The following is a 70,575-nucleotide window of genomic DNA, read 5'->3' on the forward strand; positions in this document are numbered from 1 at the left end:
CTTAGACGATGCAAGCAGTCTATAGCATCCGGGTTCCTCTTCCGACCTACCTCGGGGAACTCCACATCGGGGCAGGAGAAAACACACCTAACACCGCCCACATCTCGTCTCATCCTCACCACTCATCCAACCAACATCATAAATCCAATATTATTATCATCGTGATAATAATTAAAGTCTATGCTCGCGAATGATGAATTCATTTCACCACTCGGCTTTTACCGAAGAACCTAAGCATGGCTAAGCAATTTGATTAACCTTTGAATTAGACAACATCAAGTTAAACCCCGGTTACAAGGATATGAATCATCAATACCTCAAGACAGGGGATGTAATGCATCAATATAGATTCTACCCATACCAAAACCTAACGCCGACTCGATAACATGCAAACATACATAAAGCATATGTTATCATATTAGACATATATGATCTAAATTAATGGAAGAAATATGCTTAAATGCTTTTCTCGCTGCTTAGCTTCAAATCAAGATCAACCACAAAACATTTCTGTGGAAACCTGTTACTCTCCAAAACGCCATTCACTAAAAGAATAGAAAAGCATCACAATAAGTATATAATGAAATACCATAAAATATGCTTTATAATGCATGAAAATATTTTTTCTAATTAGAACAAGTCATAAGAAGACTAGTACAATTGGTTTCACCAATTTTGGACTTGTAAAGAATTAACGGTGAATTAATAAAGCCTTAATCTAATTAATTTATCTCAAAAGTTTAATTAATTATTTAATGGATGGGGATATTTTTAATAGGTAGAGGATGCTATTATGAAACTAACAAAATTATTTCATAATTTTTGGAGTTACAGAGGATTTATTATGAATTTTACAAATTTAAGCAAAGAAAAAAAAGAAAAATATCTAATGAACAATACAATCCAGAGGTTCCGGGTGAACTCGGAACTTTCGGGTTCCAGAACTTTTGGGTAAATCTCCGAGTGGGGGTCCTCAGGTATTTTTGGCTAAGATCACCCGGAACCTTCGGTTTGTGACCCGGAACCTCCGGGTGGGGTCAGAAATGCTGATTTTCGCTAGGGATCTTTCTGTTAATGATTCCGGTGGCTTTTGGGGTGGGGATTTTGAACATTGAGTATCATCTTGACCTCCTCTACCTCATAGGATAACACGCATGTCAGGACCCGACCTCGGGTTCCCGTATACCTCCTGTATCAGCCCTTGGATCAGGTAGCTGATACACATATAATTCTCCAGAATAATATCAAATATATAATTTGAATAAAATAAAGTAAAACAATTACCTGAGCGGCTGGCTCTCTCTAAAAAGGGATATTGGGCTTGCCTCGCGTCAAAGCCACCACCCTCACTGCCACATCTGTCACGCCTCCGACAGCCCTTCCTCAGCATTGAACGCCACCTCAAGACTAGTGTGGTTGGGCTAGATGAAGCATGACCTTGTCAAACCCTTCCTCACCATCACCCATACCTAGGCCTGGCAATAGGTCCAGTCTGGGCCAAGTGCAGCAAGAACGTACCTGACCTGAAACCCAAATCAAAAAACCTGACCCAAACCCGATTCGGCTAATGGGTGGAAATATGCCCCCCAGCCCTGAGCCTAGTGGGGACCCACGGGTGTGGGCGGGTGATAGCAACCGGGAGGTGGGGTGGCTGGCACGGGACGACCGACGGTGGGTGTTGGTAAGCAGGGGTGGGCGGTGGTTGGCGATCAACAATAGCCGGGAGTTAGGCGCCTGTCGGGGGCCTGTAGGAGAAAATCGGTCTCCACCTCTGACCTGACCCGCAATCAGGGCTCCGACCCCAACCCGTGACCCCTGTGAGCAAAAACCCATCCTTGCCCCCGCCCCTGCCGGGTGTAATACCTGTGGGGACCTAGCTTGTCACACCCCATTGTTGGCCCTACCCACGCCCTCCCTTTTGAGCAGCTTCTTGACCGAGACCCCATCGTTACCGCCCAAATCCCGACCACCAAAGCTGGGTCTGGTGGAGTTTGTGCATGCTATGCTAAGGGTAAGAGCATTTTCCATCCTCTCCCTAGGTCCCTAGCTCCTTTCACCTAATCCCAATCCTCTGACTTCACTCTGATGAAGTCGGAGGTAAACAGTAAATCGTGAGAAGGTGAATAGTATCCTAACACCAAGCATTGCAACAGAGTTACTATAGCGCCAGATAATGTAGCGATATTAATGTTTACATACTACTGTAGCAGCATTGTTGCATTAAATCCTAACCGTTCACCTGTGATCCAATGCCTCACGGTAGAGCGAAATCACCTGACTTCATTCCACCATGAACTCAAGTGATCCCGTTCCCTTGCACCTAGGCCATGGCGGGCCATCCACTTGCATAGACTGTGATGTGCCAAAAGCCTTCCTGTGACGAATCCAAGAACAATTTTGAGCTAAGACAGAGACACGGAGTCTAAGTAAAGAAAAATACCTCAATAATGAAGAGAATATAATAATTCTCCAATAAAATATAACAGAAAAAAATATGAACCTATAAAATAAGAAAGGTAAATATAGATGGATTGGTGGTGGTAACAATAAATTTGTTGACTAAGGTAAAAAAAATATTGTTGCTAATGGTCATACCATATTACAAATTAGAATATAAATGAAACTTAAAACAATTTAGATATATTACCAACAATGTACAATATGGTATAGTGTGCGTTTTTTGAGTTAAATGTATAAGTATGGTTCCACATATAGATTGAATATTTAATAGCATAATCAGGAATATAATATTTCAATGACAACACACAATGGGCCACAACTTGATCTTTCATTAAGAACTATTGAAAAATTTAGGGGTTTTCATAAATTTTGAATTTGAGTTTGTAGTCAAATTTGAAATGTGGAATTGTCATGGAAAATGAAAGAGAAAAAAGTGAGGAAATGGGGGCAGTCGTTGGCTTAATGGGCTACTCCATGCAATGTTGAACATCCCATTTAGCCCACTCGGCTACCGTTAGGGTTTTTCGAGAAGGGACAACAGTCATACGGTGGCGCTCGAGCATGCTTGCTTCTTGCGCCACGTTCGCCTACCTAGGAACGGCAACTTAATCTAATTACCTATTTACTTATGAATAAATATTCTAATATGGTCAGACATGATCCAAATTTGATAACAGCAGGTATGTTTATAGGCAAAAATCACTACCGATGGATATACGGCACAGATACTAAGTAAAACATGCGCGTACCTATGGCACCGTTTAGCCATCGATAACTATGACATGTGGGTCCAAATAATGTCTAGCAGAAAGCATACCTCACTCGTCACTCCCCAAGGCCTAGGCCCAGTCCAGCAGTCGAGTAGTCCAAACCCTAATCCTCTTCCAATCTTCAGCCACCCCCACCCGCCGCCGCCCCCACCTGCCGCCGCCCAGCGCCTCGCCTCCTCTTCCTTCCATGCCCACGGCCTCCAGATCTTAGCAGCCAGCGCTGGAGACCGGCGACGCCCCCCCCCCCCCCCCCCGATCTGTCCTCGCGGCCGCCTAGATCTGGAGGAGGAGTGGAGGACTATTCCCCTGAGCTCGCCTCCTGCAGTCCTGCGCTACCCGCCACCTCCGCGCCGCTGCAGGTGAGGCGCTCGCCGCTTCCTTCCCTCTCGCCTGATCTGCGCGCTTTCTTCTAAAGATTTTGAAGCAGAAGAATTTGACACTTGTGTAAATTTTGATATATTTGCTTTGGTTGCTGATTGACTCATAAGGACACCATGATTTAGCAGAGAGAATTTTGAGTTTCTAGAAGTGGAACATCTGCAAGCAAAGAATAAAGATGAAATTTCGATGATGTTCTACACAAGGAAATCACAAGGTTCCCTAAAACAAATGTAACTTCACAGCGGATGTGATTTTTGAACTGGTACATGTGTGGTGGGTAAACGAGTATGCCCATGGGCGACGGGTCTGTTCTCGGTTCTTCGCCTGCGGGTGTTCACGGGAATGCCCGCAGGTGCAATAAAATTGGTGGGTACGAGTATGGGGATGCACTACCCACACCTGCTGCTCTCGATTGCCATCCCTATGTCCGGCGGACTCGGTTGTGGAAGCGTGGAAGCTGGCGGACCTGGCAACTTCTCTCCTTGTTAAAAACAGAACTCTCCTCTTTGTACCCAATCTGCAACCTCACCTTCCCCGTCTCCACTCTTCTCCTTGTCCAGCTCAATTCCGTCGCGGTTCACCGTCTCCAACTTCGACAGGCGCCAGTGCGTTCCTCTGCTCATTCTGCCGCCGGGACACCTCGGGCAGCTGCCCGACCTCACCTCAGTAGTGGATCCGCCCCTGGGTAGGAGTTTAAGATTCACCTTCTTGCCGAGATCCAAGTTGTGACCAAAGATCCGGGTTATGTTTCAGCCAAACTGATATCCTTAAACAGATATGGTGAAGCTGAAGCTAATAAATAGTTTTGGGGGCTGACAACTTGGTAACTTACAAATTTCAGTAGCTTGTACGCCTGGTTCTATTGAAATTATAGAATAGATCATGACTTTGTGATAGTGTAGCTTATTGATGTTTCAACCAATATATGTCCAATGAGACTTTGTATCTTAACTGTATGAGAAAATTAAGCCCCATAAACCTGCAATGATAGCATAATAGCATGAGACGTTCTTAATTTTTCTTTTGATGAAACTCGCAAAATTTTATACATGCTATTCTCATGAGTAAATGATTTGTTGGTCTCCTATATACATGCTATTCTCATGAGCAATATATGTCCAATAAGATTGTAAGCAAACCACTTGAGCGAAATGCTTGTCAGCCTATATCTTTGTTTAATGAATTGATGTTGTTATTGTAGTGTAGACTTTAATTGGTTAACCATTGCTTAGTTTTATTCATTTTCTTACTATTGTACTAATGTTTGGTTCCTCCAGGAGACCAGGAAAGACACTCTAATTGCTTCAATTAGTACATTGTTGATATATTGCTTTTTTGGCTAGTTCCATATCTTCTGTTATCACAGAAAGGCTAATACTTTGTGTTCTTCTATTAGGGTGCTGTGTGAAGTTCGAAGCTTTTCACATGGATTCAACATCGCAAGATTTCCAACCCAGGACATTCTCTATCAAGCTGTGGCCACCAAGTGAAAGCACACGCCTCATGCTTGTAGAGAGGATGACAAAGAACCTGTCTACCGAATCCATCTTTTCTCGCAAGTATGGCCTTTTGGGCAAGGGTGAGGCTCATGAGAATGCTAAAAAGATTGAAGAGATATGCTTTGCCTCTGCAGATGAGCATTTCAGGAAGGAGCCTGATGGTGATGGGAGTTCTGCTGTCCAGCTATATGCAAAAGAAACTAGCAAGATGATGTTGGAAGTTCTGAAAAGAGGCCCAAGGACAACTGCTGAACCAAAAGCACCTGTGGTTGATACACCTCTTGAGCCTGCTGATACTGTATTTGATATATCTGGTGGCAAGCGTGCTTTTATTGAGGCAGACGAAGCGAAGGAGCTGCTGAGTCCACTTACCAAACCAGGAAACTCATACAAAAGGATTTGCTTCAGCAACAGGAGCTTTGGTATTGATGCTGCCAAAGTCGCTGGACCAATTCTTGAGTCAATAAAAAAGCAGCTCACAGAGGTAGATATCTCAGATTTTGTCGCAGGAAGGCCTGAGGATGAAGCCCTTGATGTGATGCGCATATTCTCCAAAGCATTAGAGGGGTCTGTACTGAGATATCTTAACATCTCTGACAATGCTTTAGGTGAGAAGGGTGTCAGGGCATTCAAAGAGCTCCTACATTCTCAGGAAAACCTGGAAGAACTCTATGTGATGAATGATGGTATATCAGAGGAAGCTGCAAAAGCTCTATCTGAGCTTATTCCTTCAACTGAGAAGCTTAAGGTTCTCCACTTCCACAACAATATGACTGGAGATGAAGGTGCTATGTCAATCGCGGAGATGGTTAAACGTTCTCCAAATATAGAGAGTTTCAGGTGCTCGGCAACAAGGATAGGATCTGATGGTGGAGTCCCATTGGCTGAGGCATTAGGGACATGCACTTGTCTTAAGAAACTTGATCTCAGGGACAACTTATTTGGCGTTGATGCAGGTATAGCTCTCAGCAAAACCCTTCCAAAGCTTCCTGATCTTGTTGAGCTTTATCTCAGCGATCTCAATCTTGAGAATAAGGGTACAGTAGCAATTGCTAATGCCCTCAAACAGTCAGCGCCTCAGTTGGAGGTCCTTGAAATGGCTGGAAATGAAATAAATGCCAAAGCAGCCCCAGCTTTAGCAGAATGCCTAACAGCAATGCAGTCACTCAAGAAGCTAACCTTGGCTGAGAATGAACTGAAGGATGATGGCGCAGTGATTATTGCAAAGTCATTGGAAGAGGGCCACACAGATCTGAAGGAGCTTGATGTGAGCACAAACATGTTGATGAGGGTTGGAGCTCGGTGCTTTGCGCAGGCAGTCACAAATAAGCCAGGTTTTGTGCAGCTGAACATCAATGGCAATTTCATCTCAGATGAAGGGATTGATGAGGTGAAGGAAATTCTGAAAGATGGTAAGAACTCGCTGGATGTGCTTGGCCCACTAGATGAGAATGAGCCCGAGGGGGACCCTGAAGATGGTGCTGAGGAAGAGGATGAGGATGCCGAGGACGATGATGGTGGGCTGGATTCGAAGCTGCAGAACCTGAAGGTTGAGCAGGATGATTAACCATGCTTAGTTTAACTAGCTCTAGCTTCAGTAACCTTCTGAATGTCCACCAGCTAGATTAAATTTGCAGTTATAAACAAATGCACTGTGGCTCCATTATTTTGAACTGAATCAAGCAGCCAGGTGATCACCTCGCGTTTTATCAGAACTTATTTGTAGCTTCCTAATGAACTTGTTTCATGTTTTAGAAACATCTGTGTTGCCAAGGTCAGGTGACCCTGGACCCTTGATCCATGGCATGTGTTTGCTGTGATATCTTCGGATGCTTTGTTGTGACACCTTTTGAACCTGTAGTATCTGTTGCATGTGTGGCGTGAGGCGTTGGTGCCTATGACGGCAACGAAACTGGTGAAATTGTGTGGTTTGCTATTATATGCAATGTCCTTTTCTAGTGTATCAAGTGGATTATTAGATTCGGCCTGGAAGCGTTTTGCTGCTAGGAAACTCAGTCAGACAAGCCAACGGTCCACAGCTGCGGGCGACCGCCCATCTGCTTCCGTTATAAAGGATCACAATGATATGTGCTTTTTTAAAAGGAAGATGGTAGGTGTTCTGCCTTCATTATAGGAAGGAAAAGAAAGAGAACAAAGTGCAGTTACAAACAAATTGGCAACTCGAAGATGCCGATCGAAGGAGCTTACATGAAGAAACTAAAAGAGGCAAGATGTAAACATCTAGTTGTCCAGAAAGTCTCTTGAGATAGTGAAGCGTCAAACGTTGATTTCTTCTTTGGCTCTGAGTGCCACCAACCCGCCTGTCGATTTTGTTCTTTCCAAATGTTCCACCAATCATAAAGAATTACTCCAATCTTCACCCTCCGTTCCGGCCTTGTGCCTGTCGTGCCGACCTTATACAACCACCTTATGAGAGTGTCATCTAACTCGAATAATATCTGCAAAACCGCACTAAGACCATACCTTCCACTCCAAGACGTTGGCCGTAAGTAATTTGCCGTACATCGCCGTCCACGTGAAGAAACGGACCTTTGGTTCTGCGTGTGATATGTACTTCCTTCGTGCATAAGAAATGTGTCTACCTGAGATCAAAAAAAAAAAAAAAAACAAGAAGAATTGCTACCTGTCTACCTGATGCTATACTCTCATCTAAATAATAATAATGGTATACTTCGTGTCTATGAAATAGTACTGCTCCGGTTCTTGTATCCAAACGACACATCATCTTTCGTTTCCTTTGAATTATACCGCTGTAAAGAACTTAGAACGGAATAATAACACATCACTTTGACAATTGACATTCTTGTTACCATGAACAAATACAAAAAAAAAAAAAAAAATTGAACTTCTCTCTATTCGAGAATTGTGTGATACCTACGAAACTTCGGATTGTATAGCCGCATTCTCTCTCGAGTTTCCATATATGTAATTTACTTACTCTGGAGTATTAATTTAGCAATTTTTTGCGAGGATATTAATTTAACAAATAGAAACGTAAACTTTGTAATACCAAACTACAGCCTACTGCCATATGTTCAATCCAAATCGAATTCTAGTGAGCTGGACTATGCTCAATTCTGCTGGTTGATGAAATTAGACAGGTTTCGTTTAAATTCCAAACCTTAGTTAAATCCTCCCTAAGTAGAAGGTGAACAGGTTACTGACTATCTGTCATTCTTGCTAGTTGCCTCTACCAGCAAATGCTATCTAGGTTATAATCCATTCCAACTGCCCATGCTAATCCTACAAAAACTTAGAAATGATACTTAAGTGATTTCTACCAACAAAAATAAATTATATCATTATACAAAATTGTGGGTAGAGGAACAAAGATTCTTGCTATTTGCGAGTTCTATTTCTGTACAACTCGTAAAATTGATGCTATCCATAATATGAACAGTGTGCTGAGGCACATAGCAGGTTCTGTTGATTGGATCAACAATTCAGAAAGATGTTACATTTTGAAGCTGTGTCAAAGTATGAAGCCGCCACATCATCTGACTGCCATCATGAATTGCTGTTCACATTTCTCATACACTGAAATGTCAACCATCACATACAGTGATACAGTGTAAGAGAGGCTATACACGTCGAGATTGCCACCACCAAAATGCAACTCTACGCAAGGGCAACATTTCTCACATGAAGATCACGATGCAGCTTGGGCAGCACCAAGTTTGTTAGCACCTTTGTCTACTTTCTTTTTTAACCCCTTATTTTGGGATTTTTCCTCTTCTTGGTTCTTCATCACTGGTTTGAACTGTTGAAAAAGAAAGAATGACATCAATAGAATCACAAGGTATCTGGGCTTGAAGCATATTGAAGAGCCAAAACTGATGACACTAGTGCTAGGTATACCAAAAACAGGCATGCGAAAGCTAAAATGTGTGGATTGCTTGTGCAAAGAAGCATGTGATCAGGCAGGATCACGATGCTTCACATTGCAAGATAGTCCACTCTCCACTAGCTAAAAGCCTAAAACCTCAAATTATTTCTTATTGTGATCTAGTTGATTCAATTCTTTTTCGCACCATGTCATTAATGTATGACACTAACAAAGGGGAAACTGTCTGCTGAACTCAAAACCTATCTTGCAAGGAAGTTGCAGTATCACTAACTAATTGGTTGAAATGTTACTTAAAGGGATCAAAATGTAGCATGCTCAAAGAGAGTATTATTTTGGGAGGGGGTGATGGACAAACCTGATACACAGAATAAATAACATTTCTCCGGATTTGAGCCATCATGTCTAAGAAAAGATTATATCCCTCCAATTTATACTCAATAAGGGGATCTCGTTGGGCATAACCCCTTAAACCAACAGCTTGTTGTACAAACTTTAATGCCTGCAGGTGTTCTTTCCAGAGCCTATCAATATTGCTTAGAATGAGGAACCGTTCAGCTTCTTTCATCAAACCTGGAGCTTGCTTCTCCACAATTTCCTGACACAAAAGTATATTAGTTATGGAACTTGGAATGAAATCTTACTTTTTCCTGTGCTCCTGATATAATTGGTTAATAGTTCATCAAAGCTATTATAGTCTCAAATGCCATTTTGAAGAAAATAGCCTCTGGTATTTGAACTGAACAGTTTTATACAGTTTGAAATGTGGAAATGCATTTGGACATGAGTGGATGAATTTGATAAAGGAAAATGCATGGATCACATAAATTTAGACAACTGCCATGTTCATAAGATGCACTTGTTCTGAACTAGAATAAACATTTCAGGAATGGAAGTTTTTTTTGTTATAGCAATCCACGTGTCAGAACCATAACTTATGCATCAGTCTCCTTGTACCGTTATTACTTTTACTTTGTTACTATTACTAGTAAAAAAATTTATCATCATCTTTTTAGTTGGATCTTGTGGGTTTCATCTCTAGCATACCCCAACTTGCTAGGGACAAAGGCATTGTTGTTGTAGTATAGCAATGCTGTCATGAGATGATCTACTGCTCTAGCTCAAGCTTTTCTGATGAGATTTGGTTTTACTCGTTTTACTAATAAGAACCACTTGCCTAAATTTGATAACAGCAATTCAGAATGTATAAAATGCAATTCATTGCTCAAATTCTCTCTTCATTTGTAAGAAATATTTTGGTGGCATGGGAGTTGTGGAAGCATCGCAATGACTGTGTTTTCAACGGTGCAACTCCGAGTGTGAATCTAGTGGTGCGCACGGTGGCTGATGAAAGTTTGCTTTGGATCGCCGCCGGGGCGCGAGACCTTCGGAACTTGCCTACTGGATAGTTTTAGGAGGTCCTCTCTTCTTATAGTTGGTCGTCTTGTTTTAGTGTTTTTCTTAGTGCAAATGTGTTTTCCTCGTTTGGGGGTTGGTTGAGTGCTGTTCTAGGGTGGCACTCTTTGTACTCTTTCTTCTATAATGAAATGACACGCAGCTCTCCTGCGCGTTCGAGAAAAATTTGTAAGAAATATTTTGCATTAAGCTTCCTATAATCTTTCAATATGTAACATGCAACACAACACTTCTCATGAAAGCACAAAGACAAACAACTAACAGTTTTTTGGAAGTATGCTTCACGCCCTCGTGTATGAAGATACTCCTGCAAATCCTCATAACTTGAGCTTTTACTCTCCAACAATTCTGGTGTCAAATCATCTAATAGACAGCAATACCTAGAAAAGATAGCAGAAACATTCAAATGGATGTGACAGTACATCAGTAAGTATATCCCCATAAATCTTTCTGACCAAATACGTATGCATATGTACTATCTGAAAACTCACTGTTGTAGTTTAGCTATAAGCTTGGTAAGGTCCCAATTTTCCTTTGGAGTATCAGGGCCTATGTTTGCCTGCAAATAGGTATAAGGAATCTTATAGCATTAAGCGTTTAGGGTAATTTAATGTTTGGGTGCTCCCAAAATAAAGGTTAAAGTTCAGCTTTATAAGCAGCTGTCAGATGGTGACTGTTACTAACCTCTAATATGTCGTCCATAGTTAATTCAGCATATTCCACGATAAGTGACTCAAGACTATCAGATGCAAGGGCGCGTCTCCTTTCTGCATATACACGATCTCTTTGGCTATTCAATACCTCATCATACTCAAATAACTGCTTCCTGATATCAAAGAAGTAGTTCTCAACTTTCCGCTGAGCTTCATCTAGGGCCCTTGTTAGCATTTTCGATTCAATAGGAAGATCTTCAACTCTGAATGCTTGCATCAGACCCTAGACACGAAATTTAATATTATTGATTATATTATTTTTCTAATCTCTCAAAAATGTTGAAACAATATGGATAAGCCATGCCAAGAGTACATATTGAAGGATGGAATGATGCAGTAATTTTGGCTGTACCAGACACATTTCACTCCTGAAGGTACATGTTGAAATGGAGTTTAAAAAGCTCACACAAGTGCATTACAATAGCTGGGATGGGTATTTTTGTTCCAAAGCTCGTGCAGTTTATAGTTAGTAGTCAGGGCATGGTGCAAAACGCACTTTGACCCACTATTGCTACTAATATTATGGGATTATCACAATGTATCCTTCGGAAAATTTGGCAGTGAAAGGATTCCAGTACATTCCATTCCACCTTTATGAATGAGGTATCTCAACTATTGAAGAATATAACATGCAACTTAGACAGACATCCTACTGCGTCGGAAGCATTTAGTAAAGAACAACCAGTAAGTCATATCACCACAAAGATGCAAATAGGAGGGGCTTTTGAATGCAATACATTACTTTTGTGCAGTGCAGCCATTGATACTATTTCTCATGTAAACCAGGTATGGAAATAGAGAAAATAACACAAACCTGTATTCTGTCACCTCCAAAGATCCGGAAGATATTGTCCTCAAGACTAAGAAAGAAGCGAGAGCTTCCAGGATCCCCTTGCCTGCCACTTCTACCACGGAGCTACACCAGATAAAGCAAAGCAATTAAATTTTGATCATGCTCGGCTATGATTGCAGGAAACAGACATAACTGCTTCGTTATTTGGCTTTGCCTATGCTCAAAACGTGTACAATGGGCGTGGACTGGTCACATTTTGTTTGGCACAATACACAAACAATCAACCCTAAGCAGAAAGATGGCTTGGGTTGACCCCCCCCCCCCCCGGCATATTAACAGCAATGGCTTCAACAGTATATTACCTGATTGTCAATTCTGCGCGATTCATGTCGCTCTGTTCCTACTACATGAAGACCACCTGCTGTAATGACCTGAATAAAATAACAATGATATCATGAGCACTAAGCTATATTCAATAGCAACAGATAGAGCTTCGAATGTTTCTTCTATATGCAATATAACCTTCTTCTTTTCCTCCTCTGTGTAAACTTTATATTCATCTGCTATCTTCATGAATGCATTTCTCAAATTTGCTATTACTTCATCACGTGTTGGTCCCTGACATATAAAGAACATAATTAAGTCTCCTGCATAAGCATCTTTTTTTTTTTTTTTTGGTACGCTATGGATAGACAGGAAGCAGTTGGTGCAGGATTTTCACACTGCCACATATTAGAGACAGGCATACTTTTAACAGAATATCTAGATCAAAATGTATCTTAATCCAATAGATGAAATCATAACGGGCTCGCTGTATATCCAGACATATTTTTCGAAACACTTCTGCCAGTGGAATACCATTTTAGAGGGTCAAACAGTGAACGTGTGCAAGGCTAACACACTTATATACTGGCTGACACCAATATATCTCTCAGCTTGCAGACTCAAAAGAGAAATAAGTTGGGGGAAATATTGCAATATTCAAAATCAATCCGCACTCCAAACCCAAACATTAAGCATTCATATATGTTTCGTCTAATTTTTTTTAATGAGCCGTTACAAGGATCCTAAAACTATTTTCTGTGTGGGTACCTGCTAAGCTGCCTGTATCAGTATCTGGTTGATTTCCAATGCTAATTGTTAAGCTCTGTGAGTATATGGTAAGGATCCGACTGTTATGGTACGATAGGATTATTTAGGATTGATTGTTGTAATATCTCCGATATGATTACATCTTATCTCTAGGATTGCTTGAGAATCAAGCCACTAAATACTCTATATAAACTGCCCGTGAGGCTTAATACATCACCCAACATCCCATTGTAGTATATTCTTCTTTCTACACTCTGAAACCAAAAGTAAGCTACCTTATGGTTAGTCTCTACTCTTTCGGAAAAAAAAAAAGAAAAAACACTGAGCCACCACCAATCATTCACATTGCTTAATGAATACTACAGATTACCAAAGCATAGTGTAAAATCACCCATGCCCATAACTCAAATAAATTGACAGTTCACTGCCCTAAAATGGTTGATATTCTGAAATCTGAATCCTGCCCGAGCAAGGATTCTAACATCTTGTATAGTAAACAAGTGACTATGGCTTGCTATGGGAATCAAATAGGTCAATGTACTTATGAGTTACAAATTACAACCATAAGACACTCAAGAAAGAACAATAAACAAAATATATCATGTATAATTATAAATATGTTAAAAATTTCCGATATCTGATATTGTTATTTATCACCAATATACTGCCAGATATAAAAAGATCTAATATGCAGAAAACTGAACGGTGTTTCCCTAATATTTTTTTTCAATGATGCCTCAAAAGAATTGTCTGAATCCCCTAAAAAAAGAATCGTCTGGAGTTGATACTGAGGAATGAACTCAAATGTTTCTTAAATATTTGCATTTCCTTGCCAAAATTAAATGCTGCAATAAACACAAACTAAAACTAAGTTCTGACACTTTATGATTGCTTCAAAAGGCCTACCTTTTCACATGAGTAGGAGAGTCGCTCTTCTGCTTCAAGCTCAGTTAATGATTTCTCTCCCCATTCTTTGACAGCCACTTCAACTGTGTCTTTAACAGATGATAATGCTTCTTTTGAAAGTTCACATGGGAACAAGCTTTCGTTTGTCTGAGGGAGAATAAGTGCAGTAAGAGTCATTGGTTCGATTTTTATCACAAGTTAAACCATAACACAACTATCCAATGCAAAAGTTCCGAAGTCTCAAGATCATCATGTGTTGATTCATATTACTACTGAACGTATAGCAGCCAGTTATCTACCTTCCATGTCTTTCTTGGTGGCATCTGCTTTTTGGATACAATGACACCATCTATTGGATTGACGACTCTGCAACTCAGAATCAAAATAGAGTATAAGAACAGGTGAACTCTTGAATAGAACTGTGAGGGCCACATATGCACTGGGAAACAGAGTGGTCTCTCTTTAGGAAGCATAGGACTTCCCAGAGAAGTCTGTTGAAAAATATTGTCCATTGCAGCAACTAATTCATTCAATGTAATGAAGTTTGTCTGGCTGTAGTGCTACACTTGAAACTGGTAAAATAATCAGAAGAGCTGTCAAGACTATAAGGTCCAACATGTAGTACAGGTTAGGGTAAGTCATCACAAGAAAAATGACACGTAAGTACATTGAACAATATAGTTTCCCTGGTGTTCCATACACATTGAAATTTTCTTATACTGTTTCCGTACATTTCAGTACACAGTTATTTTATGTCAATGAACTAAAATTTAACTTCTCCTAATTCATTGCAAGTAACAGGCACATAAAGAACCCAGCTAATGAATTAAATATGCATTGTTTTTTAGCATTGCAGCCACGTAATGGAAATGCTAATATGATTTGCAATTCTGACAAAGAAAATTAATACCTTGGTAATAGGATCTCACGCAACTTCAACCTGGCCATGAATTCCGCATTGCCGCCAAGGATAATATCAGTTCCACGTCCTGCCATATTGGTGGCAATTGTCACAGCACCAAGGCGTCCACTCTGAGCCACAATCTCTGCCTCCCTCTCAACATTCTCTGGCTTAGCATTCAGAACCTTCAATATAAGTTTCACAAACAATAAAATATTAGATGCTTCGGACACCTTAGGAAATGAGAACCTGAGGTTGTAACTTTTCAAGCATGCTAGAACTTGGAAGGTTACAGCTAATTTGCTTTCAAATAGTTTTTTTTTCTTCTGTAATTCTGTTCTTTTCATTGCTTCCCTTCCTGTGAAAGAAGGAAAACTAGTTTATTCAAAAACTTAAGTCAAAGGTTTTAGGGCAAAAAAAAAATGATTTTCTCTCAGCTCCAAACAGAGTATCAACAGGACGTCCCAACTCCTAAATAAGCTGCACATTAGCATGCTAAATGCTAATAAACTATCTGGAGTCAAGGAAGACAGAAATTTTAAATTTTGTTTTGTATTAATTCAGGAAGACAAATTTTGACCTGGGTCAATTTTGTTTTGTTACCATGTAGTACTGTACATACGAATATTTGAACAAAAATGCAGTCATTTCCACCAATCAGACCAGGACCTTGGTCAAGTATCAACAGTTTTCCACCGTAAGCACTGAGCACTAAGCACAGCATTCCTGAATGGGAAAGAAATAATATTGTTAATAAGATTAACAGGAATACCTCATGAGGAATCCCAGCTTCACGCAATTGTTCTGATAAAGATTCACTCTGCTCAACACTAGTGGTACCAACTAGCACAGGACGGCCAACTTTATTCATTCTTGATATCTCCACAAGAACAGCACGCCATTTTCCATTTGTTGCTCTAAAAACAACATCTGACTCATCCTGCAAAAGAAAGAATAAAAAATCAACCTTTCAAAGAAAATGGGGATAAAAACAATTGAATCAAAAGGACAGATCTTTCAGAGTTACCGCGAATTAAACAATTGTAATAGAAAAGTGCAGGTACCTTTCGTATCATTGGCTTGTTTGTTGGGACCACAGTAACTTTTAGTTTATATATACTCTCGAACTCCTGGCTCTCTGTAGCTGCAGTTCCAGTCATACCACAGAGTTTGGGAAACTGACATAAAAGTTATTAGTTTCCTGAGGAAGTAACAGATTAAACATATAGCAAAGAAAAGAAAAGGAGAAGGTTGTACATCCAGCAGACTGAGACATATATTATCGATTACAGTCTTTAGCACTATCAACCTAAATGCTCAACGATGGTTAGTGGCCATTAGAGTTGAAATGGCACTGGAAGGGATTTGGTTGGTGATGAGTCAGTTTTCCAGTAACTTTTAAGCCTTGGAAGTTTCAAAAGGAAGGATTGTCACTTGCCTGAAGAAAGAAGTTTTGGTAACTTATTGATGCAAGAGTTATTGTTTCATTTTGTATAGGTACACCTTCTTTTGCTTCGATTGCTTGATGGAGACCATCACTCCATCGCCTGCCCTGCCAAAAATATCAAAACCTCAAATGTGAAAACTAGACTAATGAAATCAATCTTGAAACATCAATCTTCACACTAGAATGACGTGGACACAAAAGCCCTGCTACCCAGAGCATACAATGAAATGGCATTTATGCAAAATTCATCACTTGCCAATTGCACCTTTTCCCCTTCTGTTTTCCTTCCTTCATAAGTCCATATATATTGTATGTGTGAATGTTAACATCTATAAATTGCAAGCATGTTATTACATTTATGCCTGTGCACAAAGCTTGGTTTGTGTATGCCTCAGTCAGAGTGCACTTGCATGATACAATGCTAGTTCAAAGGAAAGTTTTCATAGGTATCAAAGGAGTTCTTGATATATCACCTGAACATGAATAGACAGTGAAATGTTCAAATTTGTTTAGGTCTTTAGGCCATATGGACAGTGAAATGTCTTGTGATACTGAGAATAATGATAAACGAATTTCCATGATAAAATACTCACCGCCATAACTCTGCCTGTGAACTCATCCACAATAAGCGCTTCCTTGCTACGAACAATGTAATTGACATCTTTAAGGAAGAGTTCCTTAGCTTTGATTGCATTTAGAAGGTATGAAGCCCACTGTTCACGAGGATCATATAGATCATTTATGTCCAGTATTTCTTCAGCATCGGCATAGCCTTGTTCTGTAAGTAAAACATTTCTCTGCTTTTCATCAACCTGAAGAAATAATCATTTGTAAGATGGTGATTTATATTTTGGCTAATTGAAGAAACAAAATTATGAATAAGCACAAATTATAGCTAAATGATAAACATATATAAGAAATATATGGCTTATTTTTTTAGAAAATGGCAATAGAATGTTTGGACATGTACTTTTAGTCTCAGATAGGAAGGGCAAATAAAAGTTTCAGAAATCAGGGGTCTAGCATATATTAGCTAAAAAAAATATCAAGAGCACAAGAGCGTATTATATTACATAACCAATCCATAGCAGATTGAATATCCACTCAGAAGTGTTTCCACAGAGATAAAATTAGTTTATTGCTCACAGTGTAATGAATGTCTCGCTCAAAAGCTTCAGCTATTTTTGCTGCTTTGTAATACCGATCACTTGGCTTCTCAGCTAGGCCTGATATTATAAGAGGTGTTCTTGCTTCATCAATAAGGATTGAATCAACTTCATCTATCACACAGTAATTGAAGTTCCTCAAGACAAGCTCATCTACAGTCTGCAACAATGAAGACTCGGTTAAATGTTGGGAGATGCAGTGGTCCATGTTCCTTCATATATAGTGGAAAATAACACTTCAGCCACTTAAGTTGCAAACATGTACATAGGATATTGAGTAATAACAAACAATTTCCAATAAAGGAAAATGCATACCATCGCAAGGTTATCTCTCAGATAATCAAAGCCAAGCTCACTGTTTGTGACGTAAGTAATATCACATGAGTAATTTTCCCTCCTTTGCTCAGGTGTCATGTTCTCTGTCAAAATAAAGAGGAGTATTTTGTTGAACAAACCATCACAAGCAAACAGAGAAACAGAACCAATAAATGGTGCCTGCAAAAAAAAAATGCCACTTGGGCTAGGACATACGAAGCTGTTACATCGCAGTGCGTGGAGGCATATGCAACAAATCAGAATGGTAATGGCCCAGCTAAACAATCATAGTAGGAGTTGCCAGGCTTTTCATGGTTAAGACAAGCCATCTTCTTAGGCTTATGCAATTCTATTTTCTCAAATACACAACAGTGCTTCCATGAACCTTTACCCACGGTAGCTCACATTGGTAAAGAAGCATCCTTAATTTATGTTGTTGATATTAAGGTGGAAAGTGAATAATATGTGCAATTGGAGATGGCATGAACAACGGGAATGAACAATGTGATGTGATGACATACGTTGAATTAAGCCAACCTGCAGTCCTAGAAATCGGGGAACTTGACCGACCCACTCACAATCACGTCTTGCAAGATAATCGTTTACAGTGACAACATGGACTCCTTTCCCACTCAAAGCATTTAAGTATGCTGGCAAAATGGCCACAAGCGTCTTCCCCTCTCCAGTCTTCATTTCTGCAATCTCTCCCTTGTGCAGAACCATACCACCAATCAACTGCACATCAAAGGGGCGAAGGCCTAGGACTCTCTTGGAAGCCTCCCTCACAACAGCAAATGCTTCCTGTGCAAACCATAAAGAAAAATCCACCTTGAGATATCATTCTATGGGAATTGTCATGCTTAACATATCTTAGATCATCTTATAGTGGCTAATGAAACAGAATAGTGAGCTGGTCTATTTACTTATCTCTTCATTTACTGCAATTTCTTTCATAATCGTAATGAAGAATTTCAGTTCTTGCTTGGTTCATTTTATTGTATGTGTTGTGGTCAGTTAACTGATTTTCTTCTCATATACAATTTCAAATTTATCAAGCTTTTGCATTCTCTATGGTGAATCGTTTCGCATTTCCAGACGTTGTTATGTTTATACGAAATTAGCATGCAATATCTTCTTTACTTTTTTATGGGGTGTTATTACTGTATTCAATAGTTGTGTCTTTGTGTTCAGGTCCATGGTGTTTTTCTGTTCTACTTGTTTGTTTGTATGTACAGCCTTGTTCCTGTTAATCCACAATCTGATCCAAGAGTAATTTGGATGTGAAGTTTTAATACTAATATACTTTATAACTCAGAAAATAAATTAATTTTGTTGCTGTCAGTTAATAGAAAATGTAAGGTTTTTCTAATTCTACATTGAAACATTGTACTCATGATCGCAGGCTGTAATATCGTACTGTAGTCACTAGTCAACCCAATGTTTGTTTTGACATTATACTGAAAGCATACGAGTGTCCGTAATGTTCGAGTACGTACGGGGAGGAGGGAGTCGAGGGACTCCCCGGCGCGCGCCCTGTCCTGGAGCGCGGCCGTGCGCGCGCGCAGGTCAGCGTCGGAGAGCGCGGAGACCTCGGGCTCCATGGAGTTGATGCGCGCCACGGTGTCGGCGTACTTCCTCCGCGTCGCCTCCCCGTCGTCGCGGCCGCCCCCGCCGAAAACGCCGCCCAGAAGGCCTCCCAGCGACGCGCGCGCCACGTGGACACCTCCTCTACGCCCCTGCGTCCCCTGGCCATGCTGGAAGGGGCGGAACCGGAGCCGGCCGCCGCCACAGCTATTGAGAGGAGGCGAGGGGAGGGTGGTGGCAGACGAAGGGTGGGGAAAGCGCAGTGAGGCGGCAGCGGCAGCAGCAGCTGCGGCCGCGGAGGCGGGAGGCGCCATGGCCATCGCGCGCTTGCTAGCCGCTGGGCTTGATGGCTTCTCTCCGGCGCTTCGTGTGGTGGAGGCGCGCACGGCGACAGCCCGCCGCGTGCTCTGGGTGGTGGGCAACGGCTGTGGCGTGGCTGTGGATGGAGGAGATGGATAAGGAGGTGGTGGACCATGGACCGAGCTCATCTCCAGTTCGGCCCAAATGAGTTGGGCTTTGGGTGATGGCAATGGACTGGGCTGGACCAGCTTGGATCTACGATGTCGCTTCGTGCTCCCAGGGCCCAGGGCCCAGGCCCCAGCCCTATCTTTAAGCTTGACAAGCACCCCACAAATCATGTAAATTCTATATAAAAAAAAACGTAAAATTCCAAGCCAAAAGAAGATTTTAAATTCAGATATAGAGTTTCGGATTTAAATAAACGAGCACGAATTCTGGACGGAGCCGAGCTCAGCATTGGCCAAATTCAAATTTACAATTTGGATTCAACAAAACAAACGGGTTGGGAGAAAGCCGGTTCCCGCCAATCACCGACTCGAAACTAGTTCCCACCATGGCTCCGATCAACATTTCACAGTCAGCAGCAGCTAGAAATTTGGTAGCACATCCAATGTTCCTTCTTTTCAAGACATCAGACATCAGACAACAGTCCCTTGTTTCGAGAAAATAAGAACGAAAGTGATCTAACATATATAAAACACTAATGGCACAGTTATACTGTACACTCTTTAATCTTCTCAAAATGACAAGGGCTGCGGCTCCCCCTGACAAATGAATGGATTTCAAAGAATAATGGTCAGATCATCCGTCAAAAAGTTGTGTATGTCATGTAACATCTAATGAACTCTTCAACTGCAGGAGAGCATCTGCGTCGCTCTTATTGTGTAAACTTCTCTCCTGTATGACAAAAGACCGTTTATGCACTTTGTGCTACCACATCCGGGTATAAAAAAAAAAAAAGAATCAGGCAAAATCATACAACTTCCACTGCACCCTAAATGGCGCTTCACCACAATTTGGCCTGTCCTGCAACGCCACAATTTGGCCCACAAAGATCTCAGCTATCGTTTGGCAACTCCATTGCCATCCGCCGTTTCCATGTGCACTGCTCCAATTATTTGTGTTAGCTAGGTTCTGGCGGGACCAATTTGAGGCTGCGCATCCACTCGCAGAAACTATGGTCGTCAAAGTGGATGAAGCTGCTCGTTAGCCTTGCCCTTTGCTCAGGAGTAAGTGTTCGCAACTGCGGAAATCTTGACTCCTGAAACAAGCAAAAGCTCTGTTAACAAACTGAGCTGCAGCAGGACAACTCGCTTGGATTTACTTTCTCAAGTACCACACAGCTAGCCGCAGTTAAAAATATCAGTGAAATAAACCAGTGGGGTAAATTCAGGTAAACCAAAATGTGAATGCCAAGGTTCGCAGAAAGTGTTACCTGCTCATAAGTAGGGTCCTTGTGAGCTGGGATCAGGCGTGAGACAAAATACCTAGCTTGAGAGCTTCCTTGCTGTACCAAGATATCGGAAAGAACAATCAATTATAAAAGTAAAGCATGAAGCAGTTCTGTAAGTGATCATTCATGCTAGTTCCATAGTTAATGAAACAAGTATTGATAGACTGAATGATTCAAAACAACTGTCCACATGGATGCAATGAAAGCTACTATACCGCGATTATCTTAAATCAAGTATCATATTACCTATTAATCACTCGGTCACTCCAAAGCAAAATAAAGATTTACATTGAAGTGAACAAATGTAACGATGTTCTAGCACCAAAAAATTCTAATTAATAAGTTGCAATCCAACACACATGGCCCAGATTAGTTAGACAGTAAAGCCAGGTTCGAAATAGTAGATATTAATAATGAGGAGAAAAGCAGCTGGAAGTAACAGTGAAGGATTAGAACAAGCAAACTGACTTTGAATGAAAGTATCCTTGGTGCTGGAAAACGTTGCTCGCTGAGCTCTTCTGCCAGTGTACGGCATGCTGCTAAAGCTGCTGCACTTTGTCCTTCTTGGGCTGCTAGCTCAGCACCCTGAAAAGATACAGCAATGACAGTTCAATAAAATATTATTATTTGACAAGGAATGAACAAGGTATAAAACAAACGTAAAAAAAAAAATATAATATTCCATAAGTCCTAGTCTCAGGATTTACTATAGACGCTTTCTAGTTTCTAAGCACGAACTAGTTTCCCTTTTTTAGGTAGGTATATCAATGATAATTCAATAATTTCAACACATTCATCATCACATTACATTCTCACTATGTGGCTCAAAGTCTTCACTACTTGTTACATAGACTCAAAACCTTGGATGCAAGTTAATAATCTCGAGCATGGTGCTGCTAAAATCCCCCATTTCGATTTGTTTATCTTTCAGGAGTAAAAGGTGAACAAGCAACAGCCACAATTCCATCTATGAAATTACACTACTATGTGGTACCATGGCCTGTGTCCAGAACATGTAAATGGTTCATATATGACAACCAAGATCAAAGCTTCAAATATGACAGTAAAGAACAAAGCCATGCTAATAGCTACAGTGCATGCTGAGGAAAAAAACGTGTCACTAATTAGTGAACAAAATCCTATCATCAAAAATCAACAATGATGGCCATGTAGAAGTGTTGAAGCTAAAGGTGAAAGGAGTAAGCTAAACATCATGTTACAAAACTCAACTGAGATAACATGTTAAAGGAGATGGATCAAAAAGTAACATACCAACCAAATGAAAATATCGGTTCCATGGTCCAGTACAACTGCAGCATTAGATTGAATGGCAAGATCATATGCTGGCAACTCCTCAAATGTACCACCTTCACGATGCATTATGCAACGAGGTGCCAGCATACGGAGTGAAAGATCAAATGATGCATTCAAGAACAAATTCCGAAGTACAGATTTTTCATCTTCATGTCCGATTATGCTACCTAAAAGTGGTCCCCTTTTTAGATGAAACAAGCACTCAGGAAGTGATGCTAGCTCTTTTGGGAAACGGTAAAGTTTCGATTTTAGGGCCTGAGAACCAAACTTGAGAGCTATGTCCTTTACTCTTTCATCAATTGAGAGCCTCATGTCAATGGCATCAGAGGCAGTTCTGGCATGCAAGATGGTTCTTTTACCAATGATAATTGAAGCAACATCCTCCTGCACACTTGCCAGATACGCAGACAAACCATCAACAGTCTGCAGCCTCATAGTGATCACCCGAGTGATTTCTGCTTGATACATATTGGAATAACGGACTGCAAACTGGAAGTAAACAAAATCATTCTTGATATCACCCTTTGTCTCCATAGACACAGAAAAACTCTGGGTCTCCTCAACACTATGCATCTGGATACAAAATGAAGTATCATGCTTGAATGTTTCATGAGAATCAGGAGATGCCTCTTCACCAGGGCCAATAACTTGAGTGACAAGCATGTTATCTGAACATCTGATCTCAAATAAGCCATGGGAACAGGCTGCTCTAGTCGATGCCCTTTGCAAATTGACCCCAAAGGCCTCTCCAAAGTCATCATGAAGCAAAAGCACACCTCCAGAACACTTTGCCAATGGCTGTAGAACAGGAACCCTCACAGGGCATGTTCCGGCACAAAGAATATCAACGACAGTACTGTGTCTCTGTGCTTCATGACCAAGACTCTCCATCCACTTCATAGCTGTCTTCTCCAGGTAAGCATAGTTCGGGTGTTGAACAGAATAAGGCACTGATCCTGGTCCAAACGTGATAGGGCCACCAGCACACACCAAGATTCTGCAGTTGCCTCCAGATCTCTTGATGATTCCACGAGACAACTCCACCGAGGGCCCTTGAATAATACCAAGGGCAACCTCTACTGCTGCGCCAAGGCACCGATCCCTTGACACTTCTGGCACACTCAGCTGATAGGGTCTCAAAGATGAGAATATTATGTGCGCAACAGGCAGAGAAGCATGTACAGGAGACAGGTAAACACCTGCCCCATAGATTAGCGCCTTCAAAGACTCATGGGTAGGCGACTTATTTCCAGGTAGCACATCCGCTGACACTGCTGCCCCCTCCGAGAAATCATACACCGAGACGGTTCGCCCGTAGGTGATGATTCCTATCTTTGCTGTAGGAGGGAGCGAATCCACAAAAGCATGCAAGGAGCCCTGCAGATGCTGCAGGTGTGCCTCGTCGAGGCACTCATCTATGATGATAAAAATGGGGCCGGACACCCTTGAGTCAGACACGGGGACAAAGCCTGGCCGCCTGTTCCCCACCTGCACATAATCCACAGTCGTGGACGTGAGCTCTGGCCACTGGAGCAGGTCCTGCTTGCTGGACACCAAGAATTCCCCCTCACTGCCGTTGAGCTTCTTGCAGATCACACACTGCCACTGCCCAGAGCCGATCAATATATCACAATACAAGTTCACATAGGCCCCGCAGTTCAGGCAATGTCGTGGATCGCGCTCCACGACGTCCGGCCCAGGCGACACCTCCCTCCCCGGAGAAACCAGAGCTCCGAACCCCAAGCTAAGGGCATTGAGCAGCTTCTTCTGCCTCAGCACCTACAGCAAATCACAAACAGAACAAATGACCAAACCTTGTGGAGGGGGGGGGGGGGGGTGGCGAAAGCACGCTTTGCATCCATGAACAAAGAGAGATCTCAGTTTTAGTTTAGGATCCAAATGGTACTGTGCTTATGTGTACGCACCACAGTTTAACTCTAGGAGAAGGGCATTCAACACTGCGACGGGAGCTGGGAGCGAAGCGTACCTTGTGTGCGGAGAATTGGACGTAGGGGTTGTCGAGGCCGTCGCCCTGGAGTGCTGATGGCGCGGGTGCGAGGTCCCCGTGCGGCATAGCGGCGCCGTTGAGGAAGTGCGGCGTGGAGGAGGTGGGGAGGGAGACGGTGGTGGTGGCGGTGGCGTTGGAGGAGGAGGAGGAGAAGTAGCCCGCGGCGAAGGGCACGGGGTGGGGCGACGCCGGGGTGGCGCGGAAGGGCACTGCCGCGGGGCGCAGCGGCGAGGAGAAGACAGGCGGGCCCGGCGGCGTGCTGAGGTGCGCCGGCGCGTGCCCGGGGCCCGAGCCAGGGCCCGTCGCGCCGGGGCTGGGGGTGCCCCGCGCGGGCATGGGAGAGAAGACGCGCGGCGGCGGGGGGAACGGAGGAGACGCGTGTGCCGGCCGCGGCGGCGTCTCCTCCATGCCGGCCGCGCTCGTGCTGCAGGGGATCGGGGACGGAGGGAGGAGAGATTTGGATCAGTGGGGTTCGAATTGGGGATCGGATGGGTGAAAGAGACGAGGGGAGAGACGAGAGTTGCTATTGATGGAGGGGTGAAATGGGTGTCAATGAGAACTGCTCTGCTCGATACCATCAAACCTCGTGTCCATGTCACAGTGGCTGGTTCGCGGGTTTCCTCCTGGTCTACGAGGGGAGCAGACCACAGCGAGTTTTTGATAGTTGAACTTGAAAGAGTGATTGCAACTATTGAATTTTAGTTATTCAACAAAAAAAAAAACGCTTACAACATCCAATTTATCGGTCATATAAGCAGATGCAACATGAAATCGGTCTGGAAAGCAAGAATAGGACCAAAATGCAAGATCTTCTTATGGGTGCTTTTGCAAAACAAGATCCTAACTGTAAACAACCTAGCTAAAAGAGGTTGATCTTCAAATCAGGTTTGCTGCTTATGTGATTGAGAGGATGAAACTCCCATTCATCTCTGCAAAGATTGCGTTTTCACACGGAAAGTGTGGTCCAAACTGTCTCAGTGGATGAGACTCCCCAACCTGCCATCTCTATCATCCTTCCGAACCACAAAGGCTTGGTGGAACGCTGCGTCTCGTCGTATAAACAAGGAGTACCGAAGATCGTTTGACGACCTTGTGATCGCCTTTTGGTGGGGGATTTGGAAAGAACGGAATAATAGAATCTTCCAAAACTTAGCAATGGATGTGGTACAGGTTGCCGAAAGGATTAAGCAACAATTTGATCAATTCCAAGCCGCGTTGGTTGTTTGATCCTCTAGCTGTTTCTTTCTAATAGCTCGAGGCCTTTGCTCCGTTCTGTTGTTTCTGCTTGGTGCGGTCCCAGTAGTGGACGAGCTGGCTGCCTATTCTACCACTCTTCTCTGCCTTCTAAACCACAAAAGGTTGGTGGAATGCCGCGTCTCAACGAATTGACGCACAGCTCCGAAGATCCTTCGATGGTCTCATTATTGCCTTTTGGTGGAATATCTGGACAGAAAGGAATAACAGAACGTTTCAAAACGTAGATTGCAATGTGGTGCAAGTAGCAGAGAAAGTCAAGTAGCAATTCGAGCTTTTCCATTGCGTGATGCAGGAATGACTGCTGCTGTTGTCTTCTTCGCTTGGTGGAGCATGGGTTGGTCGTTTTAGTGCTTTGTGTGGTGTTTCCTTATGTTGTTTTCTCCTTTTTTTAATGCTATAGGGGACAGTCGATACCTTTTGTTCTAATATTTGTTGCCCCCTGTTCTGTGATCTTGTACTCTTTATTTTTCCCAGACTTTACTCCTACTCTAATAAAATCGGCAAACCTCATGTTGTCTTTTCGAAAAGCAAAAAAGAATTTTAGTTATTGGTATTTTAATAAATTTTTAGTTTTTTATATTGAAAAATGAGAAAAGTCAGTCAGAATCTATTTTTCAGCTTTTAATTTATTTTAGTCACAATTATTTCCTCAACTAACTTAAAAACCACTATAAATCAGAGCTAGAAACCAGTCGTTTGGTTAGGATAGCTTCTGATTTTTTAAGAAAAAAACTAAAAAAACATCTAAACAGGAGTTAGGCTCGTGCCGTTTGCGGTTTGGGAAGATGGGTCAACTTTGGAGTCAACGGTGAACTTTGCTTTTCTGTATGCAAGGGGGCTGCTGTCTAGGGCGCTCATTTGCGCGACAGCTCACATCCCACGACATTCTTTGCCGCCGCCGCCTCCACTTATGTCCTCCTGGTCACTCGGATATAGTACAATTCTCAAACCACTGCAACGGGACATTCACTGTTGTCCTCGTCCGATACCCCAGATTTTAGCTGGACTATTAAGCGATGCACAAGACGTTCATGCGTTGCTGTCAAGTGCTGAACATGCCATGATGCCAGTATTAGGCTAGTTCTAGCCTAGTTTGTTTTCGTAGTATCGGTAGTCACGGCCTCGTTGGAGCTCTTTAGTTTGGAATCCTAGACCATCGGACCCTTAAACTTTGCTCATGACCTCTCATTTCCATTTTATTCATGTCACACATATAGGATTTACATACATACATGTCCTTCGTACATACAATCCTTGATCATTATATGTTCCTTTCATACATACATGCATACATGAATATGGAGGAGTGTGTCAAGGGTTAATTCCTGATAAGGATTTTAGGTGTATCAGTTGAAGGATGCGTGAACAACGCTGAAGGTGTGTATTCATCAGTGTATGTTGAACTCAAGAACACCGGGGTTATCTAGGTTCTAACCTCCCGAAGGATAACAGTCATATGTTATGTGTATTTTGTTATGAGTGCTTGTGAATCGGTTATCTATTAATATGGTCCTCCTCTCTTTATATACTAGAGAGAGGGAGAACTTACAAGTGGGCCCTGATTAGTAGACCCATGCCTAGCTAGATATTCAACTCCTAGATCATATCCTGGAGAACCGAGTGAGCCCAACTTGCCTTAAGAGCTTTGAGTGTATGTTCCAACCGTGGAATGCCTCCACACCTGGCTTCCCTGGACGCCTGACTTGTCCCATCACCGTCCGCCATAAGATCGTCTGCTAAGCCGTTATGTCCCTACGCTCCACGAGTCTACCTGTAAAACCGTCCACTTGCCTGGTCGTTCTGTAGACCCTGTCTCATCAGTCGTGCGGTGCTGCACCGGCCCGTAAGGCCCCATCCATTGCATATAATACTACAGGATGGTGCAGTGCTCAACCGCACCGGCCATGACTTTGTTCACTGGATGGGGTGCCTGGGGAAGGAAAACACTTGAGTAGACAGCAATAAATATGATTAGATGAGTTAGTTAAGGACCGGCCCCACGACTAGCAAGAGCTAATCGCGGGATCTCATAATATCACAAGGAAGCTGGTCGCGTAAGTCTTGTGCTGGTCATGCGAGCTTGGACCTGGTCGCGTGATGGGCCAGAGTTCAGGAAATACCCATCGTATGTCGTCATACCCCTCATTGGGCCCGTTAGTTAGGATGCCCCTTACTCAATACTCCGACAGTAGCACCCAAGCTCCCCCGTGGTCGTGGTCAGGTATGGCCACACCACTCGGACCCCGAGGGAACATAGTCCACTAAGAGAGTGGTCGCTGACATCGTTTAGCTTTTAGAGTTTGACTCTGAACTTCACATCATGTGGGGAGGTTAAGCATCTTGAGAGGAAGAGAGAGACATTGAATGTTGTCGGGTTCGAGGAGCTTTCGATTCCTCATGCATGCGCCTTTGGACTTCGAGCGGTTCAGATGTCGTGCTAGTTGAGATTCCTTAGTACTTCCTGGGGCGAGATGTCTATGATGGAATATGTATAAAAAACTAGGGTGCTGGTGCCCAGGCGTTGCCACATGTGCGCGGGTTTGACCGGGGCATGGCTATGAGTCCTCGGGGTAGTAAATGGTAGGATCGTGGGGATGTTTTCCATGGTGTTTTCGCCGTCCACTCTAGGCGTGAATCAATGGCTAGTTCCAGGGGTCCGACCACCCCTCGGGCCGGTCTAACCGTGAAAACCCAAACCTCTCTATTCATCTGCAGTCTGACCGTGACTCCTGATGGTCTGATCGCCCCTGTTGGCGGTCGGACCGCTGTCACTCAGACAGAACCGTTTTCAGCATAGTTTACTATTGGCTGAAACTTGTAAAATCCATAATAAATTCTCTGTAGCCCCAAAAATTATGAAACCAATTTTTTTGGTTTCATAATAACCTAATCTACCTATTAAAAGTGTTCCCAACCATTAAATAATTAATTAAATTTCTGGGATTTATTAATTAGGTTAAAGTTCATTAATTCACCGTTAATTCATCGCAAGCCCAAAATGGGTGAAACCAATTTTTCTAGTCTTCTTATGACTTGTTATATCTAGTAAAAAAAATCATGCTTTATATGGTATATTTTATGGAAATTCATCATATATATATATTGTAGCATGCATTATTGCATTTCACTCATGCTCATCATTGCATGCGCTTTTCTTTAGTGAACAAGGAATCAGAGCGCGATACAACCGTGGTTGAAGACGACTCTAATCTTTTAGATTTCTGCAAGTGTTGCGTGGGTAATTATAGGCGGTCACCTGAGCAGTAAGACAAGCAACTAAGCATATTGCACATTTGTTCAATTGGATGAAGTCTAAAATTTATGAACTATGTTTGTGTATGTTTGCATGTGTCGAGTCAAGATCGGGTACAAGTGGGTAGATCCTAGTTGAATGCATTACTTCTACCTTGAATTGTTGTTCATCCTTTCCTTGTCGTCTTGAGTATGTTGTTGGTGTCTAGATTACAAGTTAAATCGAAATACTTAGCAATGCATAGGTCATTCGGTAGAAGTCGAGCGGTGAATTGTTTCATCGTTCGCGAGCATATGCGTTATTTACTTTTGTCATGATCACAATGTTGGTTATGGGTTGATGATGGTTGGATGAGTGGTGAGTATGAGACGAGATGTGGGCGGTGCTAGGGATGTTATCTGCTCCGGAGGAAAGTCTTGGGGGCAGGCTGGGAGAGGAACCCGAACACTGTAGACCGCTTGCGTCGTTTAAACACCGATCATCGGTGTAGTCGGCTTTAGCACTTACCTTACTCACCACATGCTGATCTAATGGTAAGACGAGTTGAATACCTCTGGAGCTGTGATATTTGGGTGTGAACATCGACGGTGTGAGCGGGTGGGCTTGTAAGAGGTGCTAGTTTGCTCCGAGAGTAGTTCTAGTACCTCCGCACCAAGCGATGCATGATCCAAATGGTTGGGGTTTATTGGGAAAGGTTGACATGAATACCCCTTGTATGGATCTGTGTGGTCATGCAAGCCATATAGTCCTCAAGTCGTGTGGGTCCAGGAGTATCCCCTTGCAGCGTGTAAAAATATTTCGAAATATCGTGCTCTCGGTCATAGCATGCTCCTGTCCATCTGCATTGGTCGTAGAGTTTTCGCTTATGGTTGATGGTTGGATATGTGGGAGATGATTGAGTTGGTCTTTGTTACATGTATGTTTATAATGGTTCTAGTTATTTATGTTCAGTTGATTATGACAGTGTAGAATTATGTTGTTGTTAGTTAAGTTAATTGCTCACATCTATATGTCTAGATTGATTACCGTTTATGTTTAATTTAACCATGTGATTTTTCCTTGCTAATGGCTCAATGCATAATCCTTGGAGTCGAGCTACATATATGTGCTCTATATGATTTAAGTCTTGCGAGTACCTTCGTACTCATGTCTGCATTTTCAGGTGCTGCTGATGATGAAGAGCCGGTGTTTGGCTACTTCGTGCATGCCGATCAGGGTGATGGGCAAGAGTAGTTCATCCTACTCTCAGAGATCGTGCTTTTGGGGTAGAGCCTAAGGGCATGTGGCTCCACTCTCTTTTGTTGTATATATTTATGTTTCCGCTGCGTAGATGTTATTGCCTTTTGATGTAAAATGTTGAAAATAGTTGCATGTTAAAGACTTGTAATATAAGATTAATTACTCATTCTTTCTTAAGGTTTGTTGTGATGTATATATTGGAAAGACATGTGTTCCGATCTTGGGCACAAAACACGTGCTGGGACTATCGAGATAGTATTCTGGTTAATCGTTAAAGTCATGATTATGGAAATAATCTACTTAATGATGAATTAGAATACTGTTTGGACGGTTCCTCACATCGTGGTATCAGAGCTTGGTTTAATGAAGTAGCCTAAAAATGATTAGAACGTTCTTTAGTAAAGTGTCAAATCCGCTAAGCAACCCACCAAAGTTTCTTTTATGCCTCTCCATAATTAATATGTATGAAACTGCTATATTATGCCCCTAAGTGTAATGTGTTGATGGTTGTTGTACTTATATTGCTTGTTTCTGTATCATGTTGTTTCATAGCATGATGCCTTTGTGACTTATTTTGCATCGACACAATTGATGAAAAAAGTAAGAAGGTAAGGAACACATCTCGATGGCGGTAAATATCGGGGGAAGGGTGATGTATGAGATTGTGATGCTTGTTTGGGGAGAGATGCACCCGAGAAAGAAACATATAGTTAAGGGTCGAGCATACTTCCATATTCTATTGTTCATTTTGCACCATGCCTTTGAACATGCATTTACATCGTTATGTAGTATACGGATCCAAATATGCAAGGTCTGACATAGCAAAGTAGCATTAGTTGGAGTTTGATCTTTCACCTATGTTGGAGTTTAACCTTTCGCCTCTCTTTCTTTTCACCGTCTCTCTTTATGAATTGTCTCATCAAGAATAAAGCTGTCATAGATTGTGCTCAGCGGACCATCACCCTTAATGGTTTGTCCGGCACCCGAATTCATTTGAAGCTCAAGGCCGTTGATACTTGCCTTTACGCTCTGAAGACTGTCCCCACCACGAATCTGTTGAGTATTCCTGTGGTGTGTGAATTCTTGGATGTCTTTCCAGATGAGTTGCCAGGGATGCCACCCGACCGCACCGTGGAATTCTCTATTGACCTTGTGCCCGGAGCGACCCCAGTTTGAGGAAGTCGTATAAGATGTCGTTAGTTGAGCTAGCTGAGTTGAAGAGGCAGATTCAGGAGTTGCTGTCAAAGGGTTTCATACATCTGAGCTCCTCACCTTGGGGATGCTCGACACTCTTTGTGAAGAAGAAGGATGATACTCTGCGGATGTGTGTTGATTACCGTCCGTTGAATGAGATCATGGTAAAGAACAAGTACCCGCTTCCTAGGATTGATATCCTGTTTGACCAACTAACCGGCGCCCGAGTTTTCTCGAAGATTGACTTAAGGTTGGGCTACCATCAAATTAAGGTCCAACCGGAGGATATACCGAAGACGGCTTTCTCAACTCGTTATGGTCTTTATGAGTTCACCGTTCTGTCCTTCGGATTGACGAATGCTCCGGCGTATTTCATGTACTTGATGAACACGGTATTCATGGAGGAACTTGATAAGTTTGTCGTGGTTTTCATCGACGACATTCTAATATACTCCAAGAATGAAGAAGAACATTATGAGCACCTCCATGTTGTTTTTGGCCGACTCCGAGATCACCAACTTTATACCAAGTTCAGCAAATGCGAGTTTTGGCTCAAGGAGGTCGCTTTTCTGGGTCATGTCTTGTCAGAAAACAGTGTTGCAGTTGACCCGAACAAGGTGCAGGATGTGCTCAGTTAGGTTCAGCCCAAGAATGTCACTGACATCCAGAGTTTTCTTGGACTTGCGGGTTACTACCGCCGGTTCATCGAAAATTTCTCTAAAATTGCCAAGCCAATGACTGAGCTATTGAAGCAGGGAAGTGTATTCGAGTGGTCAAGTGAATGTGAGTCAGCTTTCCAGACCTTAAAGAAGCTGCTCACGACTGCTCCCGTTCTTGCTCAGCCTGATGTGGGCAAGAGCTTCAACATCTATTGCGATGCTTCCCGTATGGGCCTCGGATGTGTCCTTATACAAGAGGGCAGAGTTGTCGCTTATGTCTCTCGCCAGTTGAAGCGCCACGAGGAGAACTACCCAACACATGACTTAGAGCTTGCTGCAGTGGTGCACGCTCTAAAGATCTGGCGCCATTACCTAATGGGCAACTTGTGTCGTATCTACACGGATCACAAAAGTCTCAAATATATCTTCACTCGAGCGGATTTGAATATGAGGCAGCGAAGGTGGCTTGAGTTGATCAAAGACTATGAGCTGGACGTTCATTATCACCCCGGTAAGGTGAATGTGGTCGCCGATGCTTTGAGCCGAAGGGCTCATTGTCATTGTCTTAGAGTCGAGCCCGGGAATGCCACACTTTGTGATGATTTCCGCCGGCTTGGACTTGAAATGGTTTTGGATGGTTTTCTCGTCAATCTAGAGATCAGATCCACTCTCTTGGATGATATCAAGGCAGCTCAGAGGGGTGATAAGGGCATGGCTAGAATCCGGGAGAAAAAGAAGATCGGCAAGGCCGTGTGCTTTTCTGAAGATGACCAGGGTATTCTGTGGTTTGGGAACCATTTAGTGGTTCTCAAGGTTGAGGCACTAAGGAAGAAGATACTGGGTGAGGCTCATGACTCGTTGCTATCCATTTATCCAGGGAGCACGAAAATGTATCAAGACCTCAAGCCACGATTTTGGTGGACTCGCACGAAGTGAGAAATCGCTTGATATGTTGTTGAGTGTGATGTCTGCTGAAGGGTGAAGGCCAAGCATTTCAAGCTAGCTGGTACACTTCAACCTTTACCTATTCCCTCCTGGAAGTAGCCGAACTTCGGGAACAAATCCTTGTCTCCTTTACTTTATTGCATATTTATTTGTTCTAGTTGATCTTTGGGGATTTTCCCGATCTATTTGCTTGTGTTCGTGTAACTGCATGTTGGTGGTGATAAGGTATTTAGGCATTTCTTAGAACCTATGGTAACTTATAGACTCATTTAGACTTGCTCAAAAGTTCATAAGTTTCAATTTCCTGTATCATCCAGATTATCTGGATAAGCCCGAAGTATCCAGGTTCTGTATAACCCGGACTCTCCGGATTGACACTAAGTATCCGGATTTAGTAATCCGCTATGAAGTTTTAAATTTCAGAAAATGCCTATTCACCCCCCTCTAGGCGACATCACATACATTTCAAAGAGTCAATCCGACGGGGGTCCGTTGTTGGTTGTGACATCCTGCAAAACAGAGAGTCTAGTCTTTTGAACTTTTAAAAACTTACAAGTTTTATTCCACACTCGCCTGGAAAAGTTCTGCAAAATAGAGAAATAGACTTGTCTTTGAGTAATCCTACATGTAGAACTTGCACTATAGGGCGATGTTCCAGGAGTTGTGTAATTCACAGGCATCCTCCATGGCTAGCTTGACCGCATCAGATTGGGCGATATTGACTACTTTGTAGGGGCCCTCCCACCTCGAGGAGACTTTATTCCGATCGACCTTATTCTGGATTTGCCTAAGGACGAGGTCGTCTACGACCAGTCTCCACTCCCTCATCTCATGATTGTGATAGCGTCTGAGGCTTTGCTAATATCGGGCAACTCGGATTAGAGCATGCTCGTGGAACTCTTCGATCAAATTTATATCATCCTTGCGTCACGCCACCTGGTCGTCGTCCAAGTAGTTGGCCACTCGAGACGACTAAAGGGCCATCTCAGACGGAAGCATTGCCTCTGTGCCAAAAACAAGGAAGAAAGGGGTCTCGACTATAGCCCTGCTAGGAGTTGTTCGCAGCGACCAAAGTATTGTGGGTAGTTCATCCACCTAACGTCTTAAATAGCTGATAAATCGATCAAAGACCCGAGTTTTGATCCCTTGTAGTAACATCCTATTTGCCCTTTCGACCAATTTGTTGCTCTATGGGTGTGCCACCAACGCATAACAAACTTTGGTCTCGATCTATTCGCAGTTTTCCTGGAAAGCACTACTGGCGAACTGAGTCCTGTTGCCTGTAATTATGTGATTTGGACTGCCAAACCGCACTATTACACCCCGTATGAACTTAATCACTAATATGGCGGTGATCTTCCTGACGTGCTCAACCTCCATCCACTTAGTGAATTTGTCGATTGCCACGAACAGGAGTTCAAAATCACCTAGAACTTTAAGGAACGGTCCCATGATATCTAGCCCCTAGACAACGAAAGGCTAAGAGAGTGATATAGTTTGTTGTGCTTAGGCTGGTAGGTTGTTTTGTCAGCCATGGCACTTGTCGGTGGATGAACACCGCAAGCGGGGATCCTGAGAGACCCCCTTTGAGATTCGGCCGGGGGGCTGATTCTGAATCTACCTCGTACGTGGGGTTAATGCGAATGTGTGGGATCTAGACGGGACGGATGATCGTCTGCTAGTAGGAGTAAATGCACAAGGGATTTAGACAGGTTCGGGCCGCACGGAGGCGTATACCCTACTCCTGTGTGTCTGATGTGCTATTAATGCTCTTGGAATACCTTTCTCTGGACCTCTGTGTTACAAGTTTTTTTGGTCTATCTATCAAGTCTTGAGCTTCGGTCTTCAAATGCCGATCTCTTTGAACTTGTTCAAAGTGGCTTCAACCTTGCTTCTTGCTTCTAAACCTTTTGAACCATTTCTTCTATGAAGTGCTCCCCCCCTTTTATCCTATCGGGGGGAGGCTCGGCGTGCCCAGAACAGGGGCACGAGTTCCCGTAAGCCATAAATAGAAAGCAACCATTATGGGTCTACAGTTTGATGTTACAGGGGTTGAAAATGCGTCATTCGGTCGGTCCCATCGGTTATTACGCCCAAACTTTAGCAGGTGCAGGGGGCCTACCGACCAGCCACTGAATATCCCCGCATGCCTGTCCGGTCAAAGTGGGTCTGACACGGCAGGGTGTCAGGCGATACGCCTCGAGCCCATCGACGATATCTTCAAGCCGTCTTCCTTTATGGGCCCTGCAGGGTGACGTGCGATGGGACCTGTCGCATTTAATGTCCCCACGCCTTCCTGCCAGGCGGTGGCAGGGACTGACATACTTAGTACGACAGGTGTAGGGGGGAGTGGTTGGATGTGACCGGCTACGCTCCCCCTTAAATGCAGCATCGGGCTTCCCACCAATTGACACCTCACCGTGGAGCCCTTGCGGGGTCCACCGGCAAGGGGATTCTTAGGTCCTCGGGGAACTCTGGGTACTCGGGGACCAACTGTCCTTGGCTCCGAGCACCTCCTCCCGGATCTGGCTCTTCTAGGGTCCTCGGGGAACTCTGGGTACTCGGAGACCAACTGTTCTTGGCCTCGAGCACCCCCTCCCGGGTCTGGTTTTTCTCGGGCCCTCGGGGAGATGGTCCCCGAGGGATGGCGCCATGTGGCACTGTGCTATCCTGGCCTCGGGACTCAGGAATCCCCGGTTCTCGTATCACCGACAGCAGCCCCTGGGCCCATCGGTAGGCGATGGCCTAGAGATTGCGGATGGGGCCCTATTTCTTCGAGGCCGAACACAGCATTGGTGCTACGTGGCTTTCTGTCACCAGGTGCCAAAATCTTTGCGGGCCTTGCAGTTTTTTGGCCCAGGCTCTTGGTATAGCCCAAGGAGGAAACCGAAAGGGCGCATGCCCTTTCGACTTTCGAGGAAAGTGATGATGAGGCGGGAGGCGCGCCTGGCAACCGCGCGGATTGAGGGAGATGCGCCTAGCATATTGCGCGGAGGAATGAGGCGTTTGAACTCCCTAGTCAATGAAAGGGGCCGGCTGGAGGAGGACCGCAAGTTGCTGGACACCCGCGTGGCCACGGCTCGCTCGGCCTATGAAAGGTCCATGCAGGAGTTGGCCATGGAGCAGGAGGCACTGGAGGAGGCGCGTGATGAGGCCGTCGCCTCACAAGAGAAAGCCGACCGCCTGGGACGGCTCACGACGGAGCGCGACCAAGCGTCGAGGAAGCGTGCCAGCAAGTTGGCCGCTTGCGAGGAGCAACTTGCCCGGTGCGAGCAGCAGGTTGCCACACGGGAGGGGGCAATTGGCAAGCGGGAGGAAACCGTGCAGTCTGCATAGACGGACCTCCGCCGCAAGCTGACGACCTTGAGCGCGGACACCCTTCTCCATCGGGAGGAGTAGGTCGAACTGCGTGAGACGGATGCTGATCTGGCGGTGTTGGCGCTCCCACCTAGGAGGAGCATGTCGCCAACCAGGAGGCCAACCTAACTGCCTGAGAGCAGGCCGTCAAGGCCCAGGCCGAGCGACTGGAGCAGTCCTGGCACGAGGTGGTTGCCCAACTTGAGGAGGTACAGGCCTCGAAGGACGTCCCTGCCATCACCACCGACAGCAGCAGTCTCGAAGCCCAGCTGAAGAAAGCCGAGGAGGAGCTTGATACCGTCCTCGAAGAGCGGACGAATCTGAAGGTGATGATGCAGGATATCCTTCCGCGGGCTTGTCACAGCCCCCGAGCTCGACGCAGTGGTACTCTAGGTACTCGGGGAACTCTGGGTACTCGGGGACCAACTGTTCTTGGCCCCGAGCACCCCCCCTCCTGGACTTGGCTCTTCTCGGGTCCTCGAGGAACTCTGGGTACTCGGGGACCAACTGTTCTTGACCCCGAGCACCCCCTCCCGGACTTGGCTCTTCTCGGGTCCTCAGGGAACTCTAGGTACTCGGGGATCAACTGTTCTTGGCCCCGAGCACCCCCTCCCGGGTCTGGCTTTTCTCGGGCCCTCGGGGAGATGGTCCCCGAGGGATGGCACCATGTGGCACTGTGCTGTCTTGGCCCCGGTTCCCGTATCACCGACAGCACTGACATGACTCGCACTGTTTCACCAGCTCGTAAGCATCCTAAAGGGCAGTGGGCCAATAAAATCCTTGCTGGAACATTTTTCCAACCAGAGTACGGTACGTAGCGTGGCTACCACATATGCCTCCATAGATATCAGAGAGCACTGTGCTCCCCTCTTCTTAAATGATATATTTCAGAAAAAGGCCGTTGCTCCCCCGGTAAAGGCGTCCCTCTACCAGGGTGCATCTACAGGCTTGCCACGAGACCTTTTCTGCTGAAACATCATCGTCAGGGGTTGCTCGTTCTGAAGGTAGTCCGAGACCTGATCCATCTAGGTCATACCCAAATCTAGCAGGACGACCACATAATGGCCACTTGAGGTTGATGGCACCGAAGAAGGCGTTGCTTCCAATGTCGTTGCCTCTGGTGCTCCGTTTCTATGCGGAGCATCCCCTTCACCTTGGCTCGAGACCACGGTGGATGGTCGTGTGAGTCTTTCTTCAAAGACTCAGACCGGGACAGGTTCACAAGAAGAAGCTATACAGTCCAGCTCTTTGACTAGGAAGTTGTCCTTGCGAGGGATGTGTCTAACTTCAAAACTGAAAAAACATCGCTCCAGTCTCCTCACTTCAGCGAGGTATGCCTCCATTGTTGGATCAGAGCACTGAAACTCCTTATGCACTTGGTTAACAACCAATAGCGAGTCATCTATCACTAACAGGCATTTAATCCCAAGTGCGGAGGTTGCCCGCAATCCAGACAAGAGGTCCTCGTATTCAGCGATATTGTTAGTGGCTACAAAATATAATTAGACTACGTATTTGAGGATGTCGCCAGTTGGTGAGGTCAGGAGTACTCCAATCCCTGCTCCCTTCAGCGTGAACGACCCATCGAAGTGCATGGTCTAGTGCTCATCTGCCTATAGTCGTTGTACATGCTCGGGTTCAAAATATGACGACTCAGCCACAAAATTGACTAGCGCCTGGGACTTGATAGCCGTTCGGGGGACGAATCGGAGATCAAACTCCCCGAGCTATACTGTCCACTTTGCCGTTCTTCCTACCGCATCCTTATTGTGGAGAATTTCTCTGATCGGGAGCAAGGAGATTATCTTGATTTTGTAGGCCTGTAAGTAATGTCTAAGCTTGCGAGAAGCCATAAGAATGGCGTATAATAGCTTCTGAGCCTAGGGTACCGAGCTTTCGTGTCGTGTAGGACCTCACTAGTGTAGTACACTGATCATTGAAGACCTTCTCGCTTGACAACCAGTACCACGCTCACGACCTATGAGTTGCTGCAACATAGAGCAAGAGCTCCTCATCTGGTCGAGGTGCGGTCAGTACAAGAGGGGAGGAGAAGTACATTTTTAGATCTTGGAGGGTCGTTTCTACTCCTGGTGTCCATCAAAAGTGGTCAAGCTTGAAGAGCGGCAACCCCCTCTCTCCCAGGCTTGAGATGAACCTGCTCAATGCTGCCACACATCCTGTTAGTTTCTATACTTCTTTTAGCCTGGTCGAGGACTTCATCTGGTCGATGGCTCTGATCTTGTCAGGATTTGCCTCTATTCTTCAACCAGAAATGAGGAATCCGAGCAACTTTCCTAATGGGATTTCAAATGTGCACTTCTCTGGGTTCAGCTTCATGATGTACTTCCAAAGGTTATCAAACATTTCCTGGATGTCCGCGACCAGATCTTCATTGGTTCTACTCTTCACGACCACATCATCCATGTATGCCTTGATGTTTCTACCGAGCTGTGGTCAAAGAATGAGCTGATACAACACTGGTAAGTGGCACATGCGCTTTTTAAACCAAACGGTATTTTTACGTAGCAAAAGACATAGAAGGGTGTTACAAAAGCAGTCTTCTTCTCATCTTCCCTATACATGCTAATCTGGTGGTACCTCGAACACGCATCCAAGAAGCTTAGGAGATCGCTATCGATAGTTGAGTCGACAAGCTGGTCAATCCTGGCAGGAAGAGATCTTTTGAGCATGTCTTGTTGAGGTTGGTGAAATTGATGCACATCCTCCACTTACCATTATATTTTTGGACCATGATTGGGTTAGCTAGCCACTCTGGGTACTGTATTTCTTGGATGAAGCCTACTTCTAGGAGCTTATCGATCTCCTCATGAAGTGCTTTCTTTTGGTCAGCTATGAACCGACACACTTTTTGCTTGACTCATCACGTGTCAGGTCGTATTGACAACTTATGCTCGATCACGTCCTTGGGGACTCTAGGCATATCAGACGGATTCCATGAAAAGACATCCATGTTTTCCCGGAGGAAGGTGATGAGCGCGAGTTCCTATTTGGAGGCCAGGCTGGCCCCTATCTGGATCGTCCTAGTTGGGTCGGAGTCGTCGAGGCGTACTGCCTTGAGCCGCTCATCTTGGCTGGTGGTGACGTGGACCTTCACCAAGCGATCACTAGGCATAGCATTCTTCGGCTCCAACCTGGGAGTCAGCTCGACCATGTCAAGGCTCCTCTTGTTGCAGTGCAAAGCTGTCTTTGTATTGCCAAAGATGGTGATGGCCCCAGTCGGACTAGGGATCTTGATCACTTGGTATGAATAGTGGGCGACAAACATGAACTGAGCCATTGCCGGTTTCCCCAGGATCACGTTATAGGCGGTCTCGAAGTCCGCTACATCAAACATGACTTTTTCGGTCCTGATGTTACTCAGTGAGCCGAAAGTGATGGGCAGTTCGACCCCCCAGGGCTTAGCCAATGATCCTAGTGTAATTCCAAAGAAGGGGAGACGGTTTCAACGCACTCCTTGGGATTTGTAGGGTGTCTAATGCATCGGCGAAGATGAGGTTGATGGAGAGCCCTCCGTCGACCAGCACGTGACCCAATTTGATATTCTGCACGATGGGTTCGACCACAATAGGGTAGCGACCAGGTCGCTTGTCACTCGTGAGGTGGTCGGCCTGACTGAAGGTAAGGGGCACTTCTGACCACTTTAGACATGGGCTTGGGTCCAGCGTGGTCGCCCATATCTCCTGCCGACTTGTATCCGTGTTCGAGGAGTATGTTGCGGCAGTGCCAAAGATGTGGTAGACCATGTGATCAGCTTGCTAGTACCCCAGTGCCGACTGGTTGGGGTCGGCTCCATCCTGACCATCCTCGTCGGGCCTGGATTTACGCTCCTCAAGTTCCTTGTCGATGATGTCCCACACAACCTTACACTCGGTCAGGTCGTAGGCATCGGTGTGGTGGATCGGGCAGTAGCCACGACTCTTTTTTCCCTCCTTTTTCTCAAAGCGTTAGCACGGTTGGCCGGTTTGCTCAACCACCATGACATCGGACGATCCTTCCTTGCGTTTGTACTTCCTCTTGCTCAACCACCATGACATCGGGGAGGGTTGGTCAAAGGTTGGTTGTGACCTGGTGTCAATATGATGCTATCAAGCCCCGGCGGCCTGTGCGCACTTATCAGCGAGCTCAAAGAGCTTTGTAGTTCTTTGGATTATCTTAGTGGCCAGCTTCTTGACCATCTTTTGGTCTCTGACCCCTCTCTTGAAGGCGATGACCACGGATTCACATGTGATCCTTAGAATGGTGTTTCGGTACTCGGTGAAGCATCAGATGAAGTCTCGTAATGACTCACCTTATCGCTACCTGACCTGGTACAGGTCGTCCTCAACCCCGGGTCTCGCATAGGGCCCCTGTAAGTTGGTGACAAATTGCTTGCATAGATCCTCCTAGGCTTGAACCAACTCGCGGGGAAGGTTCATAAGTCAGGACCGAACTGAACTGGTCAAGGTGGTCGGGAAATAGTTGGTCATAACTTTCCCGTGGCCCCTGTGGCATACACCATAGTGGTGTAGATTTACATAAACTCATCAGGATTGATTGAGTCATCGTATTTTTTAGTTAGGACCGTTCGAAACTTATCTGTCCACATAACTGGTGGGTCTTTTCTATCTGCAGGTCGCTGGCTACTTTTGCTTCTAGTAAATGGTGAGTTTTTGGGGTTAGCTAGCTTTTTTTTCTTCCTGCTAGAAGCTGTGCATAAGCTGTCCCAAACGGGCCAATAGCTGATGTGGATTAAGAAATATATCCTATACCTTCTATCTTAATCCAACGGCTAAGACGACGCGTGGAGTTCCGAACCTAAGCTCGGAGACCATATCAGGCCGTTCGATTTTATTTCGGGTAGCGGAGGAGAGCGACCTAAGGACACCGTACAAGTAGAACGCGGCTGCGTGTGGAGAAGAACGAAGCGGCGGAGCAATGGCCGGGCAGGACACGACGCCGAGCACCAAGGCGGCGGCGCCACCGGCGACCATCCGCCTCGTCAACTTCATCTCCGAGGACCAGGCAAGCCCCCGACCACTTCCCCCTTTCGATTTCTCGCTCGCTTGCTGCCTGCCCTAGCATGCTCAATCGTGCTGGGAAACATAAAAAGAAAAATTCGCTGAAATTTGTTGGGTGGGAAATTCCGGCAGCTCGATGAGGTGAAGCGGACGCGAGGGGAGCGGGTAGAGGACGGCACCGCGCAGCGCGACAAGCCTCTCTTTCAGGTGAGGTCACCGCTCTACCCAGGCTGCTTCGTGCATTTGCTTCGGTTTGCCTTAAATCCATTAGACACGTCGATTTCTTTCTGCCCTGTGCAGATCCTACAGGAGAACAAGGAGAAGAAGGACGCAGAGTTCAACGAGCGGTTCAAGCACAGTATGCTTGCCTCCCTTCTATCCCGTACTATCTTAATGTTTTATGTTGGTGAAATGTAGGCAAAATTGCTGTAATTTGGGTTTAGGTGTAGCTTTTTGTTAGTACTGCTCGAAAGGATGTAGCCATGATGAGCCTGGACAATTACACAAGAGATCTAGTCATGCTAGCTGCAAGATTGAGTTGCGGCTGAAGCACGCATACAGGCCAAAGTTCTTACTGATCACTGAAGCGTGTGGGTAGTAATAGTATTACAGCCATCAATTGTTTTCCTTACCTCTTTGCAACAGAAAAAATGTATTGCTTGCCGTACTGTTATTTTCAATGAGACAAGTAACAGAGGAATCTGTCCTTGTTCTAGTGAGGATTAACTGAAAAGCAAGATTCGGTTTTGCTGAATAAGCTTTCTAGCCTGCTATCTATTTTTCCTTGCTATTGCTGTTTCTGGGTTGATTTGACTAGATCACAGGATATGGAACTCTGGAGTTTGACTTCATTAAAATTTTCTCTCACTCTGATCTTATTGTTTTCTTTTCTATTCAGGACCTCCAAAAGCCTTGGATGAGGATGAGACCGAGTTTCTCGAAAAATTAGCATTGGTAAGCATTTAATGTAATCTAGAATGCTAGATAGCATTGAAAATCACGGTTCAAGCCCAAAAATGAAGATGCATATAGCTGTCCGTATGTATAGCAACGGCAACAGGATTTTATTTGTCACATGCTCACTGATGTATTTTTATGTGCACACCTGCTTAAGGGCTCTTCCCCCTCAACCCGTGTTACAACCTACAAGCACAAACATTGGTGTGGCTGCCTGGTTGGATCCGTTGTGTACTTTGTGAACTGTGCACAAATAATGAGAAACTTGTTCCATTTGTTCATTCATAAGATATTAAGGCTTTGTTTACATATTAGTATTCTGACCTTCTCTCAGTCATTCTATTCCCCTTTCCTTTATGAGAGATAAAAACTAAAAGGCTCCAACTCAGAAGCGTTTCAAACCTGCAGGCGTACCAAAGTTTAACAAAATACAGTCATCATAGGCCCCAATAGAACTAAAAGTCTAAAACCAGATTGTAGCGCTATAGTTTAGGAAAAGGAAAACCGACTACTTCAGCTGCTGCAGAACCACTTTGATTAAGTATCATGTCGGACCCTTTACCCCTGACAGCATCTTTCATTCAGTATCCCAAGCATGTAATAAGACGATTGCTACACTTGATAGTAGTAGCCCAAGGCATATGCTGTATTAGGAGAGGCTTCCCAACCAACCACCCTAAGATTTGACCTTTCTTCGTGAGATAATACTTAAAACTGCGTCACCCATAATAATTTATTCTTAGCTGTTTGCTACAATCGCAGCTAAATGTTTGTTAATCGTAAACATCATATGAACCACACATAATCTGGTAGATATTAATGTGCCTCATTAGAACAGTTTAGAAGTTCCCTTCTTTGAGTAACTATGCCAAACATTATAAGAAAAGGGAAACAATATTATTTACAATTTTGATTAACTTTTTCAAAAACACGAACTATATTAGTTATCTTGAAAAGAATTTTGGGTGAGTATTTTAAGGGGAACCAAAAATACCATAAATCATGTGCTTTTATTTTCCTCTTGAAGACGATCATTGTTTCTTGTCTGTGAATCGTGAAAATAATCTATCCCTGGTGTTTACCATTATTGTATTGAAATTCTAAAGAGTAGAAAAATAATCTGAAGTCTAGTTCTTGAATAGCTTGATTAGTTAATTATGATCTTCCTAGTCAGTAGTACTTGTATTTGCTATATAAGAGTTACAGACATAAAACATATGGCTTTTTAAGTACGTGCTGTATCTTTTAGTCCATGTTTTTTTGCAACATCTTAGTTCCTTGTTTCATGCTACTTCGCTGCAGTCAAGGAGGGAATATGAACAGCAGGTGGCCAATGAAGAAGAAGAAGAACTCCGCAGTTTCCATGTGAGTAACATACCGACAATTAATATGTATTGCTCTATGTCTTCAAATGAACCTCTTGTTTTCAATGCTGCCAGTTTTCTGATCTGCCAAATCGAATTGCAATCAAACATGAAAGCTTTTCTCTATCTTGAGCACAGCAATCTGAGTTGTAACATTTGCCCGGCTGTAATGCACTTACCTGTGGATGCCTGCATCAGATTCATTGATTAGTCATTAAAAAGGACAAGACAGAAACATAGAACTTTTGTTACGTGATATGTATCATCTAAATGCAGTAGCATAGAGCAGCAGATTGTGGAGCTTTTGGATGCTCCATAGTTTATCTTATAGTAAATTTCAGCAATCATTTATATACTGGAAGACAGCTTTGCTCCAATCGCGACTCTGTTCTCATCTACCATACACAGGTCACATGACTGGCCTAATAAGTGTTTTTCCTTTCAGGAGGCTGTAGCTGCCCAGTCCAATATTGTTCTTGAAGTAGAGATTCCTACAGTCTCTAGACCTGAGGTATGTTACAATTTACAAAAGCAAAGTGGATTTATGTTTCTTGTGATTTTGTCATAGTTTTAAGACGAGATTAACATAAAGTGCATATACATACTACACGTTATGCTCCTTTCCCTGGCAGTTGTTAACTGCCCCTCCTCAGGAGAGCAGGCCTAAGCCACCTATGAAGAGGAACCAGCCTGCACTCCTGAAAAATGTAATAATTTCTGTGAAGCCGCAAGCCAAGAAACCGAAGGTTGACCCGGATGTTAAGCCTGCTCCCAAGAAGCAGTCTTCAAATGGGCATGACGCAGACCAAAAGCCACCAGATGACAGTAAGGGCACGCTGGGCTCTCTGGTGGCTTATGACGACGATGAAAGTGGTGATGATGAAGATTGACAATGGTGTTTCAGAATTCAGGTATGGATGCCACAAGCTTACCAGAAGATATGCATTGGAGCAGCAGCCTGCGGGGTTTGCTTGACAAGAGGCAAAATAGACTTCTCTTGCAGTCCATATGCATCAAAAGCCTCCGCTGAATTTTCCCTGTATGTACTGTCGAAGCCCAAGACAGTAGTAATGATAACGGTACGTCGGTACCACTAGTTTGTAAAACTCTGTAGCAAGCACTTGCATTTATCTGATCAGCCGATGTTTCCCATGGATTGCTAGAGGATTGGAGATAGGTTTAGCTGACCCATTGGTTGGTTGCTGCATCAACCAGATATGAACATGTACCATGACAGAATGTGTGGATCAATTTGTCAGCCTCAAGCTTGAAGTGCGATTTCCCGTCTCTTCTGGGTTCTTTCACAATCAGGAAGATGTACGACATCGCCTGCTGCGGTACGTACTAGCAGATTTCAGAGGGTTTGGTGTGTGCAGTACGCGTTGTACTGACGAAGCAGTCCAGCATTTGCGTACTCCACTCCAGTTGCAGGGTTGTACTGATGGACGACGGCGGCTGGAGTACAGTACTGCACTGAATCGGCAAGTCAATCTAGCGTGTATATATAGATCTCCAGTGCTTGGTGATGATGGCATTACCATTAGCATTGGCAACACAGACAGGTAAAGAGAGTAGGGTTGGAGCCAGGGATGAGTCAGAGCATGGGATGGAGTCATCAACAATTTTCCTTTCTTTCACTACTAGATGTTTGTTTGTTTGCTTGAGAAAGGGAGTTGTGAGAGGTTTAAGGCAAAAAGAAGTGCTGTTGAGAGCTCAGCTGGTGTTGTTGTTCCCTCCCCTGCACTGCCTCTTCCCTGGCTCCTGACCGTCGCCCAACTCTCTCTCTCTGCTTATCTTTTCTTTACTAGATGAAATAGGTAGATAAAAGGTTGGATTGTTTTGAAAAAACTACAAGAAACTAATAAAACAATAGCTGTTGCAACATTTTAACATGAGCAAGCGTATTACATTTACACCTCTTTATGTAGGCACGAGATTTCAAGTAACTTTCCACTCCACATTCTCGTGGATGTTCAAACATCATCAGTTCGAAATGAAACATTTGGTTTACTATTCTTCCATTGGATTATATTTACTTCTATTTGAAGCTGTTTCAATGCAGATAAGGCGACAGGCTAGTCAGATGGAGATCGGACAACTAACACCAGGGACACCTTTTCTGTGATTCAGATGGGGATGGAAGGAAATAAAACAACTGAGCACTCAAGATTTACACAAAGAAAGCATTGCCAAATACCAAGAAATTCCAGTAATGGCTACATGTTTTTTCTTTCTTTAGTTTAATTTACGGTGTATGCGTGACCAGTTGCTCTAGGAGATATAACTGTGTATAGATGTGAAAACAGATCAAATATAGACATATAATGTCTTTACCATATTTGCAAATCACTAACAAACCGATGTTAACGAATCTCGATCTCTACTAATATAAAACAAGAGTTTCTTCTTACGTCACCCCCACCTCCCCCCCACCCCCACACTGTCTAGAAAATAGTCAAAAAAAAAAAGGTGAAACCCTGCAAAACTAAAACCAAAGAAAACCGTCAAAAAAAAACCCTGCAAAACTAAACCGGGCCGCGCCGCCCCCGTCCTCCTTCTCTTTTGACATACTGCACGGGTATTGTACGCCCGCTGACATGTACCACTTCCTAGCTAGCAAACTTTAGGTGTTTTTGCTCCTCGTGCTTTAAGTGTTTTAGGTATACATTTTGGAAAGTGGTAACAAAAACCTCATGCTAAACAAAGACATTGGAAGGTTTGGTTGACCCTTTTCATACAGGTAGTTCTTTAGCCACTATAGTATGTGAACTCTTGTTATTGCTAGCATGTAGCTAGTTCAAGACTGAGACCTTGTGTTATTTGCAGTCTGAAACTACCTCTGTGAACACTTTATATTTAGTGCTAAGTGAAGCAATGTGATTACCTTAATTCATATTGATTTTTGCACTATTATTTTACATTGTGCTGTGTACTACACAAGACATATCATACCCTCCAAAATTTTCACGGTGAAATAAGTCCTCCAAGTCAGAGTCCACCTCAGCCTCTTCTGTTACGTAACAGAGGAAATATCGGTCTGTGCAAATGGTGCCAAGTTGAAGACTTGCAAAAGTAAAACGCAAGTTTGAGGGTCCAAGTGCTACAACGTGCCAAGTTGAAGGACTTGCAATGCAATTTTCTCTTTTATGAATTTGTCATATTGTGCTCAAACTTGATTCTACCCACTACAATTTGGCATTTTTTTTTTCATTCACTATCATTTTTTAGTTGTTCCTCTTTCATTATGCTAAGTTCACCATGCAAAAAATTCAGATCATCCTTCAATGAAAAGGCTTCTTTTGTATGGTGTTGGAGTTTTGTTCTACCTGATACAAATATGTTAACCATGTAAAACATGATCCCTTTTTGTTAAGTTTGTAGTTACCATGGTTATGTATCTCTGAATATAGTTGTTGTACTTGTGGTGTGCAGGAAACGGCATATCCTGCAGTGTAGCACTATGAGTAGAAGTCCATATAATGTTTCGCCTTTCTTTATTTGGATCATTTTTTATTGTCACTTTTTCTGTCTTATAAGTTACTAATAATTTGATTATGAGTATAAACTTGTGAATATGCATAATGAACGTTAAATGAAAGTGTGGATTAACTTATCCATTTCGTTTGAACCATTTCAGCATATTTGACATTTACATTATAGTTCTTTCCATGTTTAAAAATAATAATTATTATGTTACTGTATTGCCATTTGCAATTTATGATTAATTGTCCTCTCCTTTTGGCAATAGTTCGATTTCGATGTGAAGTGCTGACAAAACAAGGAAACAACATCCTTTGTCGTTTGTTGTGCCTCCGTCATTGTAATGGGTGCCTTGAGATGAAGCTACTCATGTGAATTGCATGCTACAATATTTGTAGGTTGTAAATTTGCATTGGATTTTAGATGTATCATTTCGTTTGAGTGGATCATAACCTGCATTGCCTTTTTGCTCCAACACAACGATAACAATATGTGTTACTATTCCAAGGCTTACTTTTTTGGGATGATGGAGTGATGTAGTTTACTACTGGGGACATAAGTAAATGTACATGTCAATGCTGACGCTCAACTGAAGATTGCTATTGTTAATTTCTGAAGATCAGACCTGATGTCACCTATGTAGTTTTAGATAGCGATTTCTCAGTTTTTTGTCGTTTCAAGCTTGAACATGAAAGGTGTTGTGTAATTTTGTTTTTGATCATTGTGGACAAGTGTTGTGTCAGGTAGGTAACTGGTTGTAGGCTTCATTTCAAAATGTGTCGCCGTTTTGCTTTTACCATTGTCTTGGTAATGAAAATGTATTATGAGGTAACTGATCTTTGATTTTAGTACCAGCGTCATCCCTTCTTATGAGTATGCAAATCTATATAGCTGCTCATGGAGGTCTATAGCATACTCTGTTGTGTTCATAGAGCTTGTATGTTTCTAAAACTCTCCAGATTTATTTTTACATTTTTTAGCCATATTTGATGATGAGGGTATCAGGAATGTAACTGCACATGAAAGCATCGCATGCTTTTAGGATTCATCCCTGCTTCCCCTGTATGTCCACTTGTTTTAACAGTGTGGCCAAGCGAAACAAATTTATCATAAAATGCCTCGGATGAAATTGATATGGTAGCACACTAATCAGAATAGGATTGCCCTCACGGTCAGGGTGGCAAGTCAAAGCAAAGCTGTAGAGTCAATCGGACCTGCACCCCTTGCATTGGTTTGTCAAGTAGTACTACTTGAACCTGATGGTTTTGCGATTGTATGGATATAAGCCAAGTACAGAGTATGTCGCATCGGAGGAATATGTCACAAGAAGACTGGGTTCACCCTTCATTGGGATGTTCAATCATTGGTGGATACTTGCTAATGGGGTGGGTTATTTTAAATAATTTAATGCATATCTTGTTTTTCTTGCAGGCACATTACGCATTGCTCTTCTAATTATTAAGTATTCAAGTTGCGTTAGGTCGAAATATAATAGGTGTCGGTAAAATTTGAAAACCATAGCATTAGCACGGGCACTATACCAATCTTATCTAACCAACTAATTTAGGTAACAAGTCTCCCCTTCTGTTGGAGAGCCGATTACTCCTCCTAGACGATAGCTGGCGTGTTCTTGGATTTGGGATGTGAAGGTTGCTGGAAGCCGCACAAGCCTCTCCATCAGTCGAGCAACTCAAGCCACACATGGGCGGGAGCAGCTTATGGCCCCAGGAGAAAACAGATCGGGATGGATGGACTGGGCTAAAGTTCGGATATACAAATTAGAATTCGGTCAATTATTCGAATCCAATACAAAATGTTATTCCAAATTTGTATCCGAATTTGAATCCAATTTGATGATATCTGATAAATCCAAATTTTAAAAAATGAACTTTCTGGATACTATCTTATCCGTTTTCACCCCTAGCTGTGTACAATGCCATATCCGATGTAAACTGGAAATAGGAGTTGAGTAATGAAATCCTTTTTTATGCTAAAATGGACTCCAAATGCCGTATTTACAATTGCAACGTCATCCCTAGAGACACAACCAAGCTCAATATGAGTGGTTGCCATTAGATCTATGTTTAGGAGATGCTTTTGTTGGACACTTTTCCTTCACATGGTGGAAGCTTGTGAAACTAAGGTTCTATTTGTTTGGGATTTTGCTTTTAGGCTTTTCTAAAAAGCTGTGGTTTTGGCTTGTCTGAATCCTGTGTAAACAATGCCAAATCCGGTGTAAATTGAAAATAGGAGTTGAGCAATGAAATCATTCTTTATACTAAAATGGACTCCAAATGTCGTATTTGCAGTTGCAAGGTCATCCCTGTGGCTACAACCAAGCTCAATACGAATGGTTGCCACTAGATCTATGTTTAGGAGATGCTTTTGTTGGACACATTTCCTTCACATGGTGAAAGCTTGTGAGACTAAAGGTGTGTTTGTTTGTGCTTCTGCTTTTGAGTTTTTCTGAAAAGCTGTGTTTTTGGTTTGTCTAAAAAACTACTTTTGGAAATAGGTTGTTGGCTTTTATAATAAATTTTTAGCTTTTCAGGACATAGCTTTCAGAAAAAACGTCTTTCAGAGAGCTTATCAGCTTTAGTTTATTTTTCTCAGAAGCAAACTTCTGGTTTCTTCAGAAACCACTTCTCTAGAACCCCATTTGTTCTAGCTTCTGACAACAATAGAAACAGAACCAGAAATAGGAAACAAATAGGATCTAAGGCTGGCAATGAGGCGGGCCAGATCCCCACGGGTTTTACACCCGGTGGGGATGGGGGCAAAGTTTGCCCCGCAGGGGTCGCGAGTTGGGGCCCGAGTCGGGTTCAAGGCAGGGGTAGGTATTCGCTCGTGAGCGTCCGAAAAATTACCCTAGCCCAGCTCGCCAACCAAGCCCCAGTGGCCGAGCCCAGTCCACACTGCCGCAGTGCGCTAGTTTTGCAACTCACGGCCTCCCGCTGCAATGCACGCGCCACTCCCACCGCCGACTACGCCACTCACGCCGCCGTCTACGCTCGATGGCCGCGCCCACTGCCACTGCTCCCACCCACGCGGTTCCGTCGGGTTTCAAGTCCCCGTCAGGTTCGGGGCTGAGGACGATTTTTCACCCGTTAAGTGTTTCAAGACCAGATCGAGGTTCCTGATTCAGGTTTCAGGTTAGATGCGTTCTTACTGCACCCGGTTCCGACCTCGCCCCGAGGCCTATGTGAGATCATATACACATTTTCATGAAAATACGTTCTTTCCTAAAAAAACATATTTTTATGGAACTCAAAATAGTTTAAAAATGTTTATTGTTGTGTAACCGTCGTATCATTCAACTAACCCCGAGCAAAGAACGGACGATATACTGCTATACTGTAAACAAATGCTTTGCAATGGCATATCTTACTTTTAGTCTGTTCTGAAACTGCCAAGATCAGTTCTCGTGTGAACTTCATGAAATAAACACCCTCTGAACTGTAAACTATTTGTGTTCAGTTGTTTGAGCTTGATCAATTACATTACACAGTTTCTCAACTGCTTTATGCCAGTGGACGCAATCGGCATCCAGTGTTCTAGCCAAAGAATTTAAATTTGGAGCATAATGAAAGGAATCATAATCAGATTTGTTTTTCCACCATTCAAAGGTTCCTAAAACTAGTGTACGATACAATGGTAACACACAGGGCTCTAATAAGGCATAAGCACCAAGGAGATGATAATTAACTATTAAGCACCTCCCAGTTTTCTAAATTACAAAACCAAATACAGCCTATTTAGTTAGCATTTCAAACAGAGCTGCATAAGCATGTTCCATAAAATTAAAGGATCAATACAAAAAATAGATTAAAAAAATCAAGGCTTCCATATCTTCATCGTACAATCTTCGGCATAGGTGGCTACCAAGTTCCTGTGAGGATGGTGCGTAATGCCTATGACATCCTTGTCGTGGACCTGCGAAATCCAGGGTACAGTTTGTCAAGGTGCTAGTTATCATTTGGATAACATGATACATCGTAATCAGGAATGTAAAGGATTAAAAAATTCGAGCTGAAACGAGAGAAACTTTCACTTGAGATCTTGTACAAACCTTCATTAGATGCTCCAGCTTACCAGACTGGTAGCTAAAGCAATACATGTTCCTGCAAAACAATAACCCTCGTTTAGATGCCATTATAAACCAATATAACAAGCATAAATCAAAACATTAGAAAATAAAAGAAGTTTATAGTGATATCCTCACATGTCTTCTCCGACACAATATATCCATTCTCCTTTTGGGGAAACTGAAGCTGCAACAAAATCTCCTCCGTCCCGTTTACCTGATGAGAAACTCTTTACAACCTGAAACAAATTTTCAAGTCAATGATATCCATGCACTAGAAACAATAGTCAAATGGCTGATACGTCCCTGTGTTGCTTTTGTTCTTTTAGTCTTTTGTTAAAAATTAAAACAAAACTTGTACAGTTTACTTAATTTAAATTTCAGTAGGGTTCTCCCCTACTATTTCCCTTTAAAAAAGTTAAGTGGTGGACCATCAGATAAACAGAGGATGTTATTACTATGAGAAAATGGGTTTTCTGAAAAGAGGGGGGCAGTGGACTATACGTTATTTTATATACCACTACAAGCAAAGCTAACAATAACGCATAAGATCATGCAACAAACATAGTGAAGGAATTGCAGACCCATAAACTAAGGCCTGAAAGTAAATTATACTTCCAAGAGCCATCCATTTTGCAGGCAGAAAAAGATAAACCAAATAAAACAATAGGATATGATGTGTATTCACAGTACCTGTCCTTGTAAAGTCATGATGTATATTGATGAAGTCTTATTGCAGACAACAATGTGATCAGTATTTTTGGGAAATAAATGGACAGAGTTAACAGATGCATCTCCTCTCTGGAAATAGAAGAACACATATGGGTAAACAAGCATTACTAAAGGCTATACAAAGTTTAAGACTCAAACTTGGACAGTACCCTCAAAGGAGGTGGTGGCTTGAAAGTATGCAAGCAATCTGTTGTTTTTGTATCCCAGACCTACAGTGAGAAACAATAAATGAATAAGCAAACAGCTGTGAATTGTTGAACAATTTTAAGTTGAACTGTATATATGAGATGTGGAGACACCTTAACAGTACAATCACTGGAAGCTGTAATAACACGGCTACCATCAGTAGTAAAGATGGCATAATTCACATAGGAATTATGACCTCGGAATTCTTTTAACATCTTTCCAGACTTCAGGCCATGTACTCTGCGAAAATGAAGGGGGGATAAGCCTCTTTTTTTTAGGAAATAAAACTGTATGGAACTGGAATGTGTGAAACTGAAATTCTGAACTCAATCCAAAAGAAAAGGAGATCTAAAAAAAAGCAGTCTGCCGGACAATGCGGAAACAAACACAATTCTGTGCAGATAAACGCTCGTATTTCCAATGCTTGAAAAGTACCTGGTTGTTTGACCACTCTTAGTTCAAACAAACTTAGGGAGATCCTTTCGAATTAATTATGCCAAAGTTCAAATATATATTTTTGTTTAAGTTTGAATAATAGGAAAGCAAACTTATTAACACAGATGGAGATGAAGGCTGCAAACAGAACTTTCAAAAGCACAATTTAAAATTCGGTTCTGAAGATTTAATTTGACAAAAACAGGCTTGCTTCCATTTTCCAAGTTCAGGTAAGGAAAAAATCGTTGCCATCAACCGTTAACAATTTTAATCAGCAGACTTTTTATTTTCTAAATTTAGTCTACCTTATATCAATGGGCTCACAATTTAAATATGCAGTTCAATTTTATTTTTTTTTTTAAAAGTGCCCAACCTATGAATTAGCTTAATTGGATTATCTTAAAAGGGCTCAGAAGGAAGGGCCCATATCAGAATTGCAGCAATGAGTAGGACCACTGCAGCACTGAACCAAGATACATGCCCTCAACAGAAGAACGGGGAAAGAACATGAAACTTGCTCAAACTTGCAAATATTACCGTGAACCGTTCTTTTTCAAGAGAATGAAAAATAGTAAATATGAAGAAGGATATTTCAACAGTAAATTTAGGCTGGTAGTTTATGGTTATATGAAACCTCGCGGTAGTATCAAAGGATGTACTCAATATCTGGGTTCCATCACGTGAGAATGTAACACTTGTAACACCTTTCGCATGTGCACGCTCAAGGCGTCGCAAGCACTGGCCAGTTCGTATACGCCAAACCTGGAAATGTATGAAAGGGAGCAGATTAATATAAAGATGAAGTTATTCATAATGATTGAATTGCATACAAGAACCAAGGAACTAGGCAAACATTAGAGCAGATGATTGTGGTCAGATGTTGACCAATAATGCACTTTTACCAATTAATTATGTTGGTCAGATATTGACCAACTAATGTGGTTTTAGCAGATCATTGGAGTCAGACACTCATATATGATCACAGCATGTAATTGTGAGAAAATTTTGTTAAACAAGTGTCATTTATGTAAGACTGTATTAAACGATACTACACTCTACCAATTCAATGACAATATATACACCACTACCTTAGTCGATAAGAACTACAAAAATAAAAAAGAAGACTGACATATAGCAAATTTTGTAAAGAATCTGAAAATCAAACTCGCAAGGAAATTTCTGAGCAACAAATATAAACTTGCAAGAAGCAGTACATAAGTTATTTTATAATATGACCTAAGCAAATAATATTTAAAATGCAATGCAGATTGGTGAGGGACAATATTTCTCCTGAATTGAAAGAAAATAAAGGAGCGGGTAGCAAGGGCACCTTAATTTTTCCATCCTGTGATCCAGATGCCAGCATTTCAGAATCTCTACTAAAATCAACACACAACACAGCATCGTCATGCATCATAAAGCTTTCCTGAAGTGTTTATCCAGTATGCAAAAAAATTAGCATCCTTATCCATATCTGATTAAATGCAACGGTCATATTTAAGTCCCATGAAGCTACAAAACTTAAAAGGCCTTACATCGGCTTGATATTGAAGATCCTTTTTAAGCTTCCCACTAATATAATCCCAGACCTGAAAATTTTAGTGAACTTAAGCCAAGCTACATCAGAGGAGCTGACATACAAAGACAGACTAGAAAGCAACTTACTTCAATGATTCCATCCACTGAGCATGAAACAAGGTACTGACCATCAGGTGAAAATCGAGCACATTCAGGATGAGTTTTCTTCCCAAACTGCGAGAACAATGCAAGGTTATAATCAGTAGTAAACAAAAGTCTGATAAGAGTGACTCCCTTGCCACATTCATATGGTTTTTATACCTTCTTTCAGCATGCAAGTGAAGATAATAGAACCTCAAACTACATCTATACTGAGACTGATTCATCTTCTTCAAGAATAATAAATCACAAGCAAGAATACATCAGATGTTCAGTATTCACTTGAATTACTTTTCTTATTCCATTTTATGATAACCTTAGTTCAAAATGTGTAGCTATCATCACAAGTTAAAGCCAACCCATTAAGCTAACATAACAATCGCTATTAATATTGTCAGTATTCTTTTGTTATCAAGGTTATCCCTTTACTCTTTTGAAGCTGCTAGATACTCCCTTCAGTCATAAATACTTGTCACTTTGACCAAGATCCGGTCAAACTTTTAAAAGTTTGACAGTCAAGAGCTTCCAAAATATTTAGTTTGGAAACAAAAAAATCAGACTTGTAGATTTGTCTTGAAAACTTCTTTCATAACATTATATTTTTATTAGATATTATAACTGTATTCTAATAGAAAATCATGGTCAAAGTTGCACGTCAAAAACCATAAAAAGTCAAAAGCGACAAGTATTTATGACCGGAGGTAGTAACTCGGCAACTTAACTTTTCTTTTTTCTGAAGTTCATGTTCGTTACTCCTTACTATCAAGTAAAAGGAGGCAATGTAAGAGGGAAAACCTCAACTATAATAACAGAAGCAAAATCACCTTGATTTGATGAGATAAAGTAGTAGGGTACGTCTCTTCTTCATCTTGCTTCATTGCAGCAGTTCCTCTGAATAAATCAAACTGTGTGCCAGCAGGCAACAGTCCTATGCCATAGGAAAAAGATGTGGAGGTCAGGACGATTTCATAACAGTTTTGACGGGATATCATTATGGTAGCAGCCAATTAATAGTGTGGGGGCAGAGAGAGTACCTTGGTGCTGTTGCCATTTCAAAGCCTGACCAATCAATGCCATAAGCCGAGATGGCGGGACTACTGAGACTTCAGACGCAATAGCTGAAATTGGCACAACAGATGATAGTCAAGAATTAGGATTACAGAGAATAGAATTTCCAGGACAGCTAATATTGGAGAAACCGAGAAAGTAGGACCAGCTTCTTGAAGTCATGTACATACTAATCAGCCTTCTTTAACATTCAGAACCAGAAATTTATTTATAAGTGTTGAAAGAACTGTGGTACATTATGAATGTGTGCTCTAAACTCTAAATAAATAATAATCCATCATCTGACAAGTAAGGCAATCAGCAAACCAACCTTGAGCAATCAGCGCCCGCCGCTTCTCCTTGGTGGATTCTTGGTAGGCCTGTTGGCGGAGTGGCATACCGGTATTTTCAAAATTAAGACAGCTCAGGGAGAAGGAACACACGAAGAACAAGACAGCAAGAGAAAGTCGCCAACCTCATTGGGGTCAAAGTATGTGCGGACAAGGAGGTGCTCAAGGCGGAGGTAGCGCTCCGGTTGCTCCTGCTTCATGATGCCCATTGCCTGCGTCTGACGAAGGATGGCACGGGCCGTGTCGAGCTCACGGAGCTCGGCCATCTCCAACACAATTTGCTCGTAGAGGTCCTCGAGCTTCTTGCGTGGCAACTTGAGCTGCGCGACCTGGGGCAGCACAGCATCCCAGCGCCCAGCATTGATGTCGGCAATGAAGGTGTCGATGCTGTCAACGGTGTTAAGCGAGACCTGGCACTCGTTCTGCAGCGTCTGGAACGTCTGCTGTAGCGAGTTCTCCTTGCAGAACTGCAGCACTATCTTCACCACGCTGCGTCCATGGGTTCGCGAGAAAAAAAAATACAAAATATAAACCTTGTGCAATTTCTTTCGCTACCGTAAGCAACTACTGGTACTGCTACTCAGAGCAGTGCTAATGGATAGATTCGTGTGGAATTCACAGCTTGTTCGATTTCTTGCCTCGCTGTAAGCTAGCAGTCGGGAAGCCTGATTAACACACAAAAGATTCATGCGAGGACGGAAGGATTCAAGAATCATGCGTCAGGACCCTAGTAGGGTTTAGGGATTTCTTGGGTTGCTTCTTTCGTAGTTTCGGTAGTGCAAGGAGGCGCTGGTTAGTACAGGTGAAAGAGGGGTGTGCACGTACTCGCGGGCCTCGATCTCGAGGGTGGACGCCGACGACGCCATCTTCGGCTTCTGCGGGCGGCGGAACCAGGTGAAGTCGGGAGCGGCAGCCGGAGAAGAAGAGGAGAGAAGGTGGAGGTGGAGAAGGGAAGGGGAGGTGAGGGTGTTGGTTAAAGCCCGAGCCCGATGGGCCAACGCCTCACGACCGCCTGGGCCATGTGAATGTTAGTTCTCCAGGCCCATCATCCTATGAATATCCATCTTCTTTTTTCCTTTGAGATCTGTGAATATCCGTCTTTCCACGGGACCGCCAAGTTGTCACATGCACTCTCGCATTGCACATCTGCGTCCCTAAACTTGTTTGATTGGCTCGAACCAAGGCTCAAAACACACTGGGCTGGACATTAACGCCGAAGCAGGCTTCTTTATCGATAGCATGTAAATCAATGATATAGATCGCAACACATATAACATCAAGATGCAAAGGCCGCTATATGAATTCACCGATTGAGTCCAAGAGAAGAGATATGTCAACAATGATATTTGTCGAGGATCAAGCCTTGGCTTGGAGGGTTAGTAGAGGTGATTGTATCTCTGTCCATTAAGGATCAAATCATAAATTTGCACTTTGTGTGTCTCACTAAGGCAAAAAAAAATTTCATGGTAGGTGATATACCCATCAATAACGAGACGTGTATGGTTACTTCGTTAATCTTTAAGATCTGCATATCCAGTATTCAATAGGCATTGTGTAAGTACATGCGTGTGGTTGCGTGAGTGTGCGTGCGTCTACGAATTGTATTAGTATTTTAAAAAAAAACAATGATATTTGTTCTTGTGTGTTTGTTACTAAATTATTGAATAGATTTTGTATCATATCGATATATGTTGATGAATTGAACATAATCGACTCCATGAAAGATATTACTGAAGCTAGATCATGGAATTTGAGACGAAAGATTTGGGGGCGTGAAACCAAATTTTATCTCGGTTTAAGGATAGAGAATCTTCCTTAAGGCACCAAACAACCTATACAAAGAAACTTTTAAAGAGATTCTCCCTCGCTAAAGCTCATCCGACGGGTATACCTATGGTTGTTAGGTCATTTGCAGCAAATAAGTAGTCCATCTAACCGAAACAAGAGAATAAAGATGTATTAGGGCCACATACTCCATACTTGAGTGCTATTGGGGCACTCTTGTACCTTACAAATAATATCATGTCTGATATTATTTTTATAGTAAGTTGTTTGGTAAGATATAGTTCTTAGCCTACTAAGAGGCATTTGAACAAAGTAAAAGGAGGTTCTAAGTTACCTTAATGGAACAAAAGACCTTATTCTTTTCTATCGCAAGGGACAAGATATCATGTTGTCGAGTTACTTAATACTAGCTATATGTCTAATCTTATAATGCCATATGTGATTCTCAGCAGAAAGACAACTATTGCATGGAGAACTATTAAACAGACACTTGTTGCCACATCACAAATCATTCTGAGATCATAGGTTTCTATGAGACTACGAAGAAATGCATTTGGTTGAGAATGTTGATGCACCATATCTTGGAGTCCAATGGTGTGAATGTGGATAGATACCTAACCATCCACTATGATGATAACTGAAAGGACAATGATATCGCCTAAAGGGGGTGAATAGGCATTTTTACAAGATATTTGTTCCCTTTTACCGTTGGTCCAAACTTGCAATGAAAAATAAACTAACGAATTTTTTACAAATAAAAATCCTAAATATGCTAGACTTAACTAGTGCACAATCACCCGAAATAAGTGTGAAGGTTACAATCCTATGCTGTGACAAAGATTATTCAAATCTAGCAAAATATGCAATAAAACTCTAATTGAAAGTTCTGAAATTATTGTTCACCGGAAGATCCGGGTTCAATCCGAAACTTCCGACTATACAAAGCAACAAAATGAGATCTAGCTACGCCTAATAAGTTTTAGCTCAAACCAAAAGTTACCACAGGTTCCAAGAAGTATTTCCTAACTATTCCATAGAACACATGCAGTCAAACAAGTACGAGCACGTATATCAGGCAAAAACAAATATAAAGGTTAATGAGCTCAAGAACACAAAGAACAAGCAAACCAATAGAGGAGACGCCTCGATTTGTTTCCCAAAGTTTAGACACCTCTACTTGAGATTCCTACGTCTTCGTTGAGGGGCTCGATCACACTTGAGTCGGGTCTTTTTCAACCCTTTTTCTCACTAAGCTCGATCACACTTGAGCTTGTGCTTTCACTCTTGATTTCTTCCCTTGCGAAGGCAAAATCTAAGCCTTTACAAACTTTTCGCAGCACATCACAGCCTTGGGTGCTCGTCGGCGACGCCTAACCGTCTAGGAGCTTTAAGCTCCAAGAGTAACAAATATGACAACTAACTTCTTGCCGATAAATTCGAGTCCTGAAGAACATAGTTTAGCTCACTTGCACTCAATCTTTCAATCTCTCAACCTAACCCACTTTTCTTCTCAAATCTCACACTAAATCAGAGAGGGGAGAGCTCTAATGTCTTTGGCTTTGAGTATTTTTGTGGAGGCACTAGCAACACAACAAAGAGGGGGTGAGAGGGTATTTATACCCAACCTCCAAAAACTAGCCGTTAAAGCCAACAGACAATACAATCCGGAACTTCCGGATTTATCCGAAACTTCAAGATTACATGAGTTAGACCCACTCAAGGACCCCTGTCTAGATCAAGTTCGGAACCTCCAAACTGACCACAGAATCTGGAACTTCCGGGTTGAATCTGTAACTTCCGGATTGAAACTTCAAACCATGACAAAGAACCCCAAACCGGATGTCATCCAAAGCTTCTGCCTAATCCAGAACTTTCGGAATCAGTACAACTGACCCTCTAAAAAATAGCGATAACTTTTGATCCCGATTTCAACTATTTTAGACTCTACGAAAAGTTTATTCAGAGGGATACCTATCCCACCAAAAAATATGATCTCAAATACATTAGATAAAAACTAGGAACACTCCGAAACCCGATTCGGACACTTCCACACTTTCGGCACCGGACTCCTAAAACGAACTCTCAACACAAACCTAAGTTGAAAACATGTTTCCAGTGTTCGTGGGTGTTTTGTGTCTCTCACTTTTAGGTAGGTTAGATACTCTTGAGTACTCAGACACGTCAAGTTATTCTACGTTGCATCCCTCTTGATAGTGCGTCATACCTATACTCAAATTCAAATATAAAACTAGTTTGAATCACTTTGAGCCTTTCAATACCTTCAACTACCGCTTTTTTGTTTCAAGCCTTGATGGTTGCCAACATTCATATAATCTTCACTACACCTCTTCTTGATTCTTCATATGATTTATGCGAATCGCATATAGCTTCACATGGCCTCACACGATCTATTAGTGCAAAACCTTCACTCGTCCTTCACTATCGCCTTGGTCCTTCGGCATCAAGCCCTTTGTTTGTCTTTCACCACCGGATGGTCCGAACATCGCTTGCCTTTCACCGTCTTGCCATAGAAAACCATTTTGCATCCGGCATCTTCAATTAATTCACTTTATCATATATGGAGTCCAATCATTGTTCTTCACTCTTGGCATATTGGATATCTCAATTCAACTCATGTCTTCTTATGGATCCTAACCCCAACTCACTCTCAAGTACAAAGCATATAGGTTAGCCTATAAAACATAATTGATAATCGTATACCTTTAGTCACTTAATCTTCGTGAGTGACTTAGCCTTCACACATATCATTGATCTTCTAGAGCTTCTCTTTCTTTTCATGAGCATCACTAAGAGCTCAATGACAACGATGCATTTTTTTTTATCTCATGTCATTCTTCAATGAATCCATGCTTCATTTCTTATGTATCTTCTGTGGAATAATCTAATAACAATTCTCAATATAATTGTTAGTCCATAGGTATTGTCACCACTTATCCGAGCATCACCTAGAGCTTATTTATCTTGATGCGTATTTCTTCTCCATACATCACTTATGAAACAATTTACTAACAATTCTCAATAGCATTGTTAATCCATAGGCATTGTCATTAATTATCAAAATCACACTTAGACGCTAGATGCACTTTCAATAACTTTACTTACATTGTACAGATAAAGAATAGCTATATCAAAAGCAACAGGACAAAGCGCATTCTCCCTAAATAATTATATTCTTTCGAGCAGATGCAAGGAAAGAAGATAGAAATAGGATGGATCAAGTCAAGTGAGAATCTTGCTGATCCATTCACTAAGTCCTTATCTACTCCTTTATTGGAGAAGCATATATTTGGGAATGGATAGGCTACGCTAGCACAAAATAAAAAAATTCTACCATGTTCAACTAGGAAGCTCTGCGAGTAATATGTCATAGATCTTACGACTAGATATGCAGTGCAATGGAAGAAGAGTTGGAACCTGATCCAACTTGAAATGTGTCAGCGTAAAGGAAGTATACGATTGTCCCTTGTGCACGATCTACTCCTCACGTCTAGAGGCTAGTTATACACCTCAGGAGACTGGTCTTCTCGTTTAGAGACCAGTGATTTTGATCATAAGATCGGTCGATGACGATATCTAGCAACAGCCTCGACTCCTTGTTGATCAACGTCGCAGGTACAACAACATATATATTGGTATCCACATGTTTAGGGAAGGAATGTTGTGCGCTGACATGCTAACATCTGCGCATACAACTAGGGTTTTTCTCAAGGTAGAGGTGATGGCTAGGCTTTCAGGGTGGTGCTCAATTACTTGACGCTCTCAATCCCTTGTCTCTCTCTATATAGATCCCATGAATAGGCTTACACGTTGGAGGTTCATTAGCACTATAACTCATAGATCTTTATTCATAACAAAATCCAAAACGGATCCAATCAGAATCAGTGTCTCAACCCATTAAGTGTGCTACCATATATGTTCATACATAACTGGCCATGACTTGAAAACTCCTCTCTGATCACTAGTCGTCATTGGTCATTGGCAAGATTATTGATGCTAGTTATATGCACAATATTACTATCACAAGCGTACTGATCATTGTAGCTTTTCAACCAAAGTATTCAAAGGTTATTAAATCCACAAGGAATCAATAATTGAGAGCCTATGATTATTTAACCAATCAACAGATTAAACCTCTAACAAACATAGCAATTGCATACAAAGAGAGAGTTATCTTTAAGCAAGATTAAGCAATGGCAACCAAAGATGATTCTAAGTCTTAATAAAAAAATACAAGCAGATAGTTGTAGCTCCAGCAATAAAGATGATTTTATATCTTAACTCAGCTTAGTATACTTAAATATATCATATCCACTAGTCTGTCGCTTGCAAGCTCCTTCTTTTTGCTGCGATCTATTTGACGCTCCATTGCTCTCAACTTTTTGCTCCGGTCTAATTAGGCGATGGCTAATACAATTGATCTCTAAATAACAATAGATAATTAACACATCTAAATATTGCAAGGAATCGACTAAATAGATCTAATCACCACGATAACATATATTAGCTATGCATTCTAGACATATACTAGAATGAGAATAAGCATACTTGCAATAAAAAGAAAAACACAGTAGAGACATAAGATTGGTAACAAGTATGAACATAAGAAATATCAATCTTGATTAAGTAGTACAATCTCACCATCAATCACACATAACTAAGATAATCATCAACTCCCATGTGAAGAGGAGATTCTGCTGAGTATGACCACTTTCTCTATATCGACATGCATGATGTTAAATTGGTCTCTTTCAACTCTTCTCCGTTACGTGGCACGTTTAGTGATACCGATTCATATGGTTTCCCAACTATCCATATCATAGTCTACCGGTTCCCCAACGCACGAGTTCATGACAACACTGATCTGAAATGCTTAACTTTTTTTCACTCTCGGCCCGTGCGTGGTGAACAAAGCTTCTTGAAAGTAATATTTTTCGTGGAACAAACTTGTATCAATGGCACGGAGACCAAAAATCTCAAAAATCCTTAATCCACCTGTGAACCCGGCCCATAAATTGCTCGCTCTGCGCACGGCTGTATATAAATGTTGATGCAGTACGTATGCATGAGTGGCGCAGTCGATGCACACGCTCGACTTCACGACATCCGCAGCCGTCCACGTAGAGAGTGATCACGCACGTATTCACGTACGATCGAACCATAAACACGTCGTCATAAATGAGGCCCGGCTGAACCCTGCCGAAAGCGTGCATCCAGCAGACGACGAAAATCACGCTGCAGCAACCTCTACATGTACGAGATATATGGGACTGATTGGTATAACTCTAGTGAATTTTTAAAACTAAGTGTTTTTAAGTATTTTGATGAGTCATTTTATTCTTATTTTATATAAAAACTAAGACTAACATAATTTTATTTTAACTCACAATCTTAAAAAAATCTAACATGGAGCCGGAAGCTAGAGCTCTGCCTGTCTTTTCATTTCCTTAGGCCTTTAATTTGCTCTTTCCGCGTACCCTGAAATTTACACTTAAACAATCAATTCCTATGCTCCTCCCATGCCCCAACAAAGGCTATACGTGTGACATCACCCGTTACGTCCATTGATGGCATATATAGCTTGACATCGATATATTACATTGCCTTATCCCTTTTTGTATGCATTGTTCAACACATATTTAGGAAAAGTAGTTAATACATTGCATAATTTTTTCATTGGGTATGGCATCATTTCATATGAACTAGTGTAACATTGAAAAAAATATGAGTTGTGGTAGAATAAGAATGACATTTTTTTATGGCATCTAGCTAGAAATTCTCTTTACAAGGGCACTATATATGGTTTACACCCGGTAAGGATTCTTCTGTTACAATGCTCACCCCTAATTGTACCCCAACACTCCCAATAGTCCCCACTAGGGATGACAGTTTCCCCCGTCGAGTCGGGTTCCCATGGGTTTCAGACCCGACGAGGACGGATTCGGGTGAGAAAACGGCCCTGTGGAGCCATCGGGTCGGGGGCTCGACTCAAATCGGGTTCAGGGCTAGGGCTGCGTTTGCCCCCACATGTGTCCCACGGCCTCAAAACCTTTCGAGACCACGCGACCACGACGCCACCCGACCTTAACCCGATTTTCTCCAAAACCTTCCATCCTTCATTGCGCAAAATATCTCTCCCTTCCCCTTCACTGCAGCTACACCTGAGAGGAAAATATCGCTGCTGCCACCGCCGCCGCTTGCAGGTGCTGCGCTCCCAACCGGATCGGTGACCTTCTCCCACCCCGAACCGGTGACCCCAACCGGCAAGCTCCTCCTTCCCTCAATGACCTCCTCCCTCTCCCGTGCTGCACTCCCCAACGTCAGCCACCTGGCCGATCCACCATCCATCCCCAACACTAGCCGGGAGTGGAGACGAGGAGGGCGAGGGCGGCACTAGACTCCAACGCCGGTCACCCGGTCGATCCATCCATCCATCCCCAACGTCGACCGGGTGCATAGACGAGGAGGGCGACGAGAGCACCACCAGCGTCTGTGCTCCACCACCGGCACAACACATCAAAGTATGTTGTTCCCCCCGTTGATCTACAATTGTGGGCTCCGCTGTGGGTGCCGGCCATCGAGCTGTTGCGCCGGCATTGAGATGTCTCTGGCCATCGTGCCGTCGAGTTGCCTTCGTGTCGTGGCCGTTGAAGAGGATGTGCTTCGGCTGGCCTTCGTACCGTGACCGTCGAAGCGAGTGTGTTCTGACCGGCCTTCGTGCTGTGACTGTTGAAGTGGATATGCTCCAGCCTCATCGCTATTGAGATGTGTTGTGGGCTCGATTTTGTACTCCAACTAGCTGCTGTGATGTCGTCATTGAGGTGGTGGTTTGATCTTTTACTCCGGCTAGCCGTCGTGCTATTGGCGTGTTACCATTCTGGTCAGGTTTCGGGTTGCTCCATCGGGTTTCGGGTCCCTGTCGGGGCTGAGGGTGGGGGTGGTTTTGCGTTTGGTATTGATTTCGGGACCAGGTCATGTTTGATGAATCGGGTTTCAGGTCAGATCCATTCCAGTAAAATCCAACGGGGATAGACCCGTTGCCATCCACACCATGTCTCCCTCACACATCGATGATGATGCCTCGATTAGCAAAAAAATCAAGTTTCAACTCAATTGAACACAAAATCATTGAGCTTCAGCTCAAATAAATAAAAGAGTGAATTGCACAAAACTACAAGTATTGTACCATTTGTAACACAAAACTATAAGATTGCGTCTAGTAATAGAAAACTACAATTATTGTGCACTAATTTCACATAAAACCTGATTTTAATTAGATTCACCAAAAAAATGGTTTTATATTTCTCCAAAAATCCTAGAACTTTTTGTACATGTTCCATAATCCATATAAAACTCATTTTAATTGGATTCACTCAAAAAGTATGTGTAGAATTTAAACTAAAATTCTTAAAAATACTACTTTTATAACTCATAACAACTGTTACGGCCTCAAATAAAATCCTAATAATATAAAAAATTCACTAATATTCTTCTTATATGATGGACATAATTTTAAAATTATGTACAACCCTAGGTTCTAAAATTATGTATAACCCTAGGTTCTAAAATTATGTATAACCCTATTAAGTAAGTTTCTCTGTAATAGGGTTGTACATAATTTTAGAAATTAGTTCATCATATAACAAGAATATTAGTGATTTTTTCTATATTTTTAGGATTTTATTTGAGACCCTAACGGTTGTTAGGAGTTATAAAAGTAGCATTTTTGAAGAATTTTAGTTTAAATTCTACACATGCTTTTTGGGTGAATCCAATTAAAATAGGTTGCACATGGATTATAGAACATGCAAAAAAGTTTTAGGATTTTTGAAAAAGACTATTTTTTGGGTAAATCTAATTAAAATTAGGTTTTATGTAAAATTAGTGTATAATACTTATAGTTTTATATTACTTAGATACAATACTTGTAGTTTTATTTAATTCGCTCTAAATAAAAACATTCGACCCAGAGAGTTAGACTTCCAAGCTTCATTTTTCTTGAATGATTGAAAGCTCAGCTTAAAAAATTTAGACTTCCAACTAAAAATCTTCCAAACTTGAACCTGAGATTGGGCTTTGGCAAGTCTCCCATCCATTTACCTTGCCGTTGGGGTTTCCTGGGAAGGCGGCTGAACAACCATGCATGGCACCAAGAGAAGAGGGGGGCATCACGGGTTACGATTAGAAGTGGGAATGGATAGAGATCCAAATCCAAAATAAAGCAGTCCACAGTATATCGAAATATAAGTAAGGCCATGCCCTTCCAATCCAATTTAGATTGCAAGAAGCCCAATCGAACGTTGAAAAGTCCAAAGTCCATCCAAATATCCAATCTCTGACCCGCCCTCTTCCTTGCTCGCTCTGTTCGACAATGCAAGAGCAGCTGCTTCGTCTTCCCTGCTACCATGTTCGATGGCACGTGCTGCTACTGCTTCCTACAGGCGGTCGGCGGGGAAAAGAAGAGAGGGTGGGGTGCGGACCCTGCCGCGCACAACGACATTAGGGCTGGGGTGGCCCAGGGCGAGGCAGCGAGCTTGACCTCGGTGGCGGCCACGCGGTAGGTTCCCGCCTCGAACAATGGCGTCGAGCACCGGGCACTAGCCCGTCAACATTCCATCTGCACGTACAACAATTTGCACCAGGAGATCGAGCAGTAGCAATAGCTAGCACTAGGATTCGCCCGACGTCATACGCTCGAGGCGAGGGAGATGCAGAGCGGCGACTGCATGCATGGTGCAGCAGGCACTGGTGGTGGACGCGGCGGCCGTGAGCAGGCGGTGAGCCTGGTGCGGCGCGGGGGGCACGCGTAGGTGAACCCACCGCACGTTGCCATCGCCATGCTCGCGGACACAGAGGCCCTCCTCTGCGTCGAAGGCCGAACTTTTATGTGCGACGGCGCGGGAGCGGCGGAGAGCCAGCGCTCCACCTACAGCTCCGCCAGTTCCACCGCCAGCCACGGTCGGAGCGTGACGGTTGCCTCTGCGAGAACCATCTCCGGTGGACTGAACTCATCGTTGTCCAGTGAATATTTGGAGATCCAAAATTTTGCCCACATGCAATATTAATTAATCCAAATATCCATATTGTGTTTGGACCTCGAGCGCATGGATATCCACATCCAAAACAAGTCCAGTCCAGTGAAGTCCAAAAGGAGAAAATCCAATTGGACTTTGGAGAGTTGAAGTCCATTCTCACCTATAGTTATGAATTATGATCAAGATGGAGGAGCGTCGGCGATACGTAGGGAAGGAATAGGAGATTTTGAATAAGAAATTAATCACGACAATGAAAACGAATAGGAGAGTTTGCTAATACCTATTTATTTTCTGTAAACCGTACATTGTGTGGTGCCATTTATTTCATGAAAACCTAGTAATGTGTATGAGGCCACCTGACAAGGACACGAGGGCATTCAAATAGCCGTAAAAAGGTTTCAATGCAAGAAAATGTCCCAGGACTAGATAAGGTTCTTTTATCACTCTTATCCTGATAATACTCTAGGACCTCATATTTTTAAGATTATACACGTACCGCCATCCTTATCATAGGCATGGTTAGCAATGCTAGCTGAAACAAAATATTAACAAGGCACGTAGCTCTCACGTTCCGGTGCAATCTCCCCGTCCGCCCAGTGGCCCGGCTGCAATGCCACACCTTGGCACCTTCTTCCATTGCCGCCTACGCCCATCGACCGACCGTCTGCCTTGGCTTGCGGACAAACGCTGGCCGCCAAAGTTGCCGCTGCGACGCAGCTACCAAGCAAGAGTAGGCTGGCCGGGTTGTTTAGAGTCCAGTTTGGTTGCCTGCATTATTCTATCCCGGCTCGTATGAGTGAATCAGGCACATTTGAACTAGGCTAAATGCATGCAACCCATTTTGTTGAGTTATTTGTATCTGTCCAGCCTGGCTAAGAAGATATATTGTTTGGTTGATCGTATGAGATAAACTATTAAAAAATAAGTAATACTGTGACATTTATTTTGCACAAGTATATTCTAATAGGTATTAGTTTACGTCATTAAGCCTTAATTAACTTTAAAACACATTAATATCACTTAATATCCACTAATCACATACTAATGTCATCATTAGTTAGATGCCGGCTTACATACAGCAAGCAAGGCACGCGGATTCCCAGGAGTCAGGCTAGGCAGGACCTTTTGCATCCAGCGAGACAGGCCCATGCTCCCATCCAGATAACCAAACATCCAGAATCTACATCACGAGTCTAGCCGGGCCTGTACACAACCAAATGCCCCCTTAACTCCCAATCACTGCACTCGTTACCTAACTGGCCGCTTATCGGGCCGGCCGCTTAATTATCTGCATCAATGTAACCGATCATCAGTACCAGTTTTAATTTATTCAGGGCCTTTCATTTTGGTTAATCTTCTAGCAAGAAGAGCAAAGCCTTTGGCTAATCGATCACAACAAGACAATTGCAAGTTCATTTGCGCGCGAGAGAGATCGATACCTCGGATATGATGGGCCCGTCTCGGTTAGCGCGCGTGTTGGCGGCCGGTGCTGCAGGTTAATCGATCGTGGGGTCGGCTCGGCTGATCTCTGATTGGTCTAGATCATCCATGGACATGAAAGTAGGCTTGCCTCATAGAGGTGATCTCTGGTGCTTCTATTTGCATGGCTTGGTTACACTGATAGGCCCCCTCATACAGATGATATTTCCGCTTCTCAGTTCAATCCCCAGCCGTCGGTTTTTCATAAGCTGCAAAAGAATCCAGCCGTCATGTGGTACTTCTACTCTTTTTTTCTTTCCCAGAAGCTGAAACAGATAATATCTTATGTATTGTTCATGTCGTTGCCACAGTACACAATTTTGCAATAGTTCATTGCCTGCGAGGCTGCGACGACCTCTTGTTCTTGAATTGTACAAGTGTTACAAAGACTTTGTGTACGAAATTGCATCTACTGCATCAAGCAGATTGAGTTAAATTTATAGACCAAAGGTATATGAGTGATTATCAATTAAATAAACTTCAAAAAAGGTAATTGTACTGATTTGCCTACCACAAAAATCTTTAAGAAAATCTAAAAGTTAGTTGACAATAGACACAGGCTATAATTAGTTGGGGGCCAATTGAGAAGCCAACAGTGGGATGAGTCTTTGGAATGAAGGCCGTAGAAGCTATATATAGTTGATTAGGGGGGAGGGGGTGCGATTTAGGAGTTTTGTGGTGCCTTGCCCCTTACTGGATTAGATATATGAAACGCAAATAGACAGGCTAACCCATTCGATAGTGCGCAGTTAGTTTGGACTGAAACGCACCACCATGCATGTGATATTGGCAGATAGATTGCTCTCGAGTACCTCGTTTTGCACAAGGCTTCAACACATCTCTTTGAGAAGGCAACACATGTTTACACAAAAAGTAGAGAAATATCACTATGGATGATGACTGGTCACCTGTAAGGCAACATATGTACAGAACTATCTGCAATGGTTTGGTTGGCAGGAGTGACACCCCGCAATAGTACCTTTTTGACTAGTAGGAAAGTTTGTCATTTTCACCACTGATACAAGCAAGACATCCAAAGTGGAAATTAATATTCTTCGTCCTAAAAAAAGGTCGGAACTGTTCTTGTCTTTCTTTCATTTCATTAGAGAAACGATAGATCTGGGTGCGTACTTTTTCAAATATATTTTTCTTCAAAATAAATGGTGTGTACCATAGGATTTGTCTGTTACATTAATCGATTATTATTGGTATGGTATGGTACAAGCAACTCCTCGTTATCACCATTTCCAGTTTTACTAGGAATTAATAATTAATGATTGAAAATTTACTAGAAATACAGTATAATGTTTTGAAGCAAAACAGAAGGGAGGCCCCTACATTTGGGATTTTATTAAAAGTAAAGGGAGACTGTACAAAGAGGAAACAAATATAGTATATTTTGAAGATAGATCACCAACGTAGTTGTGTTCTTCATCTGATATGATATGTTTTATAACTACCATGAAGTAAATAAGATATGTGTTGATATTCTAAACATCTCATCGTGTTCTGCACGAAAACCATTTTAGATTAGGAAAGAGTTCTCTAGATATTCATAAATAATATAATCCGAGAAGGTTACTCTCAGAGACTTCAAGTATAGCACATCTCCTCGATCCAACTATATTAGGAGGGGAGATGGTATGTCTAAGAGAGAGGCGAGAAGAGATGAACTCAAATAAGTCAAAAGCCGAATAAGCAATACAAAGCCAACCTAATCGAATAAAAGCAGAAATAACCCATTAAGATCCACAACATATTCGAGCCACGACTAGATCATCCAACAAGGTTTTAAGATTTAGAACATAAGAAAATTCGTCAAGATCCGTAGGATTAGATCTAGATACATCTTTGTTGTAATTGTCTTTTTCTGAGATTAAATAAGGCAGAACGTGACATTTAAGAGAAAAAGTACTAAAGAAAATACTAGTTAATAAGTTGAATGGGAGGGGAAAATGTGGTTCCTTGATATTTTTTGCTCTGCAATGTGCTTTAAATAAAAGTAAAATATATGAGGGTCTAGGTTTAGATTTATTTGATTGGGTTGAAGCTTTTTTAAAAGCTGTTTTTGACTGTTGACCTTGTAGAAGCCGTTTTTTTAAAAGTAGTTTTTGTAAAAGCTATGTATGTTTAGTGACCTGCTTTTGAATAGCCTAGCTGATGGTTATTGAGTTGAATGAAGTATGTAATATTTGTAATGCTATTAATTGTTTGGAGTCAATGTATTTGTTTATGCTATTTTAGTGACTATTATTAATATTTCTAGAGAAAAACTAATATATAAGTGTATATACATGTAACTAGTGTTATTAGAATTTTAAATTTTTTCTTTATATTTTCTTTTGGAATTTTAGGTTTCTCCGTTCTCTCCCACTATCGTACTTCCAACTTCCAATTTGGAACAAACATTTCAAGAAGTTGTGGTACTATAATCATTTCTATACATTTGGTATTAAAATGTTGAAATATAGGTGAATTATTTATTTATTTTCATCAGCTTAGTTTTTTGGTGAACTAGTGTTACATGCAGCTCAATATGATATTAGAGTAAGAGGTTTTGAGTTTAAGTTCTAACGGGTATAGTTAAATAAAAAATTACAGCCTACTCCTATTTTTATATCCGAGGCCTTGAGGGTACCTC

At 42.6% G+C, this 70,575-nt stretch overlaps 5 protein-coding genes across 7 annotated transcripts; 2 read left to right on the top strand and 3 right to left on the bottom strand.

The window, feature by feature from the left end:
• Nucleotides 1-3,418: 3,418 nt before the first annotated feature.
• LOC133911314 (RAN GTPase-activating protein 1-like) lies at nt 3,419-6,911 on the top strand. Its single transcript, XM_062353514.1, has 2 exons — nt 3,419-3,589; nt 5,008-6,911. The coding sequence occupies exon 2, from the start codon at nt 5,037-5,039 to the stop codon at nt 6,675-6,677; it is 1,641 nt and encodes a 546-aa protein (XP_062209498.1). The 5' UTR covers nt 3,419-3,589; nt 5,008-5,036; the 3' UTR covers nt 6,678-6,911.
• Nucleotides 6,912-8,391: 1,480 nt separating this feature from the next.
• On the bottom strand, nt 8,392-19,811 carry LOC133911325 (protein translocase subunit SECA1, chloroplastic). 2 transcript variants are annotated; one of them, XM_062353531.1, is made up of 20 exons: nt 19,221-19,811; nt 18,246-18,525; nt 17,725-17,828; nt 17,390-17,569; nt 16,837-17,055; nt 16,235-16,348; nt 15,861-15,974; nt 15,569-15,736; nt 14,806-14,981; nt 14,195-14,261; nt 13,896-14,042; nt 12,420-12,515; nt 12,260-12,328; nt 11,919-12,020; nt 11,076-11,327; nt 10,883-10,950; nt 10,654-10,771; nt 9,334-9,573; nt 8,774-8,891; nt 8,392-8,668 (listed from the first exon to the last, which is right to left on the bottom strand). In XM_062353531.1, the coding sequence occupies exons 1-19, from the start codon at nt 19,794-19,796 to the stop codon at nt 8,781-8,783; spliced, it is 3,201 nt and encodes a 1,066-aa protein (XP_062209515.1). In that variant the 5' UTR covers nt 19,797-19,811; the 3' UTR covers nt 8,392-8,668; nt 8,774-8,780. The 2 variants fall into 2 exon arrangements, with proteins under 2 accessions (XP_062209515.1, XP_062209506.1); XM_062353522.1 differs by having other exon boundaries at nt 8,392-8,891.
• Nucleotides 19,812-20,277: 466 nt separating this feature from the next.
• LOC133911337 (protein transport protein SEC23 A-like) lies at nt 20,278-25,018 on the bottom strand. The gene is made up of 5 exons (XM_062353543.1): nt 24,363-25,018; nt 22,334-24,154; nt 21,530-21,646; nt 21,044-21,115; nt 20,278-20,869 (listed from the first exon to the last, which is right to left on the bottom strand). The coding sequence occupies exons 1-5, from the start codon at nt 24,789-24,791 to the stop codon at nt 20,732-20,734; spliced, it is 2,577 nt and encodes an 858-aa protein (XP_062209527.1). The 5' UTR covers nt 24,792-25,018; the 3' UTR covers nt 20,278-20,731.
• A 16,108-nt stretch (nt 25,019-41,126) lies between these two features.
• LOC133911346 (uncharacterized) lies at nt 41,127-44,904 on the top strand. Of its 2 annotated transcripts, none has more exons than XM_062353553.1 (7): nt 41,127-41,309; nt 41,438-41,512; nt 41,606-41,663; nt 42,204-42,259; nt 43,565-43,627; nt 44,072-44,137; nt 44,259-44,904. In XM_062353553.1, the coding sequence occupies exons 1-7, from the start codon at nt 41,223-41,225 to the stop codon at nt 44,514-44,516; spliced, it is 663 nt and encodes a 220-aa protein (XP_062209537.1). In that variant the 5' UTR covers nt 41,127-41,222; the 3' UTR covers nt 44,517-44,904. The 2 variants fall into 2 exon arrangements, with proteins under 2 accessions (XP_062209537.1, XP_062209546.1); XM_062353562.1 differs by having other exon boundaries at nt 41,129-41,309; nt 44,280-44,904.
• A 5,786-nt stretch (nt 44,905-50,690) lies between these two features.
• On the bottom strand, nt 50,691-56,561 carry LOC133911358 (suppressor of mec-8 and unc-52 protein homolog 1). Its single transcript, XM_062353572.1, has 15 exons — nt 56,443-56,561; nt 55,743-56,106; nt 55,599-55,647; nt 55,255-55,338; nt 55,045-55,148; nt 54,209-54,295; nt 54,079-54,132; nt 53,874-53,969; nt 53,178-53,305; nt 52,222-52,348; nt 52,072-52,131; nt 51,884-51,991; nt 51,329-51,429; nt 51,176-51,227; nt 50,691-51,039 (listed from the first exon to the last, which is right to left on the bottom strand). The coding sequence occupies exons 1-15, from the start codon at nt 56,481-56,483 to the stop codon at nt 50,941-50,943; spliced, it is 1,554 nt and encodes a 517-aa protein (XP_062209556.1). The 5' UTR covers nt 56,484-56,561; the 3' UTR covers nt 50,691-50,940.
• Between the last annotated feature and the right edge of the window lie 14,014 nt (nt 56,562-70,575).

The sequence above is a fragment of the Phragmites australis genome, chromosome 1 (genome assembly GCF_958298935.1).
Source record: "Phragmites australis chromosome 1, lpPhrAust1.1, whole genome shotgun sequence".
NCBI lineage: Eukaryota > Viridiplantae > Streptophyta > Magnoliopsida > Poales > Poaceae > Phragmites > Phragmites australis.

Bases quoted from the DNA above. Each gene is read 5' to 3' on its own strand.
- LOC133911314 (XM_062353514.1), top strand. From the start codon at position 5,037: ATGGATTCAACATCGCAAGATTTCCAACCCAGGACATTCTCTATCAAG.
- LOC133911325 (XM_062353531.1), bottom strand. From the start codon at position 19,796: ATGAGCTCGGTCCATGGTCCACCACCTCCTTATCCATCTCCTCCATCC. The intron at 17,829-18,245 runs GTATGTCATCAC...TTATTTTGACAG, and splicing joins GCAGGTTGGCTTAATTCAAC to AGAACATGACACCTGAGCAA. The intron at 8,892-9,333 runs GTTTGTCCATCA...CTTTTTCAACAG, and splicing joins TTATTTATTCTGTGTATCAG to TTCAAACCAGTGATGAAGAA.
- LOC133911337 (XM_062353543.1), bottom strand. From the start codon at position 24,791: ATGGAGGAGACGCCGCCGCGGCCGGCACACGCGTCTCCTCCGTTCCCC. The intron at 21,647-22,333 runs GTATGTTACTTT...GTATCTTTTCAG, and splicing joins CCGATATTTTCATTTGGTTG to GGTGCTGAGCTAGCAGCCCA. The intron at 21,116-21,529 runs GTCAGTTTGCTT...ATCTTGGTACAG, and splicing joins CAAGGATACTTTCATTCAAA to CAAGGAAGCTCTCAAGCTAG.
- LOC133911346 (XM_062353553.1), top strand. From the start codon at position 41,223: ATGGCCGGGCAGGACACGACGCCGAGCACCAAGGCGGCGGCGCCACCG. The intron at 41,664-42,203 runs GTATGCTTGCCT...TTTTCTATTCAG, and splicing joins CAACGAGCGGTTCAAGCACA to GACCTCCAAAAGCCTTGGAT. The intron at 42,260-43,564 runs GTAAGCATTTAA...ACTTCGCTGCAG, and splicing joins TTCTCGAAAAATTAGCATTG to TCAAGGAGGGAATATGAACA.
- LOC133911358 (XM_062353572.1), bottom strand. From the start codon at position 56,483: ATGGCGTCGTCGGCGTCCACCCTCGAGATCGAGGCCCGCGA. The intron at 56,107-56,442 runs GTACGTGCACAC...CCATGGACGCAG, and splicing joins CTCGAGATCGAGGCCCGCGA to CGTGGTGAAGATAGTGCTGC. The intron at 55,339-55,598 runs GTTGGTTTGCTG...TGCCAATTTCAG, and splicing joins GCGGGCGCTGATTGCTCAAG to CTATTGCGTCTGAAGTCTCA.